A 72089-nucleotide genomic window follows, 5' to 3' on the forward strand; every position below is an offset into this window, starting at 1 on the left:
GTTATAGAGCTAGTTCAACTCTAGTGTTAAATTATATATACTACATTGTAAAACTAGTTCAACTATTGTGTAAACTTATATGAACTAGGCTACAGAGATAGTTCAACTGTAGTGTAAAATTATTTGGACTAGCTTATAGAGCAAGTTAAACTCTAGTGTAAAATTATGTGTACTAGGCTATAGAGCTAGTTCAACTCTAGTGTAAAATTAATTGAACTTGCTTATAGAGCTAGTTACCCTCTAGTGTAAAATTATTTGTACTAGACTATAGAGCTAGTTCAACTCTAGTGTAAAAATAGTTTAACTAGCTTATCGAGCTACTTCAGCTCTAGTGTAAAATTATTTGAACTAGCTTATAGAGCTAGTTCAACTCTAGTGTAAAATTATTTGTACTAGGCTATAGAGCTAGTTCAACTCTAGCGTAAAATTATTTCTACAAGTTTATAGACCTAGTTCAACTCTAGTGTAAAATTATTTTAACTAGCTTATAGAGCTAGTTCAACTCTAGTGTAAAAATATTTGTACTAGACTATAGAGGTAGTTCAACTATAGTGTAAAATTATCTGAACTAGCTTATAGAGCTAGTACAACTCTACTGTACAATTATTTGTACTAGGCTATAGAGCTAGTTCAACTCTAGTGCAAAATTATTTGAACTAGCTTCTAGAGCTAGTTCAACTCTAGTGTAAAAAAATTTGTACTAGGCTATAGAGCTAGTTCAACTCTAGCGTAAAATTATTTGAACTAGCTTATAGAGCTAGTTCAACGCTAGTGTAAAATTATTTTTACTAGGTTATAGAGCTAGTTCAACTCTAGTGTTAAATTATATATACTACATTGTAAAACTAGTTCAACTATTGTGTAAACTTATATGAACTAGGCTACAGAGATAGTTCAACTGTAGTGTAAAATTATTTGGACTAGCTTATAGAGCAAGTTAAACTCTAGTGTAAAATTATGTGTACTAGGCTATAGAGCTAGTTCAACTCTAGTGTAAAATTAATTGAACTTGCTTATAGAGCTAGTTACCCTCTAGTGTAAAATTATTTGTACTAGGCTATAGAGCTAGTTCAACTCTAGTGTAAAAATAGTTTAACTAGCTTATCGAGCTACTTCAGCTCTAGTGTAAAATTATTTGAACTAGCTTATAGAGCTAGTTCAACTCTAGTGTAAAATTATTTGTACTAGGCTATAGAGCTAGTTCAACTCTAGCGTAAAATTATTTCTACAAGTTTATAGACCTAGTTCAACTCTAGTGTAAAATTATTTTAACTAGCTTATAGAGCTAGTTCAACTCTAGTGTAAAAATATTTGTACTAGACTATAGAGGTAGTTCAACTATAGTGTAAAATTATCTGAACTAGCTTATAGAGCTAGTACAACTCTACTGTACAATTATTTGTACTAGGCTATAGAGCTAGTTCAACTCTAGTGCAAAATTATTTGAACTAGCTTCTAGAGCTAGTTCAACTCTAGTGTAAAAAAATTTGTACTAGGCTATAGAGCTAGTTCAACTCTAGCGTAAAATTATTTGAACTAGCTTATAGAGCTAGTTCAACGCTAGTGTAAAATTATTTTTACTAGGTTATAGAGCTAGTTCAACTCTAGTGTTAAATTATATATACTACATTGTAAAACTAGTTCAACTATTGTGTAAACTTATATGAACTAGGCTACAGAGATAGTTCAACTGTAGTGTAAAATTATTTGGACTAGCTTATAGAGCAAGTTAAACTCTAGTGTAAAATTATGTGTACTAGGCTATAGAGCTAGTTCAACTCTAGTGTAAAATTAATTGAACTTGCTTATAGAGCTAGTTACCCTCTAGTGTAAAATTATTTGTACTAGGCTATAGAGCTAGTTCAACTCTAGTGTAAAAATATTTTAACTAGCTTATCGAGCTACTTCAGCTCTAGTGTAAAATTATTTGAACTAGCTTATAGAGCTAGTTCAACTCTAGTGTAAAATTATTTGTACTAGGCTATAGAGCTAGTTCAACTCTAGCGTAAAATTATTTCTACAAGTTTATAGACCTAGTTCAACTCTAGTGTAAAATTATTTTAACTAGCTTATAGAGCTAGTTCAACTCTAGTGTAAAAATATTTGTACTAGACTATAGAGCTAGTTCAACTATAGTGTAAAATTAATTGAACTTGCTTATAGAGCTAGTACAACTCTACTATACAATTATTTGTACTAGGCTATAGAGCTAGTTCAACTCTAGTGTAAAATTATTTCAACTAGCTTCTAGAGCTAGTTCAACTCTAGTGTAAAAAAATTTGTACTAGGCTATAGAGCTAGTTCAACTCTAGCGTAAAATTATATCTACAAGTTTATAGACCTAGTTCAACTCTAGTGTAAAATTATTTTAACTAGCTTATAGAGCTAGTTCAACTCTAGTGTCAAAATATTTGTACTAGACTATAGAGCTAGTTCAACTATAGTGTAAAATTATCTGAACTAGCTTATAGAGCTAGTACAACTCTAGTGTACAATTATTTGTACTAGGCTATAGAGCTACTTCAGCTCTAGTGTAAAATTATTTGAACTAGCTTATAGAGCTAGTTCAACTCTAGTGTAAAAAATATTGTACTAGGGTATAGAGCTAGTTCAACTCTAGCGTAAAATTATTTCTACAAGTTTATAGACCTAGTTCAACTCTAGTGTAAAATTATTTCAAGTAACTTATAGAGCTAGTTCAACTCTAGTGAAAAATATTTGTACTAGACTATAGAGCTAGTTAAACTATAGTGTAAAATTATCTTAACTAGCTTATAGAGCTAGTACAACTCTACTGTACAATTATTTGTACTAGGCTATAGAGCTAGTTCAACTCTAGCGTAAAATTATTTCTACAAGTTTATAGACCTAGTTCAACTCTAGTGTAAAATTATTTCAACTAACTTATAGAGCTAGTTCAACTCTAGTGAAAAATATTTGTACTAGACTATAGAGCTAGTTAAACTATAGTGTAAAATTATCTTAACTAGCTTATAGAGCTAGTACAACTCTAGTGTACAATTATTTGTACTTGGCTATAGAGCTAGTTCAACTCTAGCGTAAAATTATTTGAACTAGCTTATAGATTTAGTTCAAGTCTAGTATAAAATTATTTGTACAAGCTTATAAAGCTAGTTCAACTCTAGTGTAAAATTATTTGAACTAGCTTATAGAGCTAGTTCAACTCTTGTGTAAACTAATATGAACTAGGCTATAGAGATAGTTCAACTGTAGTGTAAAATTATTTGGACTAGATTATAGAGCAAGTTCAACTCTAGTGTAAAATTATGTGTACTAGGCTATAGAGCTAGTTCAACTCTAGTGTAAAATTAATTGAACTGGCTAATAGAGCTAGTTCAACTCTAGTGTAAAATTATTTGTACTAGGCTATAGAGCTAGTTCAACTCTAGTGTAAAAATATTTTTACTAGCTTATGGAGCTATTTCAGCTCTAGTGTAAAATTATTTTAACTAGCTTATAGAGCTAGTTCGACTCTAGTGTAAATTTTTTTGTACTAGGCTATAGAGCTAATTCGACTCTAGCGTAAAATTATTTTTACAACTTTATACACCTAGTTCAACTCTAGTGTATAATTATTTGAACTAGCTTATAGAGCGAGTTCAACTCTAGTGTAAAATTATTGGTACAAGTTTATAGAGCTGGTTCAACTCTAGTGTAAATTTATTTGTACTAGGCTATAGAACTAGTTCAACTCTAGTGTAAAATTATTTGTACTAGGCTATAGAGCTAGTTCAACTGTAGTGTAAAATTATTTGTACTAGGCTATAGAGCAAGTTCAACTCTAGTGTAAAATTATTTTAACTAGCTTATAGAGCTACTTCAACACTAGTGTAAAAATATTTGTACTAGACTATAGAGCTAGTTCAACTATAGTGTAAAATTATCTGAACTAGCTTATAGAGCTAGTACAACTCTAGTGTACAATTATTTGTACAAGGCTATAGAGCTAGTTCAACTCTAGTGTAAAATTATTTGAACTAGCTTATAGAGTTAGTTCAACTCTGGTGTAAAATTATTTGTAGAAGCTTATAAAGCTAGTTCAACTCTAGGGTAAAATTATTTGAACTAGCTTATAGAGCTAGTTCAACGCTAGTGTAAAATTATTTGTACTAGGTTATAGAGCTAGTTCAAGTCTAGTGTTAAATTATATATACTACATTATAAAACTAGTACAACTCTTGTGTAAACTTATATGAACTAGGGTATAGACATAGTTCAACTGTAGTGTAAAATTATTTCGACTATCTTATAGAGCAAGTTGAACTCTAGTGTAAAATTATGTGTACTAGGCTATAGAGCTAGTTCAACTCTAGTGTATAATTAATTGAACAGGCTTATAGAGGTAGTTCAACTCTAGTGTAAAATTATTTGTACTAGGCTATAGAGCTAGTTCAACTCTGGTGTAAAAATATTTTAACTAGCTTATAGAGCTACTTCAGCTCTAGTGTAAAATTATTTGAACTAGCTTATAGAGCTAGTTCAACTCTAGCGTAAAGTTATTTATACAAGTTTATAGAGCTAGTTCAACTCTAGTGTAAAATTATTTTAACTAGCTTATAGAGCTACTTCAACTCTAGTGTACAAATATTTGTACTAGACTATAGAGCTAGTTCAACTATAGTGTAAAATTATCCGATATAGCTTATAGAGCTAGTACAACTATAGTGTACAATTATTTGTACTAGGCTATAGAGCTAGTTCAACTCTAGTGTAAAATTATTTGAACTAGCTTATAGAGTTAGTTAAACTCTAGTGTAAAATTATTTGTACAAGCTTATAAAGCTAGTTTAACTCTAGTTTAAAATTATTTGAACTAGCTTATAGAGCTAGTTCAACGCTAGTGTAAAATTATTTTTACTAGGTTATAGAGCTAGTTCAACTCTAGTGTTAAATTATATATACTACATTGTAAAACTAGTTCAACTATTGTGTAAACTTATATGAACTAGGCTACAGAGATAGTTCAACTGTAGTGTAAAATTATTTGGACTAGCTTATAGAGCAAGTTAAACTCTAGTGTAAAATTATGTGTACTAGGCTATAGAGCTAGTTCAACTCTAGTGTAAAATTAATTGAACTTGCTTATAGAGCTAGTTACCCTCTAGTGTAAAATTATTTGTACTAGGCTATAGAGCTAGTTCAACTCTAGTGTAAAAATATTTTAACTAGCTTATCGAGCTATCAGCTCTAGTGTAAAATTATTTGAACTAGCTTATAAAGCTAGTTCAACTCTAGTGTAAAATTATTGTACTAGGCCATAGAGCTAGTTCAACTCTAGCGTAAAATTATTTCTACAAGTTTATAGACCTAGTTCAACTCTAGTGTAAAAGTATTTTAACTAGCTTATAGAGCTAGTTCAACTCTAGTGTAAAAATATTTGTACTAGACTATATAGCTAGTTCAACTATATTGTAAAATTACCTGAACTAGCTTATAGAGCTAGTACAACTCTACTGTATAATTATTTATACTAGGCTATAGAGCTAGTTCAACTCTAGTGTAAAATTATTTGAACTAGCTTCTAGAGCTAGTTCAACTCTAGTGTAAAAAAAAATTGTACTAAGCTATAGAGCTAGTTCAACTCTAGCGTAAAGTTATTTCTACAAGTTTATAGAGCTAGTTCAACTCTAGTGTAAAATTATTGTAACTAGCTTATAGAGCTACTTCAACTCTAGTGTACAAATATTTGTACTAGACTATAGAGCTAGTTCAACTATAGTGTAAAATTATCCGATATAGCTTATAGAGCTAGTACAACTATAGTGTACAATTATTTGTACTAGGCTATAGAGCTAGTTCAACTCTAGTGTAAAATTATTTGAACTAGCTTATAGAGTTAGTTAAACTCTAGTGTAAAATTATTTGTACAAGCTTATAAAGCTAGTTTAACTCTAGTTTAAAATTATTTGAACTAGCTTATAGAGCTAGTTCAACGCTAGTGTAAAATTATTTTTACTAGGTTATAGAGCTAGTTCAACTCTAGTGTTAAATTATATATACTACATTGTAAAACTAGTTCAACTATTGTGTAAACTTATATGAACTAGGCTACAGAGATAGTTCAACTGTAGTGTAAAATTATTTGGACTAGCTTATAGAGCAAGTTAAACTCTAGTGTAAAATTATGTGTACTAGGCTATAGAGCTAGTTCAACTCTAGTGTAAAATTAATTGAACTTGCTTATAGAGCTAGTTACCCTCTAGTGTAAAATTATTTGTACTAGGCTATAGAGCTAGTTCAACTCTAGTGTAAAAATATTTTAACTAGCTTATCGAGCTACTTCAGCTCTAGTGTAAAATTATTTGAACTAGCTTATAAAGCTAGTTCAACTCTAGTGTAAAATTATTTGTACTAGGCCATAGAGCTAGTTCAACTCTAGCGTAAAATTATTTCTACAAGTTTATAGACCTAGTTCAACTCTAGTGTAAAAGTATTTTAACTAGCTTATAGAGCTAGTTCAACTCTAGTGTAAAAATATTTGTACTAGACTATATAGCTAGTTCAACTATATTGTAAAATTGTCTGAACTAGCTTATAGAGCTAGTACAACTCTACTGTATAATTATTTGTACTAGGCTATAGAGCTAGTTCAACTCTAGTGTAAAATTATTTGAACTAGCTTCTAGAGCTAGTTCAACTCTAGTGTAAAAAAAAATTGTACTAAGCTATAGAGCTAGTTCAACTCTAGCGTAAAATTATTTCTACAAGTTTATAGACCTAGTTCAACTCTAGTGTAAAATTATTTTAACTAGCTTATAGAGCTAGTTCAACTCTAGTGTAAAAATATTTGTACTAGACTATATAGCAAGTTCAACTATAGTGTAAAATTATCTGAACTAGCTTATAGAGCTAGTACAACTCTAGTGTACAATTATTTGTACTAGGCTATAGAGCTACTTCAGCTCTAGTGTAAAATTATTTGAACTAGCTTATAGAGCTAGTTGAACTCTAGTGTAAAAAAATTGTACTAGGCTATAGAGCTAGTTCAACTCTAGCGTAAAATTATTTCTAGAAGTTTATAGACCTAGTTCAACTCTAGTGTAAAATTATTTCAACTAACTTATAGAGCTAGTTCAACTCTAGTGAAAAATATTTGTACTAGACTATAGAGCTAGTTAAACTATAGTGTAAAATTATCTTAACTAGCTTATAGAGCTAGTACAACTCTAGTGTACAATTATTTGTACTAGGCTATAGAGCTAGTTCAACTCTAGTGTAAAATTATTTGAACTAGCTTATAGAGTTAGTTCAAGTCTAGTATAAAATTATTTGTACAAGCTTATAAAGCTAGTTCAACTCTAGTGTAAAATTATTTGAACTAGGTTATAGAGCTAGTTCAACTCTTGTGTAAACTAATATGAACTAGGCTATAGAGATAGTTCAACTTTAGTGTAAAATTATTTGGACTAGCTTATAGAGCAAGTTCTACTCTAGTGTAAAATTATGTCTACTAGGCTATAGAGCTAGTTCAACTCTAGTGTAAAATTAATTGAACTTTCTAATAGAGCTAGTTCAACTCTAGTGTAAAATTATTTGTACTAGGCTATAGAGCTAGTTCAACTCTAGTGTAAAAATATTTTTACTAGCTTATAGAGCTATCTCAGCTCTAGTGTAAAATTATTTTAACTAGCTTATAGAGCTAGTTCGACTCTAGTGTAAAAATCTTTGTACTAGGCTATAGAGCTAATTCGACTCTAGTGTAAAATTAATTGAACTTGCTTATAGAGCTAGTTACCCTCTAGTGTAAAGTTATTTGTACTAGGCTATAGAGCTAGTTCAACTCTAGTGTAAAAATATTTTAACTAGCTTATCGAGCTACTTCAGCTCTAGTGTAAAATTATTTGAACTAGCTTATAAAGCTAGTTCAACTCTAATGTAAAATTATTTGTACTAGGCCATAGAGCTAGTTCAACTCTAGCGTAAAATTATTTCTACAAGTTTATGGACCTAGTTCAACTCTAGTGTAAAAGTATTTTAACTAGCTTATAGAGCTAGTTCAACTCTAGTGTAAAAATATTTGTACTAGACTATATAGCTAGTTCAACTATATTGTAAAATTATCTGAACTAGCTTATATAGCTAGTACAACTCTACTGTATAATTATTTGTACTAGGCTATAGAGCTAGTTCAACTCTAGTGTAAAATTATTTGATCTAGCTTCTAGAGCTAGTTCAACTCTAGTGTAAAAAAAATTGTACTAAGCTATAGAGCTAGTTCAACTCTAGCGTAAAATTATTTCTACAAGTTTATAGACCTAGTTCAACTCTAGTGTAAAATTATTTTAACTAGCTTATAGAGCTAGTTCAACTCTAGTGTAAAAATATTTGTACTAGACTATAGAGCTAGTTCAACTATAGTGTAAAATTATCTGAACTAGCTTATAGAGCTAGTACAACTCTAGTGTACAATTATTTGTACTAGGCTATAGAGCTACTTCAGCTCTAGTGTAAAATTATTTGAACTAGCTTATTGAGCTAGTTGAACTCTAGTGTAAAAAAATTGTACTAGGCTATAGAGCTAGTTCAACTCTAGCGTAAAATTATTTCTAGAAGTTTATAGACCTAGTTCAACTCTAGTGTAAAATTATTTCAACTAACTTATAGAGCTAGTTCAACTCTAGTGAAAATATTTGTACTAGACTATAGAGCTAGTTAAACTATAGTGTAAAATTATCTTAACTAGCTTATAGAGCTAGTACAACTCTAGTGTACAATTATTTGTACTAGGCTATAGAGCTAGTTCAACTCTAGTGTAAAATTATTTGAACTAGCTTATAGAGTTAGTTCAAGTCTAGTATAAAATTATTTGTACAAGCTTATAAAGCTAGTTCAACTCTAGTGTAAAATTATTTGAACTAGGTTATAGAGCTAGTTCAACTCTTGTGTAAACTAATATGAACTAGGCTATAGAGATAGTTCAACTGTAGTGTAAAATTATTTGGACTAGCTTATAGAGCAAGTTCAACTCTAGTGTAAAATTATGTCTACTAGGCTATAGAGCTAGTTCAACTCTAGTGTAAAATTAATTGAACTGGCTAATAGAGCTAGTTCAACTCTAGTGTAAAATTATTTGTACTAGGCTATAGAGCTAGTTCAACTCTAGTGTAAAAATATTTTTAGTAGCTTATAGAGCTATTTCAGCTCTAGTGTAAAATTATTTTAACTAGCTTATAGAGCTAGTTCGACTCTAGTGTAAAAATCTTTGTACTAGGCTATAGAGCTAATTCGACTCTAGCGTAAAATTATTTCTACAACTTTATACACCTAGTTCAACTCTAGTGTATAAATATTTGAACTAGCTTATAGAGCGAGTTCAACTCTAGTGTAAAATTATTGGTACAAGTTTATAGAGCTGGTTCAACTCTAGTGTAAATTTATTTGTACTAGGCTATAGAGCTAGTTCAACTCTAGTGTAAAATTTATTTGTACTAGGCTATAGAGCTAGTTCAACTCTAGTGCAAAATTATTTGAACTAGCTTATAGAGCTAGTTCAACGCTAGTGTAAAATTATTTTTACTAGACTATAGAGCTAGTTCAACTCTAGTGTAAAATTATATGTACAAGCTTATAAAGCTAGTTCACCTCCAGTGTAAAATTATTTGAACTAGCTTACAGAGCGAGTTCAACCCTATTTAAAATGATTTGTACAAGCTTATAGAGATAGTTCAACTCTAGTGTAAAATTATTTGTACCAGGCTATAGAACTAGTTCAACTCTAGTGTAAAATTATTTGAACTAGGTTATAAAGCTAGTTCAACTCTAGTGTAAAATTATTAGTAATAGGATATAGAGCTAGTTCAACTCTTGTGTAAAATTATTTGAACTAGCTTATAGAGCTAGTTCAACTCTAGTGTAAAAAAATTTGTACTAGGCTATAGAGCTAGTTCAACTCTCGTGTAAATTTTTTTGTACATGTTCCTAGAGCTAGTTCAACTCTAGTGTTGTCGGGGAAACGACACCTATGGGATCCCGGGAAATTCCTTCTACGGTTGGCGGGGGCGTGGAGCTGCGCAAGAGCAGGTCTAACGATCAACGCGAGGGGATTTTTACCCAGGTTCGGGCCGCAAACGATGCGTAAAACCCTAGTCTTGCTTGTCATTGTTTGTGTGGTGTTCTTCAGTCCTTGGACCAGCTACTATGCGTGCCTAGTCCAAGAAGTCCGAATCCTTCCACAGTACGCCTTAGCCCTCCTTTTATATGTCAAAGGGGTCGCCAAAGTGGCACACAGGAGGTGGAAAGTGTTTAATGTGTACAAGTTTATCACCTGACATCGTTGGACAAACGTATTTAATGCGCCGCCTACGTGCCCTCTTGCTTTATCCGGGACGACAATAGAGCTCGTCCCGTCCGCAGCCGCCTCGCCTTGCTCCGACGCGCGACCAAGCTGACGAGGTATGCAGTGCCATGCTGGTTGGCTGGTTGCTATGCTGGTGCGGTGACTGGGTATTCACGAAGATCTGCATGCCACCACGCAGGTGCTTGACAAGTTGGCCTAGAAGTTGCATGCTGCCACGCAGGTGCTCGCCTAGTTGGCGGGCTAGTTGCCGCGGGGCTGCGAAACGCTGGCGGATGCGGGCCTAGTTGTGGCCCCGCAGATGCCCCCGACAAGGGTCTTGCCGGGGTCTCGCGAGCGTCCCCGGCAAGGATCTAGCCGACGATCTTCGGCCGTCCCCGACAAGGACCTTGCCGGGGGTCTTCGTCTTCTAGTTCTTATTTGGACTTGCATGCTGTCGGGTGGTAGGTGCGACATATGCCAACGGGTGGCTAATCATGGTGGGTGCCAGTAAGACTCGCCGATGCCTGGAAACGGGATGAGGCGAAGACATGCACGCCGGCGAATCTTACCCAGGTTCGGGGCTCTCCGAGGAGATAAGACCCCTAGTCCTGCTCTGCGGGGTCTCCGCATGATCACTAGATCAGAAAGAGTAACCACAATCGCTCCTAGAGCTGTTGGGTTCAAGGGAGAAGAAGAACAAGGCTAGCTCTCGCTTCTCTCTCTCTATGGTGTGTGTGTAATGCTAAGAAGCCAACCCTTTGCATGGGTGTCCCGGGGGGTTTATATAGGCCTACCCCCCGGGGGTACAATTGTAATCCGGCTGGGCGCTGTTCCCAGCCGTCAGTGTCTACGCTCTCCGGCTTCTCCGCCGGCAGTTGGGGCCCGCCGACTGGTAGGTCCCGCCGGCTGCCGGCCTCTTGGTCGACAGGCCGGCCCCACCGCCTAGGGTCTTGTCGGCGGCTGCTTACTGTAGCCTCGCCCCTGATGACGAGGGCTCTGTCGAGGTAAGCGTGGCTACAGTGTGCCGCCTCGAGGGCTCTCACTGTAGCCTTACCTCGTCTTGTCTCCTTAATGTCACACATGCTTCGAGGGAGGGGGTAGCCGGCTTCTGGGGGCCGGCTATGCCCTCGGCCGACTGGGGGAGGCCGGGCCGCCTTCGCGCCTCTCTCTAGCTAAAGGGGCCCGCCGCCCGTGGGCCGTACTGGCGTCTGACGTGGGTGACGTTGAGGCCAGCATGGCTACAGTGCCGAGCCGGAAGGGAGATGGTTGTCCCGTACGGTGTCCTGTGGCCATGCCTGCCTCGGGCTTCGGGGGTAGTGGGCCGCACTGTGGCCACACCCCGTCTTGTCACCGTTATGTGGGTGTAGTTTTGGTGGGTGCGGTTTTGGCCGGCTTCTTGGAGTCGGCGTTCTTCATGGCCGGCTCTGGGGAGTCGGCATCCTCTATGGCCGGCTTCCCGGAGTCGGCCATCCCGTGGTTATCTTGAGGGGGGGGGGGGGGGTTGCTGAGGCTGGGTCGCCTTCTGGGAGTCGGCTTTAGAAATAGCCGACCGACGACGGCGGCCCAATGCTTGAAATGCTTGAAGGCCCAAAGGCATGATAATTTTTTGGAAGAGCCAGGGGCAGTCGGTTAGGCTACCCGTGGCCATTTACTCTGACATTAGTCCCCGAAGCTGATTGGGCTTCGAGGTTGGGTAGGAGTCGAGAAGCTCGGTCAGCTTCCTATCTTGACAAGCCGGCAGCTGGGAGCCGGCCTTGGTTAGGCGCGCCGACTTGGCCAGAAAATTCTGGAGTCGGAGCGCGTGCACCGGGCCGCGGGCCGGCCACTTGCCGCCTGCGAACCACGTGGCCTCTCTAGGCTAAAAAGCCTGCCAGCCCACGCGCGTGACGGGACGTCACCGCAGGGCGGGGGCCCGCCACGCCCACGTCTGGGCCCAGGCGTGGATTCTCTGCAGCCCGAAACCGCCCGCACGTCTCCCTGCGGCAGTTTCGGCACGCCTTTAGGGCGCAATAATCGCGAGGCGTGGGGGGAGTGGATGCAGTTAATCCCACGTCTCGCCCCACGTCCGGCCTCCCCGGCTTCACCTTGTTAAGCTATAAGTAGGGGGAGGGGGAGAGCGGCAGGCTCTCGCACGCTCCTCCTCTTTCCGACATCTTCTTCCTCCTGCCGTTTCTTGCAACAACACCTCGCCGCCGCGCTCTTCCATTACTCGTTCTTCCGCCGCCGCGCTCGTTTTCGCCATGCCTCCCGCCACGGAGCAGTATGGCGGGGATTGGGACGGCTCCAACGTCCATGAGGAGCACGTCAAATTCCTCCGCAAGACGCGGCGACTGCCCGGCGCGGACAAGGTGGAGGTCCGTCTCACGCCGGCGAAGGAGCTTGCGCCGGAGCCGCGGGAGGGCGAGCGGGTGGTCTTCCGCTCGCATTTCTTGCGCGGCATCGGCCTGCCCATGAGCGCCTTCTTCCGCTCTTGGCTCGAGTTCTACCAGCTCCAGCCGCACCATCTCACCCCGAACGCGGTGGTGCTGCTGTCTGCCTTCGTCATCCTGTGTGAAGGCTACCTCGGCGTCCTCCCTACCCTCGAGCTCTGGGGGGAGTTCTTCCAGTCCAAGCTGGGCACGCGCATGCAGGGCGTGCCGGCTCAGACTGGCGCCTTCATCGCGATGCGGAGGGTGGCTGCCGACAACCCCTTCCCCGTCATCACGTTGATCCAGTCGGTGAAGTTATGGCAAAAGTCGTACTTCTACGTCAGGAACGTCGCCCCGCAGGGCGACTATGTCAACCTGCCGGCTTACGTAGCCGGCCCACTGGCGGGCAGGCGGCCCCAGTGGTCCTACCGGGCCATGACGCTGACGCCGGCTGGATCCGCAGCCGTCACCCGAGTGCAAGCGATGACCCAGTCGGAGGGCTTGTCGGGGCCCGACCTGCTGGCCGCCTTCGTCACGCGCCGGGTACTCCCGCTCCAGAGCCGCCCTCATCTGATTTGTCAGATGAGCGGCCAGCTCGATCCGAGCCGGATGTGTACCAAGGACATGCCACACGAGGAGGTGGCGTATATGGTGAACTACCTCGCGAACTGCAAACTCTCCGAAGAGTGGCAGTTCGGCAAGGAGCCATATAGCCGAACCAATCCGCCGCCCACGGTATGTTCTCCTTGTCTCTTTCTCTTTCTCAGTTTTGTTGCCGAGTTCCTTTCCGACGACTCTGACTAGTCGGCTTGTTTTCGACAGAGCCCTCTTCGTCGGCCTGCAGGCGGGTCGGGCGCGGACCGCCGATTTTCCCCCGACCGGACGGAGCACGATCTGGAGGACCCCGACTTGGGGGCGGCCGCTATGGACGACAACACCGAGCCGGGTGGCGGCCAAGCCGGCGGCGAAGCAGGCGGCTCCGGGCATGGAGTCACCTTCGACGACTGGTCGGACGACGACGAGGCCGAAGTCGTCCCGCGCCGTTAGCCGGCATCTGGCCGCGGCGCGGGTTCCTTCGCTGCACCGCCTGCTCGGGGCGGCGGGCAAAAGCGTCACGCCGCACAGGGTTTGTTCGGCAGTCGGACGAAGAAGCCCCGAGGCGGGGCAGCGGCGACTAGGCGGGAGGAGGCGGCCGCGAAGGCGGCTCGCTTCCGCAAGACGGTGAAGCAACCGCGGTGTCGGCGTAAGTTCACACTCTTTTGTGTACTCTTTTTTATTTCTTTCCTCTGGTGGTTCCTAAATCCTTGTCTTTTTTCTCCAAACAACCAGAGCTCAGTTGTCGCTCTAGCGGGCGGCTGCCGCCTCCATCGTTGAGTCGCCGAGGGGATCCGGGAGCACCACTCGCCGCGTGGTCCCCCGTGCCGACCTCCAGGCGGCGACGGAGCGGAACGCGCGGGAGGTGCGGGAGGAGCGGGAGGCGCAGGAGGCGGAGGCGCGGAAGGCGGCCGCCGCCCAGGCGGCGCAAGAGGAGGAGGCGGCGAAGGCGCGCGCCAACGCCGCAGCCAAGGCCCAAGTGGAGGCTGCAGCTGCGGCGATGGCGGAGGGGGCCTTGTCGGTCACCCCACTGCGCGTCGCAGCGCCCGGGGCCTCGGAGCCCCCGCCAGAAGAGGCCGGCGGCGACCAGCCGGGGCTGGAGAGGGATGACGACGTCGTCATCCTGGAGAGGGTGCCGGTGCCGACTCCGCCGACTGGAACGGCTCAAGGCGGCCGGCCTGATCTGCCGCCTGCGCAGTCGGCAGGGGGCGAGCCGGCCGCGAGGACCGAGCTGGCGGTCCGGATGCCGCCGAGCCGGCGCGCGGGGAAGGCTGCGTCAGAGCCACAGAAGGCGGCGTCGGAGCCGCAGCCGGTCGTGGGCTCCAGCTCGTCGGCCCAGATGTGGAGGTGGCCAGCGCCACCTCAGGGTGGACGCCGGGCGGAGGGACGGCCGTGATGAATGTGGCCGTGCAGGACGTCCGGACCCGGCTCCAAGCCCAGGATACGACGCTGAGGCAATACACCGACGAGTTCCTTGCGACGCGGGCGGCCATCCGGGTTAGGCTTCTTATCTGGCTTCTTCTTGATCTTGGTTTCTCCCGTGGGGGCGCGTCAGCGCACCCACTGGGTGTAGTCCCCGAGTTCCGAGTCGGCTGCTGAGCAGGCGGCTTGGAACTTCTTAGTGGATTTGGCTTTGCTATTCTTGTTCTTACTTCGATCTTCTGCCTATCTTGCAGGACTACCACAATCTTCGTGCGGCCGCCTTCAACTCCCAGGCTCGGGAGCTGACCCAGAAGACCGCCAACCTAACTGAGAGCCGGGGTAAGTGCTTTGTTCTTTATCTCACGTGTGGGCGCGTCAGCGCACCCACTGGGTGTAGTCCCCGAGATTCGGGCCGACTGCTGAGCAGTCGGGTCGGATCTTCCTTGACGACTTCCTCTTATTGTTTCTTCTTTTTCTGCCGTCTCTACAGTGGCCAACGCCGGTCTGAGGGCACAGCTGGGAGAGTCTCAGACTGCCCTTCGTGCCAAGGAGGCTGAGCTCGCCGCCTTGGTGCAGGAACGCGACCGCCTGGCCAAGAAGTTGGCCGACCAGGAGGAGGGCCACAAGGCGGCTCTGAAGGCGGTGCAGGACCGCGAAGCCGCCCTCCAGGCCAAGTACGAGACAGAAGCGGCTGGCTGGGCTGAAGCAAGGCAGACTCTGATCACTGGCTATGGTCAGATCGAAGATCTGGTTCACGATAAGCCGCCTACTTCTTCGTCCTTTCTTGCCGTCTGCCGCTTTTGGCTCGTTTTCCGACCTGGTGTTTTCTCTTCTTTCTCTTTCTTTCTTGCACAGAGTACTTCCCTGGCTACTCTACCGCCGCCAACCAAATCATCGAGGCCCGCCGCCAAGCGTGACGGCAGGCTGGCTTCGAGATTGCACCAACCGCTGGCCGTTCGCTGGAGGAGCAGCTCTTGGCGATCCAGGCCCGTCTCCAGCCGGTTCACCGACTGCTCCGCCGGCTTCAGCGTGCCGGGGCGCAAGTATTGGCGGCCCTCTGGCCCGGCGAAGTGGTTCCCCGCACCCCCAGTCGGACTGCCGACTGGCTGGAGGTGGCGGTCGGTCGCTTCGAAGCCTGGAAGGCCTCGGCAGCTCGGTCCGGCGCCAGGCGGGTGCTGGAGTTCGTCAAGGCCTGGTACCCCGGCCTGAGCCTAGATCAGCTGGCTACCTGGTGGCAGCAAGCCGACACGGAGCTGGAGCCGGCGCGGCCGGCTATCATCCGGCGGGCTTCGGCGATCGCCGACTACACCGACACCAGTGTCTTCGCCCCTGAGGTAGATGACAACGGTGTCGCCCAGCCGGAGGAGTGGTTCGGGCTGAACCCGGCAGACGGTGAAGACTCGGCGGAGGAGATCGACTCCAGCGACGAGGGCGAGGAGGAGGAGGAGGGTGAAGATGCCGAGCCGGATGGTGGAGCGGCCGACCAGCCTCAGCCTCACCGCGCCTCCAGCACCACGTCATGCGCGGGGGCGTCGCCTGCCACTGGTGGTGACCAAGCCGAGACCCGCTAGCCGGCCACTCCTTCAGCCAGCGACGCCATCTCCACCGACCAGCCTAGCTCCGCACCGCGCCTTAGTCTAGTCTGCTATCTTTTGTTTTCCTGTCTTGTCACTTTTGGAACAATATTCTGTTAAGTCTGCACAATTCCACCCACTGCGGGTGTATTCGAACTATGTCGATTGCCGGCCTGTTGGGGGCTTTTATATGTATGAATAACTTATGCATGCATTTGGCTTTTCCTTGTTCTTTGCTTTTCATCCTTCTGTTGTTTCCTTTGCCGCCCTCCCTTGGTTGCCGCCTCCCCAGACAGACAGTTGCTCTGCAATCTGTTGCTGGAGAAGTGCTTGGCCAATTGGGAGGGCAAGTACTCTAGCTTTGTTGGATGAGAGCTAAGTGTTTAGGAAGCCGGCCAGCCGGCTGTTCTGACAGCCGGCAGGCATGGTTGGAGGTCGTCTTTTCGCTATATAAGTTCGTTAGTCCTTAGCCGTTTTTCGTGTGGGCATCCTTTCTGCCTTGTCTCTTGCTAGTCGGACAGTCGGTTCTTCGAGCTGCGACTTTCAACAAGAGAGGACTCAGGAGCCGGCACACTACTTGTCTGACTTCAGGTAGAACTTTTAATATAGCCCAAGGCGGCCAGTCCCCGGGCCGACTAGTCGAACCCGGTGCCAGACGAGAAATCAAATGTAATGATACATTCATGGATATGACACTCGTCATTCATGGATAAATAAAGGCAGTTCCCGAGTACTGCTCGGGGGGCCTGTTGGTTCGTACTTAATACAAAAGGGTAGCATGATACATACTGCTTTCAACTGTAAAATCTTCTGAGGAGGTTCGCGTTCCATGGTCGCTCCGACTCCTTGCCGGAGTCGTCTCTCTTGCGTGCTCTTGGTTTTGCGCATCGATCAGGTAGTAGGAGTCGTTGCCTAGTGCCTTGCTGCTGACGAAGGGGCCTTCCCAAGGGCCGAGAGCTTGTGCTGGCCGGCTGTTCGCTGGGTCAGCCGGAGCACAAGGTCGCCCACTTGGAAGGATCTTGGCTTGACCTTGAGGTTGTGGTAGCGGCGCAGCCCTTGCTGGTAGATGGCGGACCGGCTGAGTGCTAACAGCCGGCCTTCTTCTAGTAGGTCGACGCCGTCTTCTCTTGCTTCCTTGGCCTCCGCCTCCCTGTACATGGTGACCCGAGGCGAGTCGAACTCGATGTCTGTTGGGATGACAGCCTCGGCACCATACACATACGCCACTTGTTATTCTTCTTCAGTACCATAACTGGGTTGGCAAGCCACTCTGGAAAAAACACTTCCATGATAAAGCCAGCGGCAAGGAGCCGGGCTATCTCTTCTCCTACGATTCTTCGCTTCTCTTCTGACAGTCGGAGGAGGGGTTGCTTGACCGGGTTCGCGTCGGCTCGGACATGTAATTTGTGCTCGGCGAAATCCTTCGGGACACCCGGCATGTCCTTTGGGGTCCATGCAAAGATGTCTCGATTCTCACGGAGGAAGTCGACGAGCTCGCCTTCCTATTTACTGTCCAAGCTTGCCCCAATGACGGCAAACCTCTCCGGGTTCTCCGGGTCCAGAGGTATCTTCTTCGTCTCTTTGGCTGGCTGGAACGAGCCCTGTGCATCACAATCTTTGGGGTTGGGGGACAGGGCCGGCTGCTTGCTGGCCATGGCCACAACCCGCTCCAGTATCTTCTTTTCTTCTGCCACTACGAGGGACTCGGCCAGCCGGCTACTGGCCATGGCACACTCGATGGACTTCTTGTAATCGCCGGCTACCATGATGATCCCCTTCGAGCTCGGCATCTTCATCTTCAGGTAGGCGTAGTGGGGCACAGCCATGAACTTGGCCAGAGCAGGTCGGCCAAGCAGAGCATGATAGGGGCTCTCTAAATCCACTACCTCGAACCAGATCGCTTCTCGGCGGAAATGATCTTTGTCTCCGAAGAGACCATCCATCTTAATCTTGCCGATTGGGGAGCAAGACAAGCCGGGGACGATACCATGGAACACGGTTCGGCTTGGCATAAGCTGCTTCGCCTTGATGTTCAGCTTCTCCACGGTATCGCGGTACAGTATATTGATACTGCTTCCGCCATCTATCAGGACGCTGGAGAATCGGGCAGCTCGCCTCTCCGTCGCGAGGGTAACATCCAAGACCAGTGCATAGGAGCCAGGGGATGGCATCACCTCTGGGTGGTCGGCCTGGCTCCAGCTGATTGGCTTCTCTGACCAGTGCATGAACTCGGGGACGCTGGAGGCGACTACGTTGACCTTTTGATGCTGTCGGCGCCGACTACGCTTGTCATCGGCTTGGCTGGTGAAGACGACATAGGCGGCGTGCTCTTCAGGGAACTCGTCTTGGATGGCTCCGACTGCCGGCCGAGCCGCCGGCTGCTGGGGGGCTGGAGGCGGCGGACCGGGAGGCGGAGGCGGCAACAACCCTTCGCCCATGGAGATTCGTGTGAGCCAGTGGCATTTTCGTGTCGTGTGGTTAGACGGCTTCGCGCCGCTGTGGAACTTGCAGGGGGCGTCAAGAGCCTGCTCGTAAGAGAAAGCCGGCTGCCAAGCCGGCCTGCCACCCTTCTTCTTGGGAGCGGGCCGCTCTTCGGGCTGCTCATCTTCAACTGTGGCCAACTGCCGACTGGTGGAAGGCGACATGGGGGCCTTGCGCTTGTGATCGTTCTGGTAGGGGCGCCGATTGGAGTCGCCGGCCGGCGTCTTGGGAGCCGGAGCAATCACCTTCCCAGAGGCGTTCACTCGGAGCTCGGTGTTAATCGAGGAGTCGGCCGTGGCGTACTTGTCCGCGATGACCAGCAACTCGTCGAGGGTAGCCGGCTTGTCGCAGAGGAGTCGGTGCTTGAGGAGGGTGCCCTCTCGGCACCCGGCGGTGAAGTATTCGATGGCCTGGACCTCATGCACTCCCTCGGAGGAGTTGCGGAGCTCGGCCCACCGCGTGAGGTAGTCGCGGGTCGACTCGTTGGGCCCTTGGACGCACAGGGAGAGCTGGCGAGGCTTGGGGGCCGCTTGTACGTGCTGGTGAAGTTGCGGACGAAGACTTCCGTGAAGTCCAGCCAGCTGTTGATGCTATAGGGCTTGAGGCTATTGAGCCAGGTGCGCGCCGTGCCTTGCAGCATGAGGGGGACGTATTTCACGGCTACGCGCCGATTGCCGTTGGCTATGCTGACAACAGTAGAGTAATCGATGATCCAATCTTCCGGCTTCACTGAGCCGTTGTACTTGGGCGTGTCTCTGGGGAGCGAGAACCCTTTGGGGAAGGGCTCGTCGCGGATGCGGGGGCCAAAGCATGGCGGGCCGACATCGTCTTCTTCTTCTAACGCCAGGGATCGAGCAAGGCGGTCGATCCGGTGGCGGGCGTCGGTCTCGCCGACTCCTTCTCGGCGGCCGAGTCGGTCGCCAAGAGTTGGGTGCGTGACGGGCGGCGGGGTGAGGCGTCTCTCTCTTCGAGACGGGGGAGGAGGCGGGTTTCCTTGGCGCTGAAACGCTCGAGGACGGCCTTCCGCGTCACGCTCGATGGTGATACGACTCCGGCTGCGGCTAGCAGCCGGCTCCTTGTCTTTCTTCTGGCGGGCGCCGCTCGCAGTCGGCGAGCGGGACGTCGCGGCGTGCTCTCGGCGCGGGGGATGACTATCGGCGCGGGCGCTGGCTTCGTGTCGTTCTGCAGCCGCGTCGATCAGCTGCTAGATCCGTCTTGTCATGTAGGGGAGCTCGTCGGCTCCCAGCCCATTTAGCTCTTCGGCGGCCGCCTGGGCGGCTCGTAGATTCTCGAGCGGGGTGGCGTAGACGGGGCGATCTGCCCCCAGCATGCTGGCAATAGCCGCGCCGCGCTTCTGGACGAAGCTGGCTCGGCTCGGTCCGCTAGGCGGCGGCGTACCGAAGGTAGCGCGGTCGACTTCGCGCTGGTGGGCCTCTGTGAGGCGTCTCATGGAGGCTATCTTCTGGCCCTCCGCGACGAGGGCGAGGCGACGTGCCTCTAGGATCTCGGCGTCGGCCGGGATGGGGACGGAGAGGTCGTGCATTGCTGCTTGCAGGGCGTCGTGGGCGTTCTCGCCCGAGTTGGCGACGTGGCTGATGACCAACACTTCGGTGACAGCGCTGCTGCCACCGTCAGCTCGAGGGAGAGGATCGTTGAAGGCCACCACGTCGAAGGGGTAGGCATCGAGCGATGCCGTGTCGGAGTCGACGAGCATCGGGTCGGTGGAACCGACCGACTCCAAGTCTGCAGCAGGCTTGATGGAGACGTGAAGCTGGTCGAGGAGGCTGACGAGGCGGCTCTCGGGGTAGTCCGTGCCTGCGTCGGACGCAGGCTCGTCGGAGATGCGAGTCTCGCTGAGGAGATCGGCGAGGCAGCTCGCCGCGCAGGCGTCGTCGACGCCTTGCAGCGCGTCGAGGCAAACGCCATCAGGCGCAGCAGGCTGGCTGCGCTCGTGGGGGAGGAAGAGGGTTCCCGTCCAGAACAGGTCTCCGGACGACGGTGCACCTGGCCCCACGGTGGGCGCCAAATGTCGGGTAGTAGGTGCGACATATGCCAATGGGTGGCTTATCATGGTGGGTGCCAGTAAGACGTCGCCGGTGCCTGGAAACGGGATGAGGCGAAAACATGCACGCCGGTGAATCTTACCCAGGTTCGGGGCTCTCCGAGGAGATAACACCCCTAGTCCTGCTCTGCGGGGTATCCGCATGATCACTAGATCAGAAAGAGTAACTACAATCGCTCCTAGAGCTGTTGGGTTCAAGGGAGAAGAAGAACAAGGCTAGCTCTCGCTTCTCTCTCTATGGTGTGTGTGTAATGCTAAGAAGCCAACCCTTTGCATGGGTGTCCCGGGGGTTTATATAGGCCTACCCCCGGGGGGTACAATTGTAATCCGTCTGGGCGCTGGTCCCAGCCGTCAGTGTCTACGCTCGCCGGCTTCTCCGCCGGCAGTTGGGGACCGCCGACTGGTAGGTCCCGCCGGTTGTCGGCCTCTTGGTCGACAGGCCGGCCCCACCGCCTAGGGTCTTGTGGGCGGCTACTTACTGTAGCCTCGCCCCTGATGACGAGGGCTCCGTCGAGGTAAGCGTGGCTACAGTGTGCCGCCTCGAGGGCTCTCACTGTAGCCTTACCTCGTCTTGTCTCCTTAATGTGGCACATGCTTCGAGGGAGTGGGTAGCCGGCTTCTGGGGGCCGGCTACGCCCTCGCCCGACTGGGGGAGGCCGGGCCGCCTTCGCGCCTCTCTCTAGCTAAAGGGGCCCGCCGCCCATGGGCCGTACTGGCGTCTGACGTGGGTGACGTTGAGGCCAGCATGGCTACAGTGCCGAGCCGGAAGGGAGATGGCTGTCCCGTACGGCGTCCTGTGGCCATGCCTGCCTCGGGCTTCGGGGGTAGTGGGCCGCACTGTGGCCACACCCCGTCTTGTCACCGTTATGTGGGTGTAGTTTTGGTGGGTGCGGTCTTGGCCGGCTTCTTGGAGTCGGCGTTCTTCATGGCCGGCTCTGGGGAGTCGGCATCCTCTATGGCCGGCTTCCCGGAGTCGGCCATCCCGTGGTTATCTTGGGGGGAGGTTGCTGAGGCTTGGTACCCTTCTGGGAGTCGGCTTTTGAAATAGCCGACCGGGGAAGGCGGCCCTATGCTTGAAATGCTTGAAGGTCCAAAGGCCTGATAATTTTTTGGAAGAGCCAGGGGCAGTCGGTTAGGCTACCCGTGGCCATTTACTCCGACACAGGCCTTTGGTCTTCACAAAGATCTGCATGCCACCATGCAGGCGCCCTCGATTCCTGGTCTCGACGTTGTCGATGGTGTTAGAACTCTCAGGCTCAAGGGTGGCGACTTTCCTGGTGTCGGGCAAGTCGCCCCGGCAAGGCTCTTGCCGGGGCTATGCAGGCCACCCTGGCAAGGGTATTGCCGGGGGGAATCCATCTTGACCCTTTGCTCTTCATGCCTCTGGCTTGAGTGCTGCCATGGCAGTCTCGTACCTTTCCTTCCTCTGCCCGCCGAGTATGGCTGGAGGTGTGGCTATGACTGCCCATGCACAACTAAAGGGGTATAGGAAGGCCCCTACTTTTGTACACCGACAGGAGCCCCCGGGCCTGGGCCACATATAAGCGCGAAGCGTTGTTGGGCCAGGGCCAGAACGGTGCGCGGGCACACGTGGCAAAGTATTAGCTGCAACAACTCCTTTGCAAGTTGCGCTTCCCCATGACCCGTATTTAGCGCGTGACGTGGGGCTCATGCGTGGAATGCCCGCAGCACGCTTGCGTCACCTCGCGGTGAATAGTAAAGAGGCAGCCCGCACCTTCCCCATAAAAAAGAGGAAACCGCAGGGCCGCTGCTCATTTACCCTCTGCGCCTTTTCCAATCTTGGAACCGTCGTTCCCCTCTTCTCCTTCAAGTGCAAATCGGAGCTTTCGCCTCCACTCGCCGCCGCCGCGCCCCCATTGCTCTTGATTCCTTGCCCCCTCTCACCCACCATGGCACCCAAGACAAGCAAGGGCAAGAGAGCGGCCAAGGATGCCGGGCGGAAGGAGGCGCCGGAGAGCATGTTCGTGGAGCTGTGGACGCAGTACGCCCTCCCCACCTCGACGGTCGACGTGCTCACCCACAGGGAGAAGTTTAGGCCCCTATGGGGGAGGGAGACGTCGGGGCATCCTGCCACGCGCATCATCCCTTCTTCCTTCGCAAAGTCCGGCCAAATCGATATCCCTTCTTTGTCGACTACTTCTCCTGTGGGCTCTGCCCCCTTTCTCGGATTTCTTCAACGATATTATGCACACCTATGGCTTCCACCATCTGGACCTTGCGTCGAATGCCATGGCGTGCATGGCCTTCTTTGCCCACCTTTGTGAGAGCTTCGCCGGAGTGCACCCCAGCACGACACTCTTCCGCCATTACTTCACCCCTCGCATCCAGCCAGGGGGCGCTATCTCTGGCTGCATCACTTGGATCACAAGGACCCAGAGTAGGGGCACGTACCCGGAGGGTGCTCAGAAGGAGAGGTGGGATGACTAGCGGGGCCGGTGGTGCTGGATCGAGGAGGCAGATCCGCAAGAGTTCTGCCGGGTCCATCAGAGGCCACCGGTCCGCAGCAAGGACTGGGGCGAACTTGACACCGATGACGGAAAGCTCACGGTTGCCACCACCAGGATCCACTGCCTCACCTCGACCGGGCTCACCCTCGAGATGATCGGGGCAGACTCATCCGTCGCCGGATTGCCCCACAGCACAAAAAGGGGAGGCCGGCCTGGGACTTTAGGAACGCGGCCGACATCATGAGGCTCTGCCCCGACCTGAATCACAACTTCACAGTGTTGTAGCATGCCCATCTTTGTCAGCGGCTTTTCCAGCTTAAGGTCGACGAGGTCGGCAGAGGACCGGCAAGGCCGAGAAGACCGGCAAGGCCGCCCAGGCCGGCAAGCCTGACAGCCTATTCGTGTTTCCAGCAGGGGTAGTCCCGTTTAGCAACAATTCTTGCCTTACCACCTTCATCGCCATGATGCCGGTTTTCAATGCGCACGGCCTCGATTCGACCTGGGTCGAGCCAAAAGCGGAGCTGGTGCAGGCATTCTTTGACAACCTGTCGGAGTGGTATGTTCGTGACGAGCTACGGCTCATCCGCCCCACCACTGAGGAAGAGCTAGCGTACATTGCCGCCAGGGCGAAGGAGGCGGCACTTGCCGAGGAGGCCAGCAGCCTCGGCACTATGGACGACGAGGCCGACGTGGTCGCAGAGGAGAAGGAGTTTGCCGAGTGGACGGGGTCTGCCGGGGGGCCCGGCGGCGCCAGCGTTGGGGTCCCCCTTGTTGAAGAGGCGGTCGAGGAGTCGACCAAAGAGGAGACCGATGCAGATGTCTCCTCGGCCCTAGGGAAGAAACACGTCCTGCGGCGGGCCGGCTCCGGCGAGCCGGTCCAGCTCGGGAGGACCGCGCAACGGCAAGGGGCTCAAGCGCAGCTCGTGCGCTAGACGAGGGCTGCGGCAGCGAAAAAGGCTGCGGCCGCCGCCTCCTCCTTGTACAAGCGGCGCTGGACGCCATCCCCTTCCCCTCCCCTCGCGGACGCCGCCCCGGAGGCCGACTTCGATCTTGGGTCCTTCAGCCCGAAGAGGAAGAGGAGGCCAGAGGAGGAGGACGAGAAAGCACGTTGCCCCTCATCATCTCCTGATCCTACACCTGCTCTCTTTCCTTGACTTGATCTTATCTTCAAAGTGACACGGAGACGCTGGCCTAGAGGGCAGCGAAGAGGGCCAAGGCTTCGACGGGCGACGAGCCCCTGGCGACCGCTCCGCGTACGCCGGCATTGGTGGTGATTAGCCGAGACAACTACCCTCGGCGCAGCCCTCGCTTCAGCCCCCAGCATGAGTCTGTTATTCACTCCCCATCGACGGGCGTTGGGGTGTGTGAGGGAATCCTGGACTAAGGGGTCCTCGGGCGCCCGGCCTGTTAGCCATGGGCCGGACTGATGGGCTGTGGAGATACGAAGACCGAAAACTACACCCGTGTCCGGATAGGACTCTCCTTGGCATGGAAGGCAAGCTTGGCGGCCAAATATGTAGATTCCTTTCTTTGTAACCGACCTTGTGTAACCCTAGATCCTCCCTGTGTCTATATAAACCGGAGGACTTAGTCCGGATAGAGGGAGACTCATTACCATAGTCATACAAGCTAGACCTCTAGGGTTTAGCCATACGATCTCGTGGTAGATCAACTCTTGTAATACTCATATTCATCAAGATCAATCAAGCAGGAAGTAGGGTATTGCCTCCATAAAGAGGGCCCGAACCTGTGTAAACATCGTGTCCCCTGTCTCCTATTACCATCGACCTTAGACGCACAGTTCGGGACCCCCTACCCGAGATCCGCCGGTTTTGACACCGACATTGGTGCTTTCATTGAGAGTTCCACTCTCCCGTCCCCAAAAGGTTTGATGGCCCCTTCAATCGTCAACGACAATGCTGTCCAAGGAGAAACCTCCCCCCCCCCCCGGACAGATCTTCGTGTTCGGTGGCTTAGCGCTGCGGGCCAACTCACTTGGCCATCTGGAGCAGATCAACAGCTACGCCTCTGGCCACCAAGTCAGATTCGGGAGCTTGAACTACATCGCGGACATTCGTGGAAACTTGATCTTCGTTGGATTCGAGACCGCGGCGATCGCTCCTGGTCACCCCGATGAACATGACCTAAATCTGTCATCGGACAGCATCCAGGAGATTGCTCCTGTAACTGCTCTGGACGTAGATCCAGAGCATATTGCGCCATCCAAGGACGGGAGGCTCAACCCCACTGCAGAGGCCACAGATTCCACGGCGTTGGAGCCGAACATAGACCTAAAGTCACACGACGTCTTTGTCACCGGAACTCCGGACTCGTCTCTGGTCACAAATTCCGAGCCATGTGCATTCGCGGCTGCCGAACTTGATCGCTTATCGGTCTTTGAGTTTAGCACCGCGGACATCTTCCAGCATTCTCCCTTGGGCGATGTGCTAAATTCGTTAAGAAATCTGTCCTTGGCGGGGGATTCACAGCCGAATTATGTCCGGTTCGAGCTGGAGGCTGATGATGGGGGAGAATTTCGCTTCCCACCCGCCACCCACTTCATAGCCACTGTCGAAGACTTAACCGACACACTTGACTATAACTCCGAAGACATCGAAGGTATGGATGACGATGCCGAAGATGAGGAGGCCCAAAACCCGCCATTCACTGGACGATGGACAAACACTTCCCCCTATGACGTATACATGGTAGATACGCCGAAAAATAATAGTAGCGATGACAAGGAAAACCCTGCAAAGGAGGACCCTCCTAAAACACAACCAAAGCGCCGGCGTCAGCGGCGCCGTCTAAATCCCGCCGCAGGAGGGACAGCAAAACCGGCGCAGGAGACAATAACACTTCGGATGGTGCCGAAGACACAGAAGAACCTGATGAACAAACTGCCGAACAAAACAACCGGGAATCAGGGCTTGTCAGCCCTGACGAACAGGCCATAGAAGAAGACTCGGAGGACGGTAGTTACCGTCTGCCTTCCGAGGAGGAGGTGAGCCTTGGCAACAAAGACTTCATCGTGCCTGAGGAGCCTCTGGAGCAGGAGCGCATTAAGTTTCAGCTAATAGCCACTTCGAGGAGCCCGAAAAAGAAGCAACAGCAGCTTCAAGCTGATCAAGACCTGCTCCAATGACAGATGGACAGATGTCCTGGTAGCCGAGGAATACAGCCTTAAACGCCCAGCCAAAAGTTACCTGAAGCGCAAATTGCTACCTCAGTTCGATGACGAGGCTCCAGATCATGAACCAGCGTCACACAAGGCAGTTGATCGACCACCACGCGGTCGGGATAAAACGGCAACCCGAGCCGAAAACCAGACTATCCGACCCCGCCGTAAAGGCAGGGATAAGACAGCTAGGGGCTATACATATGACCTCCGTCAAGACCTGGACAGTAGAGCAGAACATACAAGATTGATGTACGGATCACGAGGACGTGCCTCGACGCGCGAAGACAGCTACCTATTCGGGCGCGACAAACCTAGTCACGCCCGGGCCGAAAACCGTAGGCGGACTCCATCAGAGCTACGTCGCGACGCGGCACGATATAGAGGCGCCGCACACCCTCTTTGCTTCATTGACAAAGTAATGGACCATGAATTCCCAGAAGGGTTTAAACCCGTAAACATCGAATCATATAATGGAACAACCGATCCCGCGGTATGGATCGAGGATTTTATTCTCCACATCCACATGGGCCGCGGAGATGACCTCCATGCTATCAAATACCTCCCACTAAAGCTCAAAGGGCCAACTCGGCACTTGCTAAACAATCTGCCCAAGAATTCTATTCGCAGCTGGGAGGACTTGTAAGAAGCTTTCCTTGACAACTTCCAAGGTACATATGTTTGGCCGCCAGATGCCGATGACTTAAGTCACATAGTTCAACAGCCCGGGGAGTCAGCCAGGAAGTTCTGGACTAGGTTCCTAACTAAAAAGAACCAGATAGTCGACTGTTCGGATGCTGAAGCCCTAGCGGCCTTTAAACATAGCATCCGCGACGAATGGCTCGCCTGCCACCTCGGCCAAGAAAAGCCAAAATCTATTGCCGCCCTCACGGCACTCATGACCCGCTTTTGCGTGGGTGAGGATTGTTGGTTGGCTCGCAGCAAAAACACAGCCAGCGAGGCAGGCCCCTCTGAGGTTAAGAACAGTAACGGCAAGCTCCGACGTAATAGACACAAACGCCGAAGCAATGGTGATAATACCGATGACACTACAGTCAATGCCGGATTCAGCGGCTCCAAGTCTAGCCAGCGGAAGAAACCGTACAAGAGAAACAACCAGGGACCATCCAGCCTAGACCGCATACTCGATCGCTCGTGCCAGATACATGGCACCCCAGACAAACCAGCTAATCATACCAACAGAGATTGTTGGGTTTTTAAACAGGCCGACAAATTAATCGCCGAGAACAGGGAAAAGGGATCGCAAAGCGAGGACGATGACGAGGAGCCCCGGCAACCAAACACAGGTGGGCAGAAGAAGTTTCCCCCCCAAGTCAAAACAGTAAACATGATATATGCCACACACATCCCCAAAAGGGAACGCAAGCGCGCACTAAGGGACGTTTATGCCATAGAGCAAGTCGCCCGAAAATTCAACCCATGGTCATCGTGCCCAATCACTTTTGATCGTCGGGATCATCCGACTAGTATCCGGCATGGCAGATCAGCCGCACTAGTCCTGGACCCAATCATTGATGGATTCCACCTAACGCGAGTCCTCATGGACGATGGCAGCAGCCTCAATCTGCTCTATCAGGATACAGTGTGCAAAATGGGAATTAACCCATCATGGATCAAGCCCACAAGGACTACCTTTAAAGGAGTCATACCATGTGTCGGGGCCCGCTATATGGGCTCAATCACGCTAGAAGTTGTCTTCGGGTCTTCGGACAATTTCCGAAGTGAAAAGTTAATCTTTGACATAGTCCCCTTTCGCAGCGGCTATCACGCACAGCTGGGACGAACCGCATTCGATCGATTCAATGTGGTACCTCACTATGCTTATCTCAAGCTCAAGATGCCCGGTCCATGTGGCGTCATCACGGTCAACGGAAATACGGAACACTCTCTCTGTACAGAAGAGCACACAGATGCCTTAGCAGCAGAAGTACAGAGGGGCCTTCTCAAGCAGAACCCTAATTCAGCAGCCGAGCCCACGGACACCATTAAGAGGGTCCGAACTACCCTGCAGAAGGACATCTTGGCTCTTCAGGAGCTCGACTAGCAATCCGGCCTCCGTCTCTGTCCCGATCAGGCGGCGGCATTCGCGCCGCGCGTACATAACTACGCACTCGAAATTCCATGGGCATCAACGGAGGCACAGCTAGCTTGTGACCCACCGTGCGACTCAACTAGCACCGTATACACACATACTTTCACTTTTACCTTTTCCTTTCAGGTCTCAATCCCGCAGACCCCATCCGATGGCCCGATCATGGATCCTCTCGAAGGAAAAGCTCACCAAGACGGCAAGAACAAGAGCGGTCAGTTGAACCTGTTGGATGGTATTATACAAGCTCGGCATGGGAGAGCCGTAGATATATGGGGGACTTCTCTAGGTGGTTTCGTTAAACGATCACTCTACCTGTTTTTCAGGACCCATACGCAGCTCTCTCTTGGTGAAGGCATAGTAAATAGCCTTTCTGCTTATTGCACCACTTGTACGAACGCGCTTTAACGCACCCATGAAGTTATAATAGAAACAGTTTGCGGCCTAAATTTTCACGGATTTATCTTACCACTAGTTCTTCCTCTTTCTTTCTTTTTGCCTTTTTCCTTCCTGGTAATTCTATCAGATAAAACCCGTACATTCGGTGTGTTCCACCTTGCCAGGGGCTTCATTGCACCCCACAACATAGCAACAAAAGTCCGAACACTTTTACAGTACAGTTCGGCACCCCGAATTTAGCATTATATGCATTGGCTCCGAATCATGTATTTGGTCAATAGTTGGGTTGCCCAGCTCCTGTGCTTGCTACCTTACGTTCCGCTACATTGGCTAAGGTAGTAAAGGGAGAACTACTGTGATTGTTCCCTGGTTTATCCAAAGGAGCACCTCAGTAGAGAAAGCCGAAAACTGACTATCATGATACGGCGAGAGCCGGTCAGCTGTTCGGAGGTTGCAAATCATTGGAGATTTTTTCCGCATTACGCAAAGGATCGGTACTTCCCGATCAGACGCTCATAGCACTCTGGTTCGGATACCAGGGGTTGCGCCCATGTTTTATTATAAAACTCCTATGCCTAAGTGACGGTGTTTAAGCCGCATAGTCTGATTGCCTAGTTCGTTGCGCCAAACAACTCCTTCAATGACCATATAATTGGATAAGATTGTTTAGATTCCATCCCGAACACCTCCGTACTACCTATGTGGGGGCAGAAGCCGACGACTGGAAAACCCTCAGATTACATACAACATGGCCGCACAGGAGGAAAAAATTAAAACATAACAAGCATTATATTGCAAACCGACTTTGTTTCATCATACAAGGCAAAGACAATACGAATATATTCATTCAAAAATAATGTCTTGCCCACACTGTGTTGCCACAATGTGAGACCCCTCTAGGACATACGCAAAATAGCGCTCGGGTGTGCGGTACTCCTTGCCCTCTGGCAGCCCCCGGGTCAGCTCGACGGCGTCCATCTTCGCCCACCACATTTTGCAACGGGCGAAAGCCATGCACGCACCTTCAATACAGGTCGATCGCTTCACGACGTCCAGCCGAGGACATGCGTTCACCAGCCGCTTCACTAGTCCGAAGTAGCTGCCAGGCATAGCTTCGGCTGGCCATAGCCGGATTATCAAGTCCTTCATGGCTACTTTGGCCACCCTATGCAGCTCCACCAGTTGTTTCAGCTGGTCGGTGAAGGGCACGGGATGCTCTGGCGCAAGATACTGTGACCAGAACAATTTCTCCATGGAGCTCCCCTCTTCGTCTCGAAAGAATTCCGCGGCGTAGGACACACTACGCGGAAAATCTGCGTAGGCTCCTGGAGAACTCCGAATACGGGTTAGTAACAAATACTTCTTCTTCATATACTTGCTTTGCATAATAAATGCCTTACCCGCTGCGATCTTCCTGGCCTCATGGATCTCTTGGAGGGCACCCTGGGCCTCATTCCGGGCCGTCTCCGCGCTCTGACGAGCCTTGGCAAGTTCGGTCTCTCGAACCGGCGCGTCGCGCTCCAAGGTCTCGCACTTCCTCACCGCGTCCTGGAGCTCTTGTTGAACCTCGTTGACCCCGGCCTTGAGCTTCTTATGGGCGGCCTGCTCCTTGACAGCCTTCCCCTCGGCTTCGGCCAGGGCCTCTATCAGGGCCTCGACCTGGGTCGTCGCTTCTATATACATCTTGACACTTCAGTCAATGCATATCATTTTACCTTCTTAATATAAAACGGGTTATCACATACCTTGTTTTTCCTGGAGCTGCCTCCTCACCTGACCGAGCTCCACCTCGGCCTGCTCCAGTCTCTGCTTTAGTCCGGAGACTTTGGCAGTATGTGAGGCTGCGGCCAACAGCGACGCCTGCGTACTCATTTCAGACAAGTTTAGTTAGTTTCCTGCCATCAGGGATTGATCCTCTGTCCGGTTTTTCTTTCCGAACACCGGACAGTGTCTCAGGGGCTACTGTCTATATCGGGATTTTCTCCTTTTGAGTCGCTTACCTCAAAACCGGTCAGCATGCTGCTGCAGGCTTCGGTCAGTCCGCTCTTGGCGGACTGAACCCTTTCAATCACCGTGCCCATAAGAACACGGTGCTCATCCATAATGGAAGCGCCTCGCAGCGCTTCCAGCAGATTATCTGGTGCCCCTGGTTGGACAGGGTTCACCGGGGGAATAGGCATACCCCCTTCTTTCGAAGGAGGCTGTGTGCCGGATCTCGGAGCCGCATTGCTCTCCGGAATCGAGTCCGGTTGAGGGCCGAATTGAATAGGGCGCTCATCCCCTGCCTCCATGGGAATTGACTCCCCTGGTATTCAGCAACGGAGGCTTCGCTTTCTGGTGCCCCTCCCCGGCCTGGGAAGGTCCGTTGGGAGAGCACCTCGTCGTCTCCCTTGGCCTTGGGAGAGTATGCGGCCGGCGGTGTCTCGCTGGCCATCTCCTTCGTGTCCAACGAACCCTCTAATGAGGATCGCTGGGAGCTGTCGTGGGCCGGACTTTAATAGCATGATTAACCATGTCAATACGACAAGGAGGAAAGGTTTGATCTATGGGCATGTACGAGTCTTACCACTTATGATGCGGCCCGAGACTTAGTGCGGGACGTCGCTCCGGACTGCTATCGACGTCCCAAGCGGAGCTGCCCGCAAGCTGGCCTTTCCCCTTCTTGGGCACCTTCGTCTCCAGAATTGTGGGGGCCGCCCTCTTCATCCTTCCCTCATCAGGAGGAGGGTTGTTCTCCTCCTCCTCCTCGTCATCATCGTCATCTTCGGCGGCGGAGGAGCGGGTCTTGTCTTCGGACATCACGTCCGAAGCGCCCTTGCGATGGGAGCTACTCCGGACCACTTTGGCCTTCCCCTTGGCCTTCTTCGGCAGCGCCGTATAGGGCGCCGGCACCAGCATCTTTGCTTGACGTGGAATGACTGGTTCTTCAGGTAGCGGAGCCAGGCACTGGATCTTCTTCGCCCTCTCCATCCATTCCTGAAGAAGCAATAACAGTAAAAGTTAGGATTTCCTCCTTGAAACAAGCAAGTAGAGGACGCGTTAAAAACTTAGCTCGCTGGCGGGCTGGTTAACATCATGCCCATGGTCCGAATCCGTGGCTGGCGGTATCTCGTTGCCCTTGAAGAGCAACCTCCAGGGATCTTTGTGAGTGGTCTCGAAGAGCCTCTTCAGCGTATGGTGCTTCTTCGGATTGAACTTCCATAGCGGGAGGCTTCGGCTTTGGCACAGGAGAATCCGGCGAACTAGCATCACCTGGACAAGTTTGACATTCTTGTCCACCATGCTCTGAACGCGCGTCCGTAGCGCTATCAGCTCGTCTGGCGAGCACCAGTTCGGGCTCTTCTCGACCTAGGAGGTTAGCCGCATTGGAGCACTAGGGTTGAATTCGGCAGCGGCGGCCCAGTTGGTGTCGCGGGGTTCCGTAATGTAGAACCATTGTTTCTGCCATTCCTTGACAGTCTCCATGAAAGTGCCTTTCGGCCAGGAGACATTGGACACCTTACTCACCATGGCTCCTCCACACTCCGCATGCTGGCCATCCACCACCTTCGGCTTCACGTTGAAGACTTTGAGCCACAACCCGAAGTGGGGTTGGATGCGAAGGAAGGCCTCACACACGACGATGAACGCCGAGATGTTGAGGAAGGAGTTCGGGGATAGATCGTGAAAGTCTATCCTGTAATAGTACATCAGCCCACGAACGAAAGGGTCGAGTGGAAACCCTAGTCCGCGGAAGAAATGAGGGATGAATACCACCCTCTCGTTGGGCTTCAGCATGGGGACGACTTGTCCCTCGGCCGGTAGACGGTGGGCGATTTCCTTCACCAAGTACCCGGCCGACCGAAGCTCGGTAATGTCTCTCTCCTTGACGGAGGAGACCATCCACTTGCCTTGGCCTCTGGATCCTGGACATGGCTGAGTGCTAGCTTGAGTGGGAAGAAGATGAGAACTTGGGCGCTGGAGCTCAAGGGTGGAAAAGCGAAGGAAGAGAGAAGGCGTGGGAGAAGAGGGGGGAATCCTTATCACCTTATAAAGGCAGTAAATATTGAACGCCTCCCCACTCGCCCTAAAACTCGCCTATTCCCTTTGGGGGATCCCACAGAAACAACCTCTGCTTTAATGTGTCGGAATGCGTCTTCACATAGGCATATGCCCGTGGAGCCCCTTCCAGGCATGCAGACCGCTTCCAGAGCGCCACCCGAGGTACAGTCTCCCACGACCAAGCTACTAGATCAAAGAAGATGGTCGGTAGCACCACTGCAGGCCACATCTTGTTGCAGTGGTCTTGGAGCGTCGGCCTTGCAATGAGGAGAAGCTCATCCAGCTGCTTCATTTGATGATTTAGCAGCTCCGGGCACGACGACACCGGGAATAGTTGCCAGAACGCCCTCTCCGCCTCGTGGCCCTCCAGCTTGTCGAAGTGCTGAGCGGCATCCAGTGCACTCTTCGGGAGATCCTCAAAGGCCTCTGTGGAGTGCCACAGCTGGGTGAGATCGACGAAACCTTTGATGCCAAACACACATTGAAGTAAATATGGCTAACATGTGGCAATTTGCTCCACCTGCTGGAGCACCTCGCGGCTGGCCCTGGTTTGGGTCTGGAGCTTGGAGTGCGCTAAACGGATATTTTTTAGCTCCTCGTGTGCTTTCTCCTCCTTGGCCTGAAGTGCATCACACGCCTCATAGAAGCCCTTCTAGGGATTTTTTTGGAAACTATCATGTTTTTATAGCAAATTTGGAAACTATATGACCTAATGCAAAAAAATCAGAACTATGACCCCGTCGGCCACATGTGGGCCGAAGAGGGTCTTTTCGGTCTAAACTTAGCCGAATAGGAATCTTCGGCCTGTGTTTGACCGAAGATGGGCTTACCTGAGCCGAAAAGGACTCTTTTGTCAACAGTAGGCCGAAGAGTATTCTTTGGTCACGAGTAGGCCGAAGAGTCCCTAGGGCCCACCTTTTCATGTCAACGCTAGGCCGAAGCTACATGGCTGCACTCTTCAGCTTATGTTAGGCCGAAATGGTTTTTTATTTTGAATTTTGACTTATGAATGTTGTGCAACCATTGCCCATCTTAGAAATTGAAAAAAAATCGCGCAACCCTTTACCTCAATATTTTCCCGCCAACTCTTTCCCTCCATATGTTCCCGCCACCCGTTTCTCGCCAACCCTTTCCCGCTATAAGTTCCCGCCAACCCTTTCTCTCCATACCGCAGTCATTCTTTCCCGCCATTTTCTTCTCTCTACCTATAAAACCCCCTTCACACGAAGGTGGATAAGCAGTCCATTTTAGTGTAGTCAAGATGTCCGATTATCCTTTTGATCGTAGTTTTCACCCTGGGATGAGCAAATGTCTTATGAGGCTAGCCACCGATTTTAGGATGGACAATAGGATAGTTCCATGGGATGAACTCATCGGTAGTGACACCATACTGAATGATTTGGCTCACGCATTACATAGGTCTGGGTGGCCCGAAGGACCTATGAGGAGGTACGTAAAGTACTTCTTAGGATATATGGAAGGTGAAAGAAGGTAGCGCAGATGAAGAGTGAAACTTTCATAAGGACTGCAGCAGAGCATACATATTTATGGACTGCCGACAGCGAAGACGAAGACGATATCTTCATGCCGAGCACCAAGGCCAAGAGTACCACACCTTCGAACGGCAAGAGTACCGCATTGTCGAAGGGCAAGAGTCTTGCATCGGCGAAGGGCAAGAGTACCGCATCGTCGAAGGGCAAGAGTGCAGCATCGATGGAGGATGCCAATGATGCCTTCATGTTGTATGTAAGCTATTTTTTTAAGTTCAGCCCTACCATTTGAAGTTCCCCTTCTTCCCTTTGCCCCTTTTCCTGAAACTAGTGGTCTTCTCAACCATCAACACTTGATGCTTTTCTTGATTTCTACCTTCATCGTTTTAAACATCACGAAGAGCTTGGGAATCGTTTTCGTTATCCCTTGCATATTATAGTTCATCACGAAGTTCTAGTAACTTGGTGATAGTGACTAGAGAACTCTGTCAATCACTATCTTATCTGGAAGATTAACTCCCACTTGATTCAGGTGATTGTAGTACTCAGACTTTCTGAGCACATGCTCACTAGCTGAGCTATTCTCCTCCATATTGTAGGCAAAGTACTTGTCAAAGGTCTCATACCTTTCGACATGGGCATGAGTCTGAAATACTAATTTCAACTCTTGGAACATCTCATATGCTCTGTGGCATTTCAAAAACGTCTTTGAAGCCCCGATTCTAAGCCGTAAAGCATGGTGCACTAAACTATCAAGTAGTCATCATATCGAGCTTGCCAAATGTTCATAACGTTTGCATTTGCTCCTACAATCGGTCTATCACCTAGCGGTGCATCAAGGACATAATTCTTCTGTGCAGCAATGAGGATAATCCTCAGATCACGGATCCAATCCGCATCATTGCTACTAACATCTTTCAACTTAGTTTTCTCTAGGAACATATCAAAAATAAAACAGGGGAGCTAAACGCGAACTATTGATCTACAACATAGATATGCTAATACTACCAGGAAAAAGTTCATGATAAATTTAAGTTCAATTAATCATATTACTTAAGAACTCCCACTTAGATAGACATCCCTCTAATCATCTAAGTGATCACGTGATCCATATCAACTAAACCATGTCCGATCATCACGTGAGATGGAGTAGTTTTCAATGGTGAACATCACTATGTTGATCATATCTACTATATGATTCACGCTCGACCTTTCGATCTCAGTGTTCCGAGGCCATATCTGCATATGCTAGGCTTGTCAAGTTTAACCTGAGTATTCCGCGTGTGCAACTGTTTTGCACCCGTTGTATTTGAACGTAGAGCCTATCACACCCGATCATCACGTGGTGTCTCAGCACGAAGAACTTTCGCAACGGTGCATACTCAGGGACAACACTTATACCTTGAAATTTAGTGAGAGATCATCTTATAATGCTACCATCGATCTAAGCAAAATAAGATGCATAAAAGATAAACATCACATGCAATCAATATAAGTGATATGATATGGCCATCATCATCTTGTGCTTGTGATCTCCATCTCTGAATCACCGTCATGATCACCATCGTCACCGGCGCGACACCTTGATCTCCATCGTTGCATCGTTGTCGGCTCGCCAACTATTGCTTCTACGACTATCGCTACCGCTTAGTGATAAAGTAAAGCAATTACAGGGCGATTGCATTGCATACAATAAAGCGACAACCATATGGCTCCTTCCAGTTGCCGATAACTCGGTTACAAAACATGATCATCTCATACAATAAAATATAGCATCATGTCTTGACCATATCACATCACAACATGCCCTGCAAAAACAAGTTAGACGTCCTCTACTTTGTTGTTGCAAGTTTTACGTGGCTGCTACGGGCTGAGCAAGAACCGTTCTTACCTACGCATCAAAAGCACAACGATAGTTCGTCAAGTTAGTGTTGTTTTAACCTTCTCAAGGACCGGGCGTAGCCACACTCGGTTCAACTAAAGTTGGAGAAACTGACACCCGCTAGCCACCTGTGTGCAAAGCACGTCGGTAGAACCAGTCTCGGGTAAGCGTACACGTAATGTTGGTCCGGGCCGCTTCATCCAACAATACCGCCGAACCAAAGTATGACATGCTAGTAAGCAGTATGACATATATCGCCCACAACTCACTTGTGTTCTACTCGTGCATATAATATCTACACATAAAACCAGGCTCTAATACCACTGTTGGGGAACGTAGTAATTTCAAAAAAATTCCTACGCACACACATGATCATGGTGATGCATAGCAATGAGAGGGGAGAGTGTGTCCACGTACCCTCGTAGACCGAAAGCGGAAGTGTTAGCACAACACGGTTGATGTAGTCGTACGTCTTCACGATCCGACCGATCAAGTACCGAACGTACGACACCTCCGAGTTTAGCACACGTTCAGCTCGATGACATCCCTCGAACTCCGATCCAACCGAGCTCTGAGGGAGAGTTTCATCAGCACGATGGCGTGGTGACGATGATGATGTTCTACCGACGCAGCGCTTCGCCTAAGCACCGCTACGATATTATCGAGGTGGATTATGGTGGAGGGGGCACCGCACACGGCTAAGAGATCTAAGAGATCAATTGTTGTGTCTAGAGGTGCCCCCTGCCCCCGTATATAAAGTTGCAAGGGGGGAGTGGCGCCCGGCCAGGAGGAGTCCTACTCCCACCGGGAGTAGGACTCCCTCCTTTCCTAGTTGGAGTAAGAGAAGGGGAAGGAGGAGGGAGAGAGGAAGGAAAGGGGGGCGCCGCCCCCCCTCCTTGTCCAATTTGGACTAGAGGGGGAGGGGCGCGCGGGCTGCCCTGGCCGCCCCTCCTCTTCTCCACCAAGGCCCATGTTGGCCCATTAAACCCCCGGGGGGGTTCTGGTAACCCCCCGGTACTCGTGTAAAATCCCGATTTCACCCGGAACATTTCCGATATCCAAATATAGGCTTCCAGTATATCAATCTTTATGTCTCGACCATTTCGAGACTCCTTGTCATGTCCGTGATCACATCCGGGACTCCGAACTATCTTCCGTACATCAAAACACATAAACTCGTAATATAACCGTCATCAAACTTTAAGCATGCGGACCCTACGGGTTCGAGAACTATGTAGACATGACCGAGACACGTCTCCGGTCAATAAAAAATAGCGGAACCTGGATGCTCATATTGGCTCCCACATATTCTACGAAGATCTTTATCGGTCATACCGCATAACAACATACGTTGTTCCCTTTGTCATCGGTATGTTACTTGCCCGAGATTTGATCGTCGGTATCTCAATACCTAGTTCAATCTCGTTACCGACAAGTCTCTTTACTCGTTCCGTAATACATCATCCAGCAACTAAATCATTAGTTGCAATGCTTGCAAGGCTTATTGTGACGTGCATTACCGAGTGGGCCCAGAGATACCTCTCCGACAATCGGAGTGACAAATCCCAATCTCGAATTACGCCAACCCAACAAGTACCTTCGGAGACACCTGTAGAGCACCTTTATAATCACCCAGTTACGTTGTGACGTTTGGTAGCATACAAAGTGTTCCTCCGGTAAACGGGAGTTGCATAATCTCATAGTCATAGGAACATGTATAAGTCATGAAGAAAGCAATAACAGAATACTAAACGATCAAGTGCTAAGCTAACGGAATGGGTCAAGTCAATCACATCATTCTCCTAATGATGTGATCTCGTTAATCAAATGACAACTCATGTCCATGGCTAGGAAACATAACCATCTTTGATCAACGAGCTAGTCAAGTAGAGGCATACTAGTGACACTCTGTTTGTCTATGTATTCACACATGAATCATGTTTCCGGTTAATACAATTCTAGCATGAGTAATAAACATTTATCATGTAATAAGGAAATAAATAATAACTTTATTATTGCCTCTAGGGCATATTTCCTTCAAAAACAACGAGAAGTTCAGGTACTGGAAGGAATGCATTTCAGGTGAGGAAGAAAAAGTATAGAAAAATAGAAGCTTAAAAGGTTTGTCGAAAGAAGTTCAAGTGCTATGTCAGGGAAAGTTCAAAAATTCTTGCGAGAGAGGTTCACCATGTATTTCCATGTTCAAAAACACAAAAAGGAAAAATATTTTTTTGCGTTTTGAAACAATTCTCTCAATCCACAAAGAAGTTCAGTTATTATTTAGGAGCAACTTGATTTCAAAAAGAAAAATAAAAAAATTCAAATTATAAAGACAAAAAAAGTTCATGTACTACATGGTATGTGTTTAATATGAGAAAATGAATAAAAAGGCAATGTTTTCCTCGTTATTAAAGAATGGAAACAAGAAGTTCAAATATTAAATAACAAGAAGTTCAACTTTTTATAATAGAGTGCTTCAAAATTTCAAAAAAAATTAAGAAATAAAACCAGGAAGTCCATATTAAAAAGATGGAGAAATTCGATGATTATAGAAAACTCAGATTTTCCTCGTTATTAAAGAATGGAAACAAGAAGTTCAAAAATTAAATAACAAGAAGTTCAACTTTTAATAATAGAGCGCTTCAAAATTTCATTAAAAAATTTAGAAATAAAACGAGGAAGTCCATATTAAAAAGATGGAGAAGTTCGATGATTATAGAAAACTCAGATTTTCCTCGTTATTAAAGAATGGAAACAAGAAGTTCAAAACATCAAATAACAAGAAGTTCAACTTTTAGTAATAGAGCGCTTCAAAATTTCGTAACAAAAGAATAAGAAATTCAAATTAATATTCATAAAAAACTCAGATATTTTCATGCAACCGAGAGAAGTTTAGATTTATAACTGTCAGAAGTTCGCGTACTACACGGTGTGCATTTTGTATTAAAAATAGTAAAAAAAGCAAAGACTAAAAGTTTTGTTGTTATAAGTTCAAGTCCTTGGTCGGATGAAATATTATTGTGAGATAGGTTTGTACAACAGTAATATCATTTGTGTAACACTAACGAACGGATGAGAAAATTACAAACAAAAATACATCATAGAAGTTCAACGTGAAAACAGGAGGAAGTTCACCAACTACACTGAATGAATTTCAGATGAAAAACTTTTAAAATCATCGCGAGTATGAAAAAATGATCAACACGGGAAAGTTGCGTGTTTACAGCAGCTTTCCATCGGTATATCACTTGCTCAATTCCGGTGAGTGTTCCGGTGAGTGGATGGAGAGCTACGAGCAAAAAAGCACGTGAAAAACAGAGTGAAGTTCAAGTAACATGCCAAGAAATTCAAGTTCTTGACGCAGTGCATTTTTGAAGAATCTGTTTCGCGATAAAGGCAGAATGAATGATCCCGCCGTTTTCGAAATTACTTGAAAACGGCTAGGTATCAGAGAAAACCATCAACAAAAAGTTCCGCATTTTCCGTAGCTTTTCAGAGGTATATTATTTTCCCCATTCCGATAAAAGTTGTAAAACTTACAGCGAAAATATATTTTTAGACATTTTCAAAATTGACATAAAACCGTAATGAATTGGGAGAAATAATATATACCAAAAAGTTTCGCATTTCCTCAAACTTTGCAACGCCATATCATTTGCTACATTCGGACGTAAGGTTAAAATTTTGGCTTGAAAATACGAACTCCGTGGAACTTGTACCATTTTCTAAATTACTTTTAAATCGTTCAAAAAAAATTCAACAAGAGAAAGTAGTGCATTTTCATAAGCTTTCCACTGCCATATCATTTGCCTCAATTGGATTAGCCGTTTAGAAATGGCATCGAAAATACAAACTTGGCTGTTCGGTTTGCGAAATTTTATGATTTTCCAAATTACTCTTTATCCATAGGGAATTAGAGAAAACTATCCACGTCTGGAAGGAGCGGTTTTGCAGCAGCTTTCCAACTCCATATTATTTGCCACATTCCGATAAACGGTTTAGAAATGCGAACGAAAATATGATTCACATTTTTTGTATGAAGAAAGAACGGATTTTAGAACTGCTCTTAAACGGCTTACATTTTCCCAAAAATTTAACTTGGGTCATGATACTGGTGTCCATAGCTTTCCAGTGGTATGTCGCAAGCCCTATTTGGGAAATCTTGGCGGAAGTTCAACCTAGCACTCGGAGAAGTTCAGGTCGAACAACTCAGGCAGTAAAATTGCAAAAAACGCAATTTCACCACGACCCGAGAGCAAAATCCGCCAACGAGCGAGATTCCTATTTAATACCGGTATTTAGTTGCTAAAAAATGTTTCTAGATTACACTAACATCATATGGAACACGACAAAAAAGAATAATTAGCGCGGGGAGACACGGTTCCGAAGATAGCCCGAAGGTCGGGTTCTTTCAAAGGGAAGTTCAGGCGTCTAACTCCGGAAGTTCATGTTATGATCAGAATAATATTCTGATCCCGTGATCAAAATTAGAGTGTTTTCTACCAAGTTTGTGATTAAGTATTATTCTACTTATGATCCGTTGCAACGCAAGTGCACATTGCTAGTATTTCCAACCCTGCAAAAAATATCGCTAGTGTTTCCATAGTTTCGAGTTTTCCATCAAGATAGTAGTCACTCATGGTCGATATTTAGTTTGAATCACATACACGTAGGCACTATGTGACTATCCGTGCTTATTGGCTTCCAAAGCTTAACTTTCACTCCTACTTACGGTATGTAGAGTATTTACCAAAATACCACTTTCAACCAGCCCTAGGAAGAAACTACTGTACAAAAAATAGCAAAAACATATCCAAAATTTCTTAATCCGCGCCAAAAAACTACTACCTAGTGCCGATTAGGCTCGTTTAAACCCGTTTATGACAGGGTTGGCCCACACGTCCATGCTGACGAGGCACCTTAAACCAACACCGTTTGTTTAACCGTTGTGTTGACCGTTAAGACAAGAGGGACCCACATCTGAGGTTCTATCCTCTTCTTCCTCCTCCAATCATTATTTTTCCTGAACATTACTTCAAACAATTTGTATTCGTATTCTTCGGTGGCGCAGGTGATGAGAAAGCTAGCCGCCGCTCCGTCGGATGGGCCAGACGCCGCACTGGCCTGCGCACGGGTTGGCTGGGTGGCCCGAGCGTGGCTCACGCGCGAGCAAGCTGCCGCACTGGCTGGCCTTAGAGCGGCGTGCGCGAGCAAGCTGCCACACCTCCGTGCTAACCTAGCTAGCAAACCTTGCAGACAAGCAGCTGGATGCATCTAGCAGGGTGTGTGCTAGCTTCGCTAGGTAGCGGCCGCGAGCACCAGACAGAGCTGGCATCCGGGCTGCCTTAAGATGGGCTCCGCGCCGCCAGCGCTTTTTACCTCGCCTTCTGTCGGTGGCGGTAGCTGCGTCCCATGGCCGAGGATGACCAGGTGGACGGGCCAGAGGTATGAGGCCACTCGGGGATTTTTGTCCAGACTGACATGTAGGTCCCACAAGTCATAACGCCTAAATTGCCAATCAAATAAAAGGCGTTGACTTAAAGGGTGACATGTGTTGAAATGTGCCTATAACGGCACTTGGTAGTTTGTTGCGATGGATTAAGAAATTTTTGGTATGTTTTTGCTAATTTTTGTAGAGTAGTCGTTTCTTGGTAGGGCTGGTTGGAAAGTGGTAGTTTCTTGGTAGTGGTTTCTTGTAAGGAACAGTGTACTAGCGACAAAAGGTGATTCTAGGTTGCGTTGTACTACTAGTGGTCGCGAGAGGGTATAGCTCATTTTGTGGGTTCAATTGTCACAGACCTAGCATTGTTTGCAATTAGTGGCAGAAGCATCCATGCATCATGTCTAAATTACTTCTTTAATTTGAAATGGGGACTGATGGTCCGGCCGTCGTGCCTAGCTTCCTCCCCGCGTCACGTAGAGCACGTAGGTGCCCCGCACGAGCCACCACGGCCATCACTGCGACGACCCCGAGCTCACCCGAGCTCCGGCAGCCGCCAAGGTCGTCACCGGCGTCATTTCCGGCCTCCCCGCGTCCAGCCACTAGCACCATTGGATGCGGCGCATGCCTAGCTGCATGTAGCGCATCTCCGCCGTCGATTTGGTCGACGGAGGACCAAATCCGAAGCCGCCGCCGCATCTGCCTCGCCAGCGGCTAAACGCCGGCGGGTTGACCGCCTTGACCGGTGAGGTTTGACCCCGTATGCCCACGGGTTTGACCCCTTTCTCTCACTGACCTGCGGGCCCTGCCCGACTAACTAAGTTAGTTAGGGCTAATCCTATTTAGGTTAGTTAGAATAGCCGCTGACAAGTGGGCCCTGGCCCCTGTTAATTAGCTAAGTGTTAAATTAACTTAAGTTTAAACCCACAGCCACTGGCGTGTGGGTCCAGGGACTAATTAGCTTAGATTAACTTTTAGTTAGTGTTAACTAACCCTGTTAGTTGACTGAGTCACTGACCAGTGGACCCCACTGGTCAGGTTTGACCTGGACCGGCCCTGTTGACTGCTGACATCACAATGACATCACCCTGGTGCAATGAGTGTTTTTCTGGATTATTTATAATTCAGGAAATTCAGAAAATGCCCAAACCTTCCAAAAATCATAGAAATTCAACTATAACTCCAAATGAAATATCAGAAAAATGCAATCTATCCATCTATATCATTTTCATGCATGTCAAACTAAGTTACACATGCTGTATAGATGAAAACATGATAATGGCATTTTAAATGCTAAATATGGAGTTTGCATATGAACCCTTAGTTCATATGGACTTCATTTAAACCGTTGCTAGATGCATTAGTGTAAATCATAACATTCTTGACATGTCATGATCATGCATCATATTGTTGCATTGCATTGATTGTGTTCCCTCTTGTTTGCCGGTGTTCGTTCCCCCTCAGTAGACGTTGTTTCGGCGATGAGTTTGATGACACCGATGAAGAGCTATACTATCTTCGGAAGTGCCAGGCAAGAAAAACCCCCTTGTTCATTCTGATACAATCCCACTCTCTCGCTCCTGCTCTCTTTTACTGCATTAGGACAACAATGATTCAACTGTTACATGCTGCGGTAGTTGAACCCCTTTCCTCTGCATAACCTGTCATTGCCACAGTAAATAGGTGAAACCCAGTAGCATGAGTAGGAGTTGTTTGAGCCCTGATGTGCCTACTCATTCAGGCTTGTTGTCATGCCTACAACTGCTTAGAGTTGAGTCAGGTCTGATTCATCGGGGATGAATTGGAATGTGGTGAACATGCCCTACTGTTGAGAGCTAAGTGTGTGAACACAATTTGGTAAAGGTAGCGGTGAGAGGCCATGTAGGAGTACATGGTGGGTTGTCTCATTGCAGCCGTCCTCAGGAACTGAGTTCTGTATTTGTGATCCATGAACAGCTACTACCACGCATTGGAATGCTTAAGTGCCCCTCTCGACTTATTAATCGCCTTGATCTCTTTCCAGGAGTTGCAACTAGTTTCTGGTGTTTGTAGGATATGTGTTGGGGGCCGTGCATAGCGCTGACCCTAGGGGTGGGCTATGATGCGGTAGAGACACGAGGCACGGTGTACTGGGACGCCCGTTTGGTGTTCATCGTTTGGGGCCGTGAGCAACACCCCGGCCGGATCTCCTTGCGGATGGAACCAGAATTGGCGATAAACCTGGACTAGAGACTTGTGTGGTTAGTTAGGTCGTGGCTGACTCCCCCGCCAGGCTTCCGCTTCAAGGTTGCCGAGATACACAACGTGTACATGGTGGTAAGTGGCGAGAGCATGTGTGAAGAAGTACACCCCTGGAGGGTTAACATCATCTATTCGAATAGCCGTGTCCGCGGTAAAGGACTTCTGGGTTGCCTGTACATTTCATAGACAAGTGAAAGTGGATACTCTAAAATGCGCAAGATAAGCGCGAGTGCTATGGATGGCGTTCTTGTAGGGAGACGGGAGCGGATCCATAGTGGTGTATTGATATGGTGAATATGTGGACTCATGTGCACCACCTCAAAAGAGTTACTTGCAGTCGTAGTTTAGGTTAGCCACTGAGTCAAAGCTGGCTTGCTGCAGTTAAACTCCACCACCCCCCTTTGTTGATACCGATGCATATGAAGTTAGTTCTGATGTAAGTCTTGCTGGGTACATTTGTACTCACGTTTGCTTATTTTATGACTTGCAGAGAGACTTCAGCCTCACTAGTAGTTCCGCGTGGACTTCTCCGTTTAGCTTGATACCTCAGCTACGATCTTGTACCCTTGGGAGGGTCTTGTAGATAGTCAGGCTTCTCAGCCTTTTTCATTGTAGTTGTCTGTACTCAGACATGTTTATGCTTCCGCTTGATGCTTGTATGCTATGTATGTTGGGTCATGTGACCCATGTTTGTAATACTTGCCTCCTCGGAGCCTAATGAATAAATACTCTGAGTCGTAGAGTCTTGTTGTGATGCCATGTTGTATTTGCACATATTGAGCATATTGTGTGTATGATTGAAATGCTTGGTATGTGTGGGATCCGACAATCTAGTTGTTTATCCTTGGTAGCCTCTCTTATGGGGAAATGTAGTCTGGTGCTTCCACTGTGCCATGGTAGTCTGCTACAGCCCGGTCTACTGGAGTCCTGTTAGCCCAGCACTACTGCTCCGGAACACTTAGACTGGCCGGCATGTGATTCACTCCGTTCCTGTGTCTGTCCCTTTGGGGAAATGTCACACGGTGACATCCGGAGCCTGCTAGCCTGCTACAGCCCGGCTTCCCGGAGTCCTGTTAGCCCAGTTGCTACAGCCCGGATTCACACGCTGATGACAGACAGGCTTGATGTTGATTCATGTATGCCTGTCCTCGTAAGTTAGTGCCACTTTGGGTTCACGACTAATCATGTCGGCCTGGGTTCTTTGTCATATGGATGCTAGCGAGACTATCATGTACGTGAGCCAAAAGGCGCAAACGGTCCCGGGCCAGGTAAGGCGACACCCGTGGGAATACCATGCGTGAGGCCGCAAAGTGATATGAGGTGTTACATGCTAGATCGGTGTGACTTAGAATCGGGGTCCTGACATCAATCCCGGCCGAACGCACGGCGGCCTTTTTTAAAAATATTAACCTCGCTACGAGCCAATATTGTACATTGGTAGTTTGACTTTTGAAGTCGAATGGACGTGTCACACCACAATCTGGGTGCACTGGATAGCCCAGCCATGTGAACGGGTTTTCCCTCCCATCATCTCGTGGCTCACGTACTAGGGTAGTACTAGTACTACTGTGTAAAGTAGTAGTAATCCTATAGAGGAGTATATCAATTCACACCATGCAAGATTTCTTGCATGCGTGCTCTCCCTAGCCGCACCTCGCTTGCAGCTTCCTCATCAGGTACCATATTTATACTAGTGCCTCCCAATTAAGCCAAGGAGTCAGAAAATCCTGGCGCGGCATTGGGAACTGTGCAATATGGCTCTATACGTAAAGTGCTACTAGTCTGTAGCTTGTGGCGTTGCACGCATGGACTTCGCCCGTTATCGGCTCTAAACTCTATAAAAGAAATTCCTCTTGACGTGATTTTTTTGGTTTTGAAATGGAGGCAAAAGCTTTACCTCATCTCATTCATAAAGAAGGAATAAACAAAGTTCGACGAGATCCATTACACCTCCACAAATGGAAGCGAAAATCCTAGTCTCGTTGTATCAAAGAACTCAAATGTTCTGCCCCCGCAGTAACCGTTGCTGATAAACAGGCTACTAGTGTGTGCATGAGAGGAGCGGCTGAGTAGGCCAGCTACGCGCTTGAATAGAGCACGGAGAGTACGCACTACGTAGGTGTACTTTCCCTGCATTGATAGTATAGCAATGGTTCTAGAGAACAGTAGTACCCTCCACTTGCAACTGTAGCTCCTTGGCCTCGAGATTCAAGAGTTCAAACTGGTGCACTATAGAAGTACAGTACATCACACTACTAGTTGAGACAGTACTACTACTAGTGCTACAGTACTACTTAGTAAATAACAGCCACACCGTCGCACTAGGCACTACCACTATGCGTGTGTGCATAACTTCCTTAACAAAGGGACGAGGACCTGCGGTTATGCCTTTATCTCCTCCTCACCAGTTCCCCTTCCCTCGAAGAGATCAAGGCAATTCTTCGCTGCTCCTATGGATTTGCCAGGCGGTTCTCCTCCTCGTCGGGTCTGGGAGACATTGGACGATGAACCTTTGGGAGAAATTGCACACCGCTCCTACGTCCTCACAGTTGCCTCGGTGCTTCCTACACCAACTTTTTTAAGACAGTGCGTAAATAGGCTTGGGAAAAAGCAATGCTTGTTGGTCTTCCATGCGTTCTTGAGCAGAAGGTTATTTTATGGGACAATCCATGGAACAGTCCACCGCTACCTGGTCGTGGTTGCACGTTGACTCCGCTAGAGTTTCCGACGTTGAGAGTTAGTCGGATTTGTCCGATGAATAGGTCAGTCATGGAGTTTGATCATGTAGTGTATATTCTAAATATAGTACTTAGTTATTCTATCCTGTAATTTCTCTGCTGCCCACCATCTTATATATAGGTCTGGGTTGGTGCCAACGGAGATTGGCTTGCATACCTCCGGCCGGATACCACCATCATTTTGCACAACATCCACAACAGTGCGGCCATTCTCATTGACCCCTTCTCCACCATTGAGATCGGCCTTCCGGACTGGCTGGGCTTGAATACGTATGGTTATGCCTACATGAGATTAAAGAAGATAGCAATTATGGACCCGCCGACAAAGCGATGCAGCTACGATGATTACTATCTGATCGTGCTGTTCGACCTAAGGATTGCCATCAATACAAACGGCTGTAACTACAGAGGCTGGCACATGTTGGCCATGGCAGGTTTGTAACCCTACATGTTCGACGACGTCGTGTGCCATGTAGGCCACAGCTTTGCGCTGACTAGCCAGGGGACTTGTTTCATCTGGTTTCCATCCTATAGTACGGGAGATTACAAATGGAATGCACAAACCATCATTTGCATCCCTAACGGTACTCCATTATTTTCCAGGGACCAGTCATCCCTCGATGAAAATAAGATCACCGATCCTGGATGTGCATTTGCATCCGCGATTCGGCATATTTGGATCAACTATCTTAGCAGTCGTTACCCATGGTAGCACTAATGTGCAACATGGTCACACGATCTACCACGATCGGGCCATCACCATCTACCTAAGTATTCCATTTTCTCATTGCCATGTGTTAGAATAGTAATACTTGTTAGTTCTTTCCTTTTTACCTTGGAGGACATGTTTACTGTACTAGTACTACAATTTAGTATTATATTTTTTTAACCCTCTCGCCTTCTCTTTCATTGTAGTAGTAAGGAGTACTACTTACTAGTACTAGTACTTTTTACCTTGGAGGACGCGTATAGCTAGATAGGCCCTTGAGGACTTGAACCCACTAGCTCCCACCATTTTTGTTTTTCCATGTCTTACTATCTCATCCATGTAGCCAAGAGTGGCTATATATAATAAGCCGATTATTTTACTTCCTCTGTACTGGAGTTGTACTACTTGCTGCACAATATTACTGACCGCCATATTTGAGCACAACATTATCAAGCATGGACATTGACCATGTACGTCACCATGTGTCTAGATCTGAGATGCCGCATGAACAAGATGAACGGTGCTAAGTTCGACCCCCGTGATGCTATGTGGGTGCCAAGGAACACTTTTCAAGAGTACTCACTTTTCATTGGGGACAACTACCCCATTGTGAAGCAGATGCCACCTTCCGTGCACAGCACCGAAGGCCTACTGTTCATGAAGCATGGTTGTGTCTTCACTATGCACCGCCGAATGAACTACATGCTGGCACATGCTATCCCTGATTTATGTTGCTTCAGCTTGGATGAGTCTCCATCATGTGGAACCGGACTAGAAAGCTTCGACAATGATTCCCGTTGTCCACCGCCATGGATTGTGCCATCTATGAAGATCACCTGGGACTGTAACCTGGAGGAGGACATGGAGCCCATCTATAACGTGTAAGTGGTGTATGGTAAGTTGTGAATGGTAGCGCTGTAAATATATGTAGAGTAGTCATGCACAAATATATCACACGAAGTGGAGATGAACTTGTGTGGCATACTGGCATTTGTCCTTTAGAATATATTACTAGTAAATGTGTTATGTGTATGTGCAACTTGTGTGGCTGTTGCACGGGCACAACTTTGGCTATAGGTGATGTGGCGACATCATACAGTAGCGATCGTTCGCTATAGTTGTAGTACTAGGACGAAAACTCCTATAAAACTTACGCTTGGCTCTTCGCCTCTTGGTCAATGTGTAAATCTCTATACGTACAGTCTTTCACGGACGGAGGGAGCGTGTGTGTTGCGTCATGTGCTGTGTGCCGCATGGATGCATGAGTGTTGCGTGCGTGCATGTGTACTTGTGAGTGTTGCATGCATGCATGCATGCATGAGGCTTCTACTCCCTCCCATTGACATGTTCATATTTCAAGCTTCATTAAAACGTTGCATGCAAGAATTAAGAGAAAACTCGCCAATGCGTGTAAAAGTTCTGGTCTTTTGTTCTTCACGCATGAATTTCAACTAATACTTTTCTAAACACAATTTTCTTGAGGAGAACATGCCAATTATTGAGTACTTTTTGAAAAAATTCTTCAGGAAATCATCAATTGCTACTACCTTAGTTGATGATTTTCTTATTGACCTGTATATAAACCTCCATCCTGGTTTATTGGTCCCCTTCGTGTTTAGTGTAAAATTTTGACCACAAATTTAACTAACAAAGTGTCAAAGCGTGTCAAACTATACCATTAAAAACTATGTTCAAATATGAATCTAGTGATATGATTTTTGGTTACATGCATTGTCGGTGCAACAAACCCTGGGTCCGTTTCCCAGACTGTGCATAGGCACGAGAACAAGATCACAACTCCAAGTTTAGACCAAGGCACACGATATCAGGTCTTCAAGGGACCACCATGAAGCTCAAGAGGACCAAGAGTAAACCAGAGAAGCAAGATGCTACCAAGAGACAAGCCTCCCTTGCCGGGCAAGCGAGCCTGGCAAGGACGGGGTCGCCCCCGGAAGCAAGCCTCCAGGTCGCCCCGGCAGGCCTGCGGAGGCATAAGAAAGAAGAACCACCTCACCACACCACCTCATCACGTAGCAAGTCATCGATCAGTGTGATGTCAAGCCGCAAAGTGACTAAGTGGCAGCCATTTACCACATGGCAGTCACTTCCTACAGGAAATACTTATAAGTGACAACCGTCCTGCGACGTGTCGAGTGAGCATGCGTGAGGTTGACAAAATAGCCCGGCAGGGCCTGCCGGGCAAGCAACAATGTGACATTGAATCGCGCATTTAATGCGCTCGGTCAGTCTATAGAGTTAGGTATGATAGCACTGTTTGCTATCTAATCAATGCATAATGACTGATTTGCCACTGTGGTGACCCCTTTGTCTATAAAAGGAGGCCCAAGGCAACTGTAGAAAGGGTTAGCAAGTCCACCCTTTCACGCATTCATTCGCACTTAGCCGTTTTTGCCTTGACGCAACTCTGCCTGGCAAAACGTGTTGCGCCCACCACCATTTTTCCACCGTCAATCCACCAAAGCAGGAGTAGGGTTTTATGCCTCGCGGCGGCCCGGACCTTGGTAACGGCTGCCTGTGTGATCTATGGCGTGCTGTTCGACGCTCCTCTGCTCTTTGTGCAACGTGCCATCCCCCCGCCGAACCAGCAAGGGACTCTTGGTCCCATAGGTGGTCGTGGTTTCCCACGACATCTCTAGCACGCCAGGTAGGGGGGTATCACTTGCACGGACCTGAGAGCATGAGCAGCGCGTCATCTTCATCGCCATCTCCATCTTCAACAGCGCCATCGACTATGGAGCCCAAGAAGAAACCCGGTGATTCAGCTCACCCGTCCACCTCTAAGGCTCCGCCGCCTGGGGACGCCGACGCCGTGGGGGACGCGGAGACACATGAGGATGCGGGCATTGTGGGGGATGCGGTCGGCGTAGGTGGCGTTGTCACCACCTCCCCCGCGGTTGAAGCAGGAGGAACCGAAGGAGAGCAGCATCAACAACATCCCGGTGGCGATGCTCCACGAGGTACGAGCGAAGGGGTTATTCCATCTGTGCCCCTTCCCCTCGCCAAAGGGCACAGCAACAATGGTAGCACCCAGTCCGGGACGAATCACCAGCCTCCGGCCGCCCCCGCCACGGGCGCGACCGCATCGCGTGCGCCTCCCCTGGAGCGGGTCAACCAGGTTGATGTGCCCAACAGAGCTGCTGGCCATCAAGCGCCTTCACCACGTCACCGTGCCATCCAAGTTGCCGGCTTGCAACAGCGAGGGCGTGACGCTGCCACCACTTGCACCGTAGAAGCCGAGCGACAGTGCGGTCTACATCATCATCACCCATGCCAAGCACCACTATAGAGGCCATGGCGTGGGCTCAGCTGCTGCTGAGGTTCCTGCTGGCGGCCGATCAGAGGGATGAATGGCGAGCCACCATCCAAAGTCTGATTGGCTTCGCCGAGGCTGTTAGCTCACAACATGCTGGTCGACCACGCCTACCCAAGCAACGACAACAGCTCGCGCTGCTGGTTGTACGGAATGGGCCACCCCCACGGTGCAGTCCCCACCATGGCAATCAGCGCGGGCGCGGCAGAATCAAGAACCTGATGATGTATCAATGGCCTCTTTCGACCCTCGAGCACGTCTAGGCCAACGGCAAGCCCTAGAGGACAGGCATAGGGGAGGCACGCGCGTCGTCATCGAGTGATGCCATGACGACCACCGTCAGACCAACGGGTGCGATGGCCCCAATGTCGACGAGCTTGCGCTCGAGGACAACGGGTGCCTGCCTTTCGAGGTTGGGTGCCCTGCCTTCCACAAGCTCGCACGTTCGAGCCAGAGATACCCGAGAAGTATGATGGGAGGCTAAACCCGGCAGAGTTCTTGAGCGTCTACACCATCGATGTTCAAGCTGTCGGCGGAAGAGATGAGAAGGTGTTCGCCAACTACTTCCCTTTGGCGCTCAAGTCCAATGTGAGGTCTTGGTTGATGCACCTGCCGAAGAACTCCATTTCATCATGGACCGACCTATGCCATGAGTTCATTGGTGCCTTCACTGGCGGGCATCAAGAACCCGGGCGGCCCAGCGACTTGCAGCTTCTCCAATAGAAAGAAGGAGAGACTCTCCATAAGTACTTGCAGAGATTCAGCAGAGTCCACAAGAATAGCCCAACATCCATCCATTGGCTGTAATAGTTGCCTTCTAGTCCAATGTGCGCATCTGCAGGATTTGTTCCAAGATGAACGTGCGATTGCCCAAGACTGTGAAGGAGCTTTACACCTTGGTGGACAAGTGCGCTCGGATAGAGGAGGGAAGGAAACTCCCCGGAGAAGAAGATTGCATCAACATTGACTGAGAGGATGACGATGAGTCCACTAGTCAGAAGAAGAGCAAGAAGCGCAATAAGAGGCGCAAGGATAAGGCAGTGATGACTGTCGAAGGATCGGGCACACTTAGTACCAGCAAGAAGGCTAAAGTCGAAGCCCCCGGCAAGGAAGCTGTCGTGTGCGCTGACTGCCGAGAGGCTGCGGCTACCGAGAAGGCTAGGAAAGACGATGGCCCATACTGCAAGATCCATCGGACCAAGGGCCACGATCTTCAAGAGTGTCATCAGGTTGAGCAACTCGTCAAGAGGCATAGAGCAGAATATGAGAAACGTGACAAGGAAAAAGGTCAGAATGGTGCTGGCAGAAAGGGTCGAGGCGGTGAAGCAAATCGCCTGGGCAAGCCCTTTTGGAACCAAGGAAAACCCGCCAAGAGCCGAGAAAAGGAAGTTTTCAATGATGAGAGTGATGGAGGGGATGAAGAGGGAACCAGTGAGCAGGGGTTCCAGAAAGCCACTAACGCCATGTGCATTGACGGGGGTGCATCCCTGCACTCCTCTCACCGCCAACTTGAACGGTGGGCGCTTGAGGTCAATGTCGTGGAGCATCTTTGATGAAGAGGACCACCCTGACCGCACCATTTCAGTAGGGTGTTGTCATGACCGGATTTTCGGGATAATAATTTCCCAGAAAACGGCCTTTGTGCTCACCAGCCCCAGGATTACTGTTAGCTGATGAGGCACGAACTTGATACAAGAATTCCAAGCAAAGTACAAAATATGTAGTACAAGATCATTGTGGCCTAGGAGTACAACACATGGTTTCTAGTGGTTGATGGCGAAAGCGGTTTGTGGTACATCTGCGTCTATGGGACTCCATTTCCCACAAGAATAGCTGACCAGGATAACTCCTATCTTCGCGAGGCCGCTATCATCATAGCGTAGGCTCTGGGGTTGTCATTGCAAGGCTCTCTCCACGCAAGAAATCTGGCCAAGACAATAGCCAGGGACAAGCCAGTGAGTACGTTTGAATGTACTCGCAAACATTGAGAACACGGGTATAATATAACAAGGGATGATCATGCTCCGAATTATTCATGGTCATAACGTCTGCCACGAAATAAACGAAATCCGAGATGCACGCATGCGGATAAAAACATGAGCGTGCAATGCGGGAGTAGAAATAGAATGCGTTGATTGAGTGTCTAAAATGACTCCTCGAAAGGGTGCAAATAAATTAATAAATGCCGCAGTCGGGCGTCTGAGCGACACCACATAAAGGGCTTATAAAGGATAAATAAATGACAAAACACGCCGCAGTCGGGCGTCTGAGCGACACCACATAAAGGGCTTATAAAGGATAAATAAATGACAAAACATGCCGCAGTCGGGCGTCTGAGCGACGCCACATAAAGGGCTTATATAAGAATGATCACAGTGAATATCCAGGAGGTAGAACCATCCCGGGGATACTCAATAATTCAAGTAATGTAAATGGTTAGTCCATAATAATAATAAGCATAATCTCCATATGTCACAGGTCATAGATTAAAATCTAGTCTAGCCGTTTCTCCAACCGAAGGCCGTCACTAGATTCTAGTTTAATCGTGTCTCCATCGGAATACCGTTACTATGATCTAGTTTAACCGTGTCTCCATCTGAAAACCGTTACTAGACCCATCTCAGTCTATAGTCCTTACTCATGAACATGGCTATCCGAATGGATATATCCTCTGCAGAGGGTGTACTCTTTACCCACGAGTAACGGATTTTCTTAGTCCATCGGGACTAATTCCGTCTACGGCCTTTTAATTGAAAACACGCCTGACCTGCACACACCAGCTTAACTTACCGATGTTTGGAATCACCCATGACACCTGCCAAGCAAAACTCTAAGTGGGGAGGCTACAACCTCGACGTAGCATTGGATCAAATTTATATTCGCGCGCTCTAAGGGGTGCCCCCCTCTCGGTCCCAACCGGAAACACCCATGCCCCCGGACCAGGCGGCATGCCTACCGGATGCACCCGGTATCTTCCACCATGGCCTCTCTGTATGGTGTGTGCTTTGGAAAGGGGTTGACAACTTACTGAACCATACCCTGCCTGCGGTAGGGACAAGTGGTAGTACAAAACAAGTAGTGGAAACTACTAATCAAGGCTCGACCTATGGTCAACTCAGGAGGAGCAAGTATTCTCCAAATGTTTAGCACAACCAATATTTCCCACTAACAGATAAACTCACCACCCATCAAGCCTCACCATGCCATACCGGACATACCCGTCTCAACGAGGAACTAGGGACAAGCTTGTGTCTACCCAAGACCACGACTTTCCCGGCTTCCTTCCGGTATGCATGAGAAGCTCACGAGGATGATCACTAACACCAGCATAACCATTACTAACAACAAAACATCTCCAAAACGCACTCATGCGAGAGACTTTATCGTTACATAAAGATAACGTATACTCCAAGTCCAAGTGGTGTTGTAACCGTACCAAAACACCACACAAAAATACTATGCCAGAGTTCAGAGTGCTTGCCTTCAAGAGTATGCACAGGGTGCACTTTTTGAAAGCCTTCCCTTTTCTCCAAAATCCTATTTTGAGAAATATTCAAATAACAAATATTTCAAACACAGTACAAAAATTTGTCTCAAATATTTTTGAAATAAATCTTAAAATAAACTAGATGAAATTTGAGAAAGGTAGGAAAAAGAATCAACTCATTTGGAGTTTTATCTTGAAAGTTATAGCCAGTCAAAGATCAGTCAAACTTCTGTTTTTAAATAAAACTAGATAAGAAAACGTTTCGGAAAAAAATACGCTTTCGCAACAGAGGAGACGTACTCGGGACTTTGGGCTATCGCTTAATCAGAGAAGACGGGCGCGCGGGTCACTGACAGTGGGTCCAGAGGGCCCACTGGTCAGGTTTGACCGTTCTTCCCTCTCCCTCCTCTTCTCTGCACGACGGGAGCGGGACTCCGGCGATCGCCGGCGACGAACGGCGGCTCCTCGAGGGCACCTGAGGGCAGGGATGGACCCGCCAGACCATGGTGGTCCTCTCGGTGGTTGCTGGGTCGACGGTGGTGGAAGGAGTTGCCGGCGGTGAGCTCCGCGGCGGAGGGGGCTACGGGAGTGAAGTGAGTTTTGGGCTCCGGTGGTCCCCGATCGAGGCTGAGGCGTTGGGCGGCTCCGCAAGGACAAGAGGAAGCTAGTGGTGGCGCTGGATGGGCGGGGGAGTGGCTGGCTGCGACGTATTGCACCGGAGCTCGGCGGCGGCCGAACCGGCCGGAGTTGGGGAAGCTGGCCTCTCCCGGCCAATCCACTGCTAGGGGAGAACTAGGGGAAAGTCTGGGGTCGCCTGAGGTCTTGTACGAGCTCGGGGGTCCCTTAAATAGGCACTCGGGGATGGACCGCGGCGGCTGAGGATAAGATCCCGGCGACAGCCGTGCTGTAGCTGCAGGGCAACGTGGCGGCGACGAGCGCGTGCCGACGGGCTTCAGGATAAGCCCGAGCTGTTCATACGGGCAGCTGGCGCGCTGGTGTGGTTTGGGCGGCGCCGTCCATGGCAGAGGCTCGCTGCCGACGCGGGCGTGCCGCCAAAAGCTCTGCCAGCGGCGCTGTAGGGCGCCAGGGGTGGCGTGGAGAGTGGGCGAGCGTAGTGCATGGTTCAGCAGGCGAGCAGGGGCCAGGGACGGGACGCGACGAGGGCGGCAGTGCGACGCGGCGGCTCAGTGCGCGCGCGTGCAAAACGTGCGCTCTGGGCGCGCCCAGAGCACGCACGGGACATGCTGGACGAAATGCTAGGGCGGTCTAGATCGCGAGGGTGAGGCTAGCAATTAACAGGGCTAGGATAGAGATAGCTAGGAGTTTGGTGGACAAGGTTGCTGGGTCATTGGAGCAAGATCACAGTGCAAACTAGGAAATATGCCCAAAACTGATCGTGCACACCAAGTGTTCGACAGAATGCCAAGTGCCTCTAGGTAACTCTTGGATTGGCCAAAATCTCCAGATCAGGGTCTCCCTGGGTGTAGGTGATGATGGCAAGATCATATGGGCAGAACCAGAAACTTGTTAGTGCAAGTTTTGCAAAACTCCAGTTTTGGACAGAAGGAAAAATGGTCTCATTGCATGCCTTAAAATCCTCCAAAGGGTCCACTCTCCTGGACTTAAGGGTTTTGTAGGGAGGGTTATCAGTAGGAAAAAGCTCATGGGCACTAGAGCAAAATGAAATAGGGTTGCAGTAGAAATCACCAAACTGGACCAGAATGGAAAGGAGGTTGATTCACTCAAATGTTTCAAAGAACAACACTGGGTTTTTGGCATGAAGATGAATTGTATGCATATACTGACATCTCCAAACGTTTGGAAGAATTTTTAAAGGAGTATTTAAATAGGTTGTAGTGCAAAAATGCCTACTGGACCAGATTTGAAAAGTTGATGTAGAGCTCAAAATCTCCAATAACCAAAAGATATGTTTGCATAAACATGATGTGGAAACCTCACATGACATCCCCAAATTTTGGTGGAAATTTTAAAGGCATTTATCAAATGGTTGCAGTGCAAAACAGGCTCCAAATTCAAAAGAAATCATTTTAAAGGAATAAGGCTCTGAGAAAACAAATCTTGCAATTAAATCCACTGACAAAGAATTGTTTTATTATAGAGAGTATTGAAGTCCAATAATCCTTTTGGAAAGTTTTCACTTGAGGTAAAAACCCTTAATATCAAAAGGGTAAATCAAGACTAATGGAAAAGTTTTATTTCCTGGCAAAATTTTAATTAGAAAAACAAGGGCAAAATTTTGGGGTGTCACAACACTACCCCCCTTAAGAAAAATCTCGTCCTCGAGATTTGTTAAAAGCTGTTTTGAACACACAATGTATTTACGAAAAGAAATCCTTCAACTGTGCAAAAACAAGGCGGCTACAGTGAGAGGGCAATTAGTGTTGTAAAACCACAGTGTGGTACACTGGCGTAGCGTGGAAAAATCCACGGTCGGGGGAAAAACGAGATATTTCTACGAGGATACAGTAAATATAGAATAAATTCTAAACTATTAAAACACGCTGGTCGCACCCGAGAGCACAGTGCTCTCTCTGGCTGATAGGTAGACCCAGGGCCCATTGTCGGCCTCTTCTTCTACCTCCGGCTCTCTCTTCTCTCTCGCGTGCTCTCCCGCGCTTCCTCCACCGGCGACGCCTAGCGCGTAGGGCATCTAGGCCGTACCGCGGTAGTGCGCGGCGTGCTAGCTGCCGGGGCAGCGTGCACTCACCTCGCGGGCCAGTGCGCTGTCGGCACTGCTCGCGGGCTCGCCTCCGAACACCGGCGATCGAGCGACGAGTGGCGCTGGAGGACCTCGCCCACCGTACACCGATCTCGAGCTATAAAACGATCGCGGTGCTCCTCTCTCCTTCCTCACATCTGGCCTTGCTCCCACTTCTCCTTCCTCCTCCACCATTGCTGTTAGCAGGAGCTCGAGACGAGGCTCTAATGGTGGAGGCAATGCCGGACTGGTATGTGGTCCTGATGTGTGGAGGTTTGGCGGTGCTGCTAGGGTTCTCCGTGCTCCTTTGCGCGATGATCCTGGATGACCGTCGTGATGCTGCCGCTCGAGTGTTAGCTCTTCGCGGTGGCGGCGATCACGTGGATTAGGTGCGGCATCGAGCACTAACTACTGGCGGTGTGCTGGGGCAGCTCGCGCCCGAACGATCACTCACAAATCTCTCTGAATGAGACTGTGGTGTCCTCGGGTGTGATCAGTCAGGTGCAACAATGTGTACGAGAAGTTACGATTAGTGCACGAGGTCGAGTGGTTGGGGTTGTGAGTCTGCTGTTACGGTGATGCGCGAATAAAAATCTATGCCGTGAAGATATATGCGCTGCAGCAACTCGGGGGAGGAAATCTTGTCACAATTTTTTTTCGGGAGTGAAAATTTGTTTAGACAAAATCAACAGCTGAAAAACCGCTCACATAATTTAAACCACAAATCTGGTCCATCGCCCAAATTTGTACAAGTTACAACACATATACATACTGGGTAATAAACACAGCAGTGACGTTTACAATGAAAACGGCAAAAAGACAGGGTCTTGAGAAAACAGCTCTGGCACTGGGGCACACTCCTCTTCTATCGGGGAAAGCGGGTTGACCAGTCGATGAATGGGCCTCTCCTGGTCAGGCCTCAGTGGTCTTCCAATAGCGATACGAGGATTTAAATCAGCGAGGCTCTGGAGATAACCCATCACCCGCTGAGTCAAACGCTCTTGAGCGATAACGTACTGGGCAAGGTTGGCCAGTACTGGATCTCTCTCAATTCATCCACCGGGAAAAGATGCAACTTCTCTTGGTGCTGCACGACTCGGAAAATAATAATATCCTCGCTCGCTGGCATAGGGCACCGCGAATCGAAGACGAGCGAGCGCCTCGTACGCAGCAACTTCTATGGCCATTTGCAGAGTCGGCATGGATTTTCCCACGAAGGAAACTTCCGTTGGGTCTTGGTTTGGGTATGCGGGAGGGATGTGCACCACTGCCCAATATTTCGAGGTGGATGAGGTGATCCTTGATTTGAGCAACTCGTACTGGGGTGGATGGGTGGCACTCATGGTACTGCAGGTAAAGTCCCACAATAATTTAACAAAACTACCTGGGGTTGCGTCTGGGGTTCTCAGATAAATACTGGGGGTTGGCATAGCAAAGGAATGGCGGTGAGAGTTGCGCACGAGGTGAGGGGTACTCGGCAAGGTCACGAGGTGGCCTTTATATAGACTTTGGGGCTGGTTTATCTGCCGGGGTGGAGGGTAACCGGTTGATGATCCTGTTCCTAGGTCAAAGCCACAGATACACATATCACATAAATGTGACGTATTACTGTGGGTGCCGTCGGGGTTGGTCTTGGTAGCTGCGCCCGAAATTTAAAAAAATGCAACTGTACGCCAACGTACATATGCATAGCTACTACTCCAGAAAATAGGGGCGCACAAGCAAACAGCATTAATAAAAGCGATACAAGATCACACCATTACAAGCGGAGGTAAACTAAGGCTCGATACTGCTCAAGCGGCTTAGTCTACTTCGTTAATATCTAAGTGGGCTGGCCTGGCGGATGCCGTGGTTTCTCCACGGGTTTCACCGTCAGGGTTTGCCGGCTGAGGCTGAGGGGCTGCAGGGTCGGGGTAGTGGTGATGACCATCGCGGGGGTTGTTGGCCACAATCCCGTTGGAATGGGTTCCCAAAAGGCGACGAAGCGCTTCTGGGGACACCAGAGTACTTTGGTTGATGGTTGGGGTAGACCTCAAGGGATCGATCGGGTGTCCGAACAGCACGACTGGGTTGTCGGTGTCGGGCTCCGTTCCTCCTCTTGCCGGGGCTCGGCGAACCAGCTCTCCACGAGCTGCGATCAGATCAAGGGTGACCTGATCGAACTGTTGCTCTAGTGTGCTTACATAGCGCACCAGATGCAATAGTGCGCGATCCGTCTCGTGATCTCCGTTGGCAACCTGGGGCGGCCTACCATACCCGTCATGACTGGGGTAGTAGTAGAACGAGCGACAGTTAACTCTGGGCGACAAGTGCCGGAGTTGAACTATAGCTTCTCGGGCTGCCAGTTGGATGGCTTGTGGCTCAAAGGAAGTTGTCCTTCCAGTGAACCTGTAGGGGCGTTCTGGCGACAGACCCCTACCATAGATGTGCACAGTGGCCCAGTACTGACGGCTCTCACCGTACATGGGTCCTTGGTACACAACATATTCAGGAGGCTCTTCTAACGCATAGGCACGGCGGGTGAGGTTTGCGAGTACGGTCACAAAACCTCCGAGGTTGGTTGCTGTGGTCTCATTGTGAACAATGGGGCCAGGCATCGTGGCTTGGTTTTGGTAAAGGGGTCATGTTGTGCTGTGTTGAGGCTAGCGTGCCCTTTTTATAGAAAAAGGGGACGGAGTCTTCCTTCGCACGCTTGCGAATGAGACGGGTTGGGTGTCGGTCACTGGCGCGTGATCGACGGGCTAGGCTGATAGGTTGGGCACCGTCTGCCGAAAGGCGTCGGGTCACTGTGGGGCTATCTTACGCGGGAAGCTTGGCCGGGGTCAGGTTAAGGTCTGGTGGTTTGGTTAACCTAGGTTTATTGACCCGGCTAAGATAGGATTAGCCAATGGTCAGCCTGGCTCTGATACCAAGTCTTGTCACGACCGGATTTTTGGGATAATAATTTCCTAGAAAACGGCCTTTGTGCTCACCAGCCCCAGGATTACTGTTAGCTGATGAGGCACCAACTTGATACAAGAATTCCAAGCAAAGTACAAAATATGTAGTACAAGACCATTGTGGCCTAGGAGTACAACACATGGTTTCTAGTGGTTGATGCGGAAGCGGTTTGTGGTACATCTGCGTCTATGGGACTCCATTTCCCACAAGAACAGCTGACCAGGATAACTCCTATCTTTGCGAGGCCGCTATCATCATAGCGTAGGCTCTGGGGCTGTCATCGCAAGGCTCTCTCCACGCAAGAAATCTGGCCAAGAGAATAGCCAGGGACAAGCCAGTGAGTACGTTTGAATGTACTCGCAAACATTGAGAACAAGGGTATAATATAACAAGGGATGATCATGCTCCGAATTATTCATGGTCATAACGTCTGCCACGAAATAAACGAAATCCGAGATGCACGCATGCGGGTAAAAACATGAGCATGCAATGTGGGAGTAGAAATAGAATGCGCTGATTGAGTGTCTGAAATGACTCCTCGAAAGGGTGCAAATAAATTAATAAATGCCGCAGTCGGGCGTCTGAGCGACACCACATAAAGGGCTTATAAAGGATAAATAAATGACAAAACACGCCGCAGTCGGGCGTCTGAGCGACACCACATAAAGGGCTTATAAAGGATAAATAAATGACAAAACATGCCGCAGTCGGGCGTCTGAGCGACGCGACATAAAGGGCTTATATAAGAATAATCACAGTGAATATCCAGGAGGTATGTCGGGTGGTTGGTGCGACATATGCCAACGGATGGCTTATCATTCTGGGTGCCAATAAGACATCGCCGGTGCCTGGAAACGGGATGAGGCGAAGACATGCACGCCGGCGGATCTTACCCAGGTTCGGGGCTCTCCGAGGAGATAACACCCCTAGTCCTGCTCTGCGGGGTCTCCGCATGATCACTAGATCAAGGAAAGGTAGCTACAATTGCTCCTAGAGCTGTTGGGTTCAAGGGAGAAGAAGAACAAGGCTAGTTCTTGCTTCTCTCTATCTCTATGGTGTGTGTGCTGTGTCAGAAGCTAACCCTTTGCATGGGTGTTCCGGGGGGTTTATATAGGCCTACCCCCCGGGGGTACAATGGTAATCCGACTGGGCGCTAGTCCCAGCCGTCAGTGTCTACGCTCGCCGGCTTCTCTGCCGGCTGTTGGGTCCCGCCGACTGGTGGGTCCCGCCGGCTGCCGGCTTCTTGGTCGACAGGCCGGCCCCACCGCCCAGGGTCTTGTCAGTGGCTGCTTACTGTAGCCTCGCCTCTGATGACGAGGGCTTTGTCGAGGTAAGCGTGGCTACAGTGGGCCGCCTCAGAGGCTCTCACTGTAGCCTTACCTCGTCTTGTCTCCTTAATGGGGCTCCTGCTTCAAGGAAGGGAGTAGCCGGCTTCTGGGGGCCGGCTACGCCCTTGGCCGACTGGGAAAGGCTTGGCCGCCTTCACGCCTCTCTCTGGCTGAAGGGGCCTGCCGCCCGTGGGACGTACGGGAGTCTGTCGTGGATGACGTTGAGGCTAGCATGGCTACAGTGCCGAGCCGCACGGGAGACGGCCGTCCCGTACGGCCTCCTGTAGCCATGCCCGCCTCGGGCTTCGGGGGTAGTGGGCCGCACTGTGGCTACACCCCGTCTTGTCACCGTTATGTGGGAGTAGCTTTTGTGGTTGTGGTCTCGGCCGGCTTCTTGGAGTCGGCGTTCTTCTTGGCCGGCTTCTTGGAGTCGGCTACCCCGTAGTCGTCCCGGGGAGAGGTTGCTGAGGCTGGGTCGCCTTCCGGGAGTCGGCTTCAGAGGTAGCCGGCCAGGGAAGGCGGCCCAATGCTTGGAGTGTTGGGAGGCCCAAAGGCCTGATAATTTTTCTGAAGAACCACGGGTAGTAGGTTAGGCTACCCGTGGTCATTTACTCCGACAGTAGTCCCCGAAGCTGATTGGGCTTCGAGGTTGAGTAGGAGTTGAGAAGCTCGATCAGCTTCCCATTTTAGCAAGCCGGCAGTTGGGAGACGGCCTTGGTCAGGCGCGCCGCCTGAGTCGAAATTTTCCGGAGTCGGAGGGCGGGAGCCCGCTAGTGCGTGCACCGGGCCGCGGGCCGGCCATTGACCGTCTGCGAACCACGTGGCCCGGCTCGGCCGGAAAGCCTGCCAGCCCACGCGCGTGATGGGACGTCGCCGCAGGGAGGGGGCCCGCCACGTCCGCGCTCTGGCCCTGGCGTGGATTGTCTACATCCCTAAACCGCCCGCACGTCCTGTGCGGCAGTTTCGGCTCGCATTTATGCGCAATAATCGCGAGGCGTGGGGGGGAATGGGTGCAGTTAATCCCACGTCTCCCCCACACGTCCAGCCTCTTCGGCCTCGCCTCGCGAAGCTATAAGTAGGGGGAGGTGGAGGGCGGCAGGCCCTTGCACGCTCCTCCTACTTCCACCATCTTCTTCGCTCGCCGTTTCTTGCAACAGCGCCTCGCCGCCGCGCTCTTCCACCGCTCGTTCCTCCGCCGCCGCGCTAGTTTTTGCCATGCCTCCCGCCACGGAGCAGCATGGCGGGGATTGGGATGGCTCCAACGTCCACGACGACCACGTCGAGTTTCTCCGCAACACGCGGCGGCTGCCCGGCGCGGACAAGGTGGAGGTCCGCCTCGCGCCGGCGAAGGAAATCATGCCGGAGCCGCAGGAGGGCGAGCGGGTGGTCTTCCGCTCGCACTTCTTGCGCGGCATCGGCCTTCCAGTGAGCGCCTTCTTCCGCTCCTGGCTCGAATTCTATCAGCTCCAGCCGCACCACCTCACCCGAACGCGGTGGTGCTGCTGTCGGCCTTCGTCACCCTGTGCGAGGGCTACCTTGGCGTCCTCCCCACCCTCGAGCTCTGGGGGAGTTCTTCCAGACCAACCTGGGCACGCGCAGGCAGGGCGTGCCGGCTCAGACTGGCGCCTTCATCGCGTCGCGGAGGTCGGTCGCCGACAACCCCTTCCCCGTCATCCCGCTAATCCAATCGGTGAAGAAGTGGCAGAAGTCGTACTTCTAAGTGCGGAACATCGCCCCACGGGGCGACTACGTCAACCTGCCGGCTTACGTAGCCGGCCCACCGGCGGGCAGGCTGCCCCAGTGGTCCTTCCGGGCTGTGACTCTGACGTCGGCCGGGTCCGCAGCCGTCGCCCAAGTGCGAGTGATGACCCAGTCGGAGGGCTTGACGGGGGCTGACCTTCTGGCCGCCTTCGTCACGCGCCGGGTTCTTCCGCTCCAGAGTCGTCCTCATCTGATCTGTCAGATGAGCGGCCAGCTCGATCCGAGCCGGATGTGCACCAAGGACATGCCGCGCGAGGAGGTTGCCTATATGGTGAACTACCTTGCGAATTGCAAGCTCTCCGAAGAGTGGCAATTCGGCAAGGAGCCATACAGCCGAGCCAATCCACCGCCCACGGTATGCTCTCCCTGTGTCTTCTTTTTCTCTCAACTTCGTTGCCGAGTTCCTCTTGGCCGACTCTAACTTAGTCGGCTTGTTCTTTGACAGAGTCCTCTTCTTCGGCCGGCCGGCGGGTCAGACACGGAACGTCGATTCGTCCCCGACCGGACGGAACACGATCTGGAGGACCCCGACCTGGGGGCGGCCAGCATGGACGACAACATCGAGCCGGGTGGCGGCCAAGCCGGCGGCTCCGGGCTCGGAGTCACCTTCGACGACTGGCCAGACGACGACGAAGCCGAGGTCGTCCCGCGCCACCAGCCGGCTTCTGGGCGCGGCGCGGGCTCCTCCGCTGCACCGCCTGCTAGGGGCGGAGGGCAGAAGCGTCGCGCCGCCCAGGGTCTGTTCGGCAGCCGAACGAAGAAGCCCAGAGGCGGGGCGACAGCCACCAGGCGAGAGGAGGCGCCCGCCAAGGCGGCTCGCTTCTGCTAGACGGTGAAGCAACCGCAGACCGTGTCGGTGTAAGTTCACTTTCTTTCGTATACTCTTTTTTCTTTCTTTTCTCTGGTGGTTCCTCAACCCTTGTCTTTTTCTTCAACGATCAGAGCTTCGTTGTCGCTTGAGCGGGCGGCTGCCGCCTCCGTCGTTGAGTCGCCGAGGGGCTCTGGGAGCACCACCCGCCGCGTGGACCCCCGTGCTGACCTTCAGGAGGCGACAGAAAGGAAGGCGCGGGAGGCGCGGGCGGAGCGAGAGGCGCGGGAGGCGGAGGAACGGAGGGCAGCCGCCGCCCAGGCGGCACGGGAGGAGGAGGCGGCGAAGGCACTCGCCGATGCCGCAGCCAGGGCCCAAGCAGAGGCTGCGGCCGCGGCGGCGGCGGGGGAGGTTTTGATGGTCACCCCGCTGCGCGTCATGGCGCCTGGGGACATGGAGCCCTCGCCAGAGGGAGCCAGCGGCGACCAGCGAGGGCTGGGGGGAAGTGACGACGTCATCATCCTGGAGAGGGCGCCGATGCCGACCCCGCCAACTAGGGCGACTCAAGGCGGCCGGCCTGATCCGTCGCCTGCTCAGTCGGCGGGGGGCGAGCCGGCCGCAAGGGCTGAGATGGCGGTCCGGATTCCGTCGAGCTGGCGCGCGGGGAAGGCCGCGTCGGAGCCACAGAAGGCCGCGTCGGAGCCACAGCCGGCCGTGGGCTCCAGCTCATCGGCCCGGGATGCGGAGGCGGCCAGCGCTACCTCGGGGTGGACGCCAGGCGGAGGGACGGCCGTGGTGAACGTGGCTGCACAGGACGTCCGGACCCGGCTCCAGGGCCAAGCTGCGGCGCTGAGGCAGTTCACCGACGAGTTCCTCGCGACGCGGGCGGCCATCCGGGTTAGTATTCCCATCTTGCTTCTTCTTGATCTTGATTTCTTCTTGATCTTGATTTCTTCCGTGGGGGCGCGTCAGCGCACCCACTGGGTGTAGTCCCCAAGTTCCGAGTCGGCTGCTGAGCAGGCGGCTTGGAACTTCTTGGTGGATTTGCCTTTGCTATTTTTGTTCTTACTTCGGTCTTCTGTCCATCTTGCAGGACTCCACAACCTTCGGGCGGCCTCCTTCAACTCCCAAGCTCGGGAGCTGACTCAGAAGACCGCCGACCTTACTGAGAGCCGAGGTACGTGCTTTGTTCTTTATCTCATGTGGGGGCGCGTCAGCGCACCCACTGGGTGTAGTACCCGAGATTCGGGCCGACTGCTGAGAAGTCGGGTCGGATCTTCCTTGACGACTTCTTACTGTTCTTCTTTTCCTGCCATCTCTGCAGCGGCCAACGCCAGTCTGAGGGCACAACTGGGAGAGTCTCAGACTGCCCTTCGCGCCAAGGATGCCGAGCTCGCCGCCTTGGTGCAGGAACGCGACCGCCTGGCCAAGAAGTTGGCCGACCAGGAGGAAAGCCACAAGGCGGCACTGAAGGCTGCGCAGGACCGCGAAGCCACTCTCCAGGCCGAGTTCGAGACGGAGGCGGCTGGCTGGGCTGAGGCCAGGCAGACTCTGGTCTCTGGCTACGGCCAGATCGAAGATCTGGTTGACGGTAAGCTGCCTACCTCTCCGTCCTTTCTTGCCGTCTGCCACTTTGGCTTGTTTTCTGATTTTGGTGCTCTTTTCTTCCTTTCTTCTTCTTTCTTGCGCAGAGTATTTCCCTGGCTATTCTACTGCCGCCAACCAGACCATCAAGGCCCGTCACCAAGCGCGAAGGCAGGCTGGCTTTGAAATCTCGCCAACCGTCGGTCGCTCACTGGAGGAACAGCTTCTGGCGATCCAGGCCCGTATCCAGCCGGCTCACCGACTGCTCCGCCGGCTTCAGCGAGCCGGGGCGCAGGTTTTGGCCGCCCTCTGGCCCGGCCAAGTGGTTCCTCGCACCCCCAGTCGGACTGCCGACTGGCTGGAGGTGGCAGTCGGCCGCTTCGAAGCTTGGAAGGCCTCGGCGGCTCGCTCCGGTGCCAGGCGGGCGCTGGAGTTCGTCAAGGCCTGGTATGCCGGCCTGAGCCTGGACCAGCTGGCTACCTGGCGGCAGCAAGCCGACACGGAGCTGGAGCCGGCACGGCCGGCCATCATCCGGCGGGCTTCGGCAATCGCCGACTACACCGACACCAGCATCTTCTCCCCCGAGGTGGACGACAACGGTGTCGCCCAGCCGGAGGAGTGGTTCGGTCTGAACCCGTTGGACGGCGAAGACTCGGCGGAGGAGATCGACTCTAGCGACGAGGGTGAAGAAGAGGAGGACGAGCACGGTGAAGACGCCGAGCCGGCTGGTGGAGCCGCCGGCCAGCCTCAGCCTGACCGCACCTCCAGCACCATGTCGCGCGCGAGTGCGTCGCCTGCCGTGGGTGGTGATCAAGCCGAGACCCGCTAGGCGGCAATTCCTTCAGCCGGCGAGGCCGCCTTCACCGACCAGCTCGGCCTGCGCATCGCGCCTTACCTTGCCGTCTTTTGTTTTCCTGTCTTGTTACTTTTGGAACAATGTTTGGTTAAGTCTGCACAATTCCACCCACTGGGTGTATTCAAACTTATGTCTATTGCCAGCCTGTTGGGGGCTTTATGTATATATGTAACTTATGCATTTGGCCTTTCCTTGTAGTTTTGCTTTTTATCCTTCGGCTGTTTCCTTTGCCGCCCTCCCTTGGTTGCCGCCTCCCCAGTCCAACAGTTGCTCTGCAATCTGTAGCTGGAGGAGTGCTTGGCCAATTGGGGGGGGGAGTACTTTTAGCTTTGCTGGACTAAAGCTAAGTATTGAGGAAGCCGGCCAGCCGGCTGTTTTGACAGCCGGCAGGCATGTTTGGAGGCCGTCTCTTTGCTATATAGGTTCGTTGTTCCTTAGCCATTTTTCGTGTGGGCATCCTTTCTGCCTTGCCTCTTGCTAGTCGGACAGTCGGTTCTTCGAGCCGCGACTTTCAACAAGAGAGGACTCGGGAGCCGGCACACTACTTTTCTGACTTTAGGTAGAACTTATAATATAGCTCAAGGCGGCCAGTCCCCGGGCCGACTAGTCGAGCCCGGTGCCAGACAAGAATTCAAATGTAATAATACATTCATGGATATGACGCTTGTCATTCATAGATAAACAAAGGCAGTCCCCGAGTACTGTTCGGGGGGCCTGTTGGTTTGTACTTAATACAAAAAGGGGAGCGTGATACATACTGCTTTTCAGCTGTAAAATCGTCTTAGGAGGTTTGCGTTCCATGGTCGCTCCGACTCCTTGCCGGAGTTGTCTCTCTTGCGTGCTCTTGGTTTTTGCGCGTCGATCAAGTAGTAGGAGTCGTTGCCGAGTGCCTTGCTGACGACGAAGGGGCCTTCCCAAGGGGCCGAGAGCTTGTGCTGGCCGGCTGTTCGCTGGATCAGCCGGAGCACAAGGTCGCCCTCTTGGAAGGATCTTGGCTTGACCTTGCGTTTGTAGTAGCGACGCAGCCCTTGCTGGTAGATGGCGGACCTGCTGAGTGCTAACAGCCGGCCTTCTTCCAGTAGGTTGACGCCGTCCTCTCGTGCTTCCTTGGCCTCCTCCTCCGTGTACATGGTGATCCGAGGCGAGTCGAACTCGATGTCTGTTGGGATGACGGCCTCGGCACCATACACAAGGAAGAATGGAGTGAAGCCGGTTGACTTGTTGGGTGTAGTGCGCAGACTCCAAAGGACAGCCGGCAGCTCATCGAGCCAGCAGCCGGCCGATCGTTCCAGTGGTACAACCAGTCGGGGCTTGATGCCGGAGAGGATGAGTCCATTTGCTCGCTCGACCTGGCCGTTTGACTGCGGGTGGGCAACGGACGCTAAGTCCAGTCGGATGCCCTGCGCCGCGCAGAAACGTGCCAGTGCTCCTTTGGCGAAGTTCGTGCCGTTGTCGGTGATGATGCTGTGCGGTACGCCGTACCGAGTAGTGATGTCGGTGATGAATGTCACGGCAGTCGGCCCGTTCAGCTTCTTAATCGGCTTTGCTTCGATCCACTTTGTGAACTTGTCCACAGCGACCAGTAGATGTGTCAAGCCGCCGCGGGCTGTCTTGAAGGGGCCCACCATGTCCAGTCCCGAGACGGCAAAAGGCCAGGTGAGGGGAATTGTCTTGAGTGAAGAAGCCGGCAGGTGTTGCTTGGAGCTAAAAACTTGGCATCCTCTGCAACTCTTGACTATTTCTTTAGCATCCTCCCAGGCAGTCGGCCAGAAGAAACCATGGCGGACAGCCTTGGCCACAAGTGATCTTGAGGCTGCATGGTGGCCGCATTCGCCTTGGTGGATGTCTTTGAGGATTGCCACTCCTTTTTCTGGCTCGACACAATGCTGGAAGACTCCAGTGACGCTGTGCTTCACAAGCTCTCTGTTGATTATTGTATAGCTGCGGCTCGTCGTTGCACTAGTCTTGCTGAGATCTCATCAGCCGGCAGCTCTCTGCTGACTAGGAACTTGAGGATGGGCTGGGCCCATGAGGGAGCTGTGACTTCTTCTTCTGTTAAGGTAGCCACCATGACTCGGGTGGGTGGGTTGGGTGAGTCGGCCACTGCTTCTTGTGTCGTTGCAGTCCTCGGGCCGACTGCTGCAGTCCCCGGGCCGGGTTCTGAAGTCCCCGGGCCGGGTGCGACTACGGCAGTCCCCGGGCCAGTTGTTGAAGTCCCCGTGCCGCCTGCGGGGTTTCTCCAGTCGGATCCGGCTGTATCTGGCGCAGGTGGTACGAAGATGGAATCCGACTCTGGAGACGGCTTGATGGACAGCTTGAGGAGGCGCTGGAGGGAGACGCCAGTCGGTATGGCTTGTCGGGTGGAGCCGATCCGTGCTAGGGCATCTGCTTGGTCGTTGTCGGCCCTTGGCACGTGGAGGAACTCGCACCCCTCGAAGTATCCGCTGATCTGCTGGACGAGGAATCGATAACTCGCCATGTTCGCGTCCTTGGCGTCCCAGTCGCCAGACGATTGCTGGACCACCAAGTCTGAGTCGCCGTAGCACAGGATCCGGCGTATGCCAAGCTCTTTGGCTAGCCGGAGCCCGTGTACGAGCGCCTCGTACTCGGCCACGTTGTTGGAGGCGGCGAAGTGGATTTGCAGCGTGTACTTGAGCTTGTCGCCTTTGGGAGAGGTGAGGACGATGCCGGCTCCCAAGCCGGTGCGCATCTTGGACCCGTCAAAGTGCATCCGCCAATGGGTAGAGTCGGGAGCCGGCGGTAGGTACTGGGTCTCGGCCCAGTCGATGAGGAAGTCGGCCAATGCTTGCGACTTGATGGCGGTGCGGGGTTGGTAGAAGATTGTGTAGGGCGCCAATGCAATGGCCCATTTTGCCACCCGGCCGGATGCATCCCGGCTGCCTATGATCTCGGCGAGCGGGGCAGTGCATACGACCGTGATGGGGTGCTCTTGGAAGTAGGGCTTCAGTTTTTTGGCAGCGAAGTACACCCCATAGCACATCTTCTGGTAGTGCGGCTAGTTTTGCTTTGAGCTGGATAGCACTTCGCTGAGATAGTACACCGGCCTCTGGACTAGCTGGGCTCGGCCTTCCTCCGGGCGCTGGACCACAACAACAGTGCTGACGACTCGGCTAGTCGCGGTGATGTAGAGGAGCATGGGCTCCTTCTCAGTCGGCGCAGCCAGGACAGGCGGAGTGGTCAGCATTTTCTTCAACTCATGGAAGGCTTGGTCGGCTTGATCATTCCACTCGAAGTGAGTGGATTTCTTCATGAGTAGGTACAGGGGGAGAGCCTTCTCTCCTAGTCGGCTGATAAAACGATTCAGGGAGGCTAAACAGCCAGTGAACTTCTGCACATCTCGCAGCTTGGTGGGAATCTCCATCCTCTCGATGGCCTTGATCTTCACGGGGTTGCATTCGATGCCGCGCTCAGAGACCAGGAAGCCCAACAGCTGGCCGGCTGGCACTCCGAACACGCACTTCTCAGGATTGAGCTTGATTTGGAATCGGCGCAAGTTGGCGAATGTTTCTTTCAGGTCTTCCAGCAAGGTACCGCGCTTCTCTGTCTTCACCACAATGTCGTCTACATAGACGTGGGCATTTCTGCCGAGTTGTTTCAAGAGGCATTTCTGCATGCAACGCTGAAAAGTGGCACCGGCATTTCTCAAGCCGAATGTCATTGTCAGGTAGCAGAAAGCTCCAAAGGGTGTGATGAAGGCAGTCTTGAGGCGGTCAGCCGGGTCCAACTTGATCTGATGATACCCTGAGTATGCATCTAAAAAACTTAACAGCTCGCATCCGGCTGTGGAGTCTATCACTTGGTCGATCCGTGGCAGAGCGAACGGATCCTTTGGGCAGGCCTTGTTCAGACTGGTGTAGTCTATACACATACGCCACTTGTTGTTCTTCTTCAGAACCAGAACTGGGTTGGCAAGCCACTCTGGAAAGAACACTTCCATGATAAAGCCAGCGGCAAGGAGCCGGGCTATCTCTTCTCCCACAATTCTTCGCTTCTCTTCGGACAGTCGGCGGAGGGGTTGCTTGACCGGCTTTGCATCAGCTCGGACATGTAGCTTGTGCTCGGCGAAATCCTTCGGGACACCCGGCATGTCCTTTGGGGACCATGCAAAGATGTCTCGATTCTCACGGAGGAAGTCGACGAGCTCGCCTTCCTATTTACTGTCCAAGTTCGCCCCAATGACAGTGAACCTCTCCGGGTTCTCCGGGTACAGAGGTATCTTCTTCGTCTCTTTGGCAGGCTGGAAGGAGCCCTGCGCATCACAATCCTTCGGGTTGGGGGACAAGGCCGGCTGCTTGCCGGCCATGGCCACAACCCGTTCCAACATCTTCTTCTCTTCTGCCACCACGAGGGACTCGGCCAGCCGGCTACTGGCCATGGCGCACTCGATGGACTTCTTGTAGTCGCCGGCTACCGTGATGATCCCCTTCGAGCTCGACATCTTCATCTTCAGGTAGGCGTAGTGGGGCACAGCCATGAACTTGGCCAAAGCAGGTCGGCCAAGCAGCGCATGATAGGGGCTCTCCAAATCCACTACCTCGAACCATATTGCTTCTCGGCGGAAATGATCTTTGTCTCCGAAGAGAACATCCATTTTGATCTTGCCGATTGGGGAGCAAGACAGGCCGGGGACGATACCATGGAAGACGGTGCGGCTCGGCATGAGCTGCTTTGCTTTGATGTTCAGCTTCTCCATGGTATCGCGGTACAGTATGTTGATACTGCTTCCGCCGCCTATCAGGACGCGGGAAAATCTGGCAGCTCGCCTCTCCGTCGCGAGGGTGACATCCAAGACCATTGCATAGGAGCTAGGCGAAGGCATTACCTCTGGGTGGTCGGCCTGGCTCCAGCTGATTGGTTTTTCTGACCAGTGCATGAACTCGGGGGTGTTAGTGGCGACTGCATTCACTTCTTGATGTTGTCGGCGTCGGCTGCGCTTGTCGTCGACTTGACTGGTGAAGACGATGTAGGCGGTGTGCTCTTCGGGAAATTTGTCTTGGATGGCGCTGACTGCCGGCCGAGCCGCCGGCTGCTGGGGGCTGGAGGCGGCGGGCCGGGAGGCAGAGGCGGCAACATCCCCTCGCCCTTGGTGATGCGGGTGAGCTAGTGGCATTTCCGGGTTGTGTGGTTGGACGGCTTCGCGCCGCTGTGGAACTTGCAGGGGGCGTCGAGAGCTTGTTCGTAGGAGAAAGACGGCTGCCAAGCCGGCCTTCCACCCTTCTTCTTGGGAGCGGGCCGTTCTTCGGGCTGCTCGTCTTCAACTGTGGCCACCTGCCGACTGGAGGAAGTCGGCATGGGGGCCTTGCGCTTGTGGTCGTTCTGGTAGGGGCGCCGATTATGGTCGCCAGCCGGCGTCTTAGGAGCTGGAGCAATCACCTTCCCCGAGGCGTCTACTCGGAGTTCGGTCTTCATTGAGGAGTCGGCGGTGGCGTATTTGTCCGCGATGACCAGCAACTCATCGAGGGTAGCCGGCTCGTCGCAGAGGAGTCGATGCTTGAGGAGGGTTCCCTCTCGGCACCCGGCGGTGAAGTACTCGATGGCCTGGACCTCATGCACTCCCTCGCAGGAGTTGCGGAGCTCGGCCCACCGCGTGAGGTAGTCGCGGGTCAACTCGTTAGGCCCTTGGACGCAAAGGGAGAGCTGGCGAGGCTTGGGAGGCCGCTTGTAGGTGCTGGTGAAGTTGCGGACAAAGACTTCTGTGAAGTCCAGCCAACTATTGATGC

This window comes from Aegilops tauschii, chromosome 5, assembly GCF_002575655.3.
Source record: "Aegilops tauschii subsp. strangulata cultivar AL8/78 chromosome 5, Aet v6.0, whole genome shotgun sequence".
Lineage (NCBI taxonomy): Eukaryota > Viridiplantae > Streptophyta > Magnoliopsida > Poales > Poaceae > Aegilops > Aegilops tauschii.